The sequence below is a fragment of the Mus musculus genome, chromosome 2 (genome assembly GCF_000001635.26).
Source record: "Mus musculus strain C57BL/6J chromosome 2, GRCm38.p6 C57BL/6J".
NCBI classification, from domain to species: domain Eukaryota; kingdom Metazoa; phylum Chordata; class Mammalia; order Rodentia; family Muridae; genus Mus; species Mus musculus.
Window position 1 is genome coordinate 171,683,960 of NC_000068.7, and position 72,089 is coordinate 171,756,048.

Below are 72,089 nucleotides of genomic sequence, written 5' to 3' on the forward strand. Positions count from 1 at the left end.
TCTTCCTGAATACTCTCTGTTCTTTTAGTCTGTGGAGAACAAAGAAAGACATCCATGGGATCTATTTCATGCCAATAACAAAGTGGGAAAAATATGCATTTTATACTTCCTCAGTCTTTCTTTGATGTATGTGTGTGTGTGTTTGTGTGTGTGTGTGTGTGTGTGTGTGTGTGTGTGTGTGTGTGTGTGTGTGTATCACACATACTGAATCAGCTACATACTAACTAGGCCTTTAGACATTTGGCTAATTGCAATAATATATATTAACATTGATTGTTATGACCACACATACAGAAGTTTTAGGATTTTAAGTAAATACTACTACTCATATAAGTATACACCTGAAGAAAAATAGAACACATATTTATATGCATATATGTGTATATATTTGTTATGTAGGGGCAATTTGTACTATATTCGATATGGCTTGAAATGTCCTCCATGGAATCACGTATTTGAACACGTGGTCCTTGGCTGTTTCTGCCTTGCTAACCTCTGTGCTTGCTAACCTTGACTGTCAATGAGCTGGAATTCAGAATCACCTCAGAAAACAGAGCTCTGGGCGTATCTTTAATAAGTTGTCTACATTAGATTAATTGAGGTGGATCAGTTGGCTGGGGTCCCGGACTGAACAACTGGGGGCAGATGAGCCAAGCACTGGACACCAGCACTCCCCTGACTCTGCTTTCTGGATATGGGTGGGATGTGACCGGCTGCCTCATGCTCTCACTACCATGCCTTCCCTGGAATGATGGACTGCATCCTCCAACTCAGAGCCCAAAGAAACCCTTTCTCTTCAAACTGCTATGCTGGGTATTTGCCACAGCAGTGTGATAAAAACCAAGGCACAGATCTTGGAAACTGGCCTCCCTGGCTGAAATGGGCCACTAAGCTCACGCTTTGGAGGTATGACCACCCGTGGCTCATGCTTTGTCCCTCCGTCTGTCCAAATGCTATCAGGCAGCATCACAAGTGCCTGCCCCCATGGACCAAACCCCGAACCGAACCCCAGGCTGTAGTGCCTTCCCTACCAGGTGAACCGCGACTCCTGAACTAAACTGTGAGCTAAAATAACCCGCTTACCCCGAGTCACTGCTGTCAAGAGTGTCATGGCAGTGAGGAAATCACCAGGCCAACCAAACCAAGCAAGTCCAAGCTGGTCTCTCACCCTGGCTCTGAGTTGTAACTGTCACTCAAGTGAATATATCTTTGGGACTCGGGGTACAGCCCAGTGTGCTTGCTTGCAGTGTGCAAGGCCCTGGATTTAATCCTCTGCACTGGTGAAATAAGAAATTAAGTAAGTAAATAAATAATAGAGCAAAAAAGGAAGATGTATTCTTTTTTTTTAAGATCTCAACATTTCAAAAGGCTTAAATCCTCTACACTTGGTTATAGCCAAAATAATACCAATAATTACATAAGATTCTGGGCTAATAAATCCTGGGGTAATTACATTATCACTGCTGATATTTTCCGAAGTTTGCCCTGGGCATCAGCTCCTGTGAAAGGGTTGGGAAACTTGTAAACAGACCCTGTGTCTCCCAGGGAGCCCCCAACTTTAGAGTATTTCAGGAGATAGATTTTTGAGACCAAAAAAAAAAAAAGCAATAATTGTGAAATGATTTTCTGGCTCTTCACACAAAGGGTATTTGAGAAAAAAATATTTGGAGTTTTTAACCTTCTCTCTGGCTTAGAGCCCACTAATTACAAAAAAAAACCCCTAAGAATTAACATTTAATAAGCAATTTTCAATTCTGCAATCATGTACTCGGTGTCTTTGATTTCTCAGGAATTAATAGAAACCTGGTTGCTTCATCAAGGAATTGACTGGTACAAGAATGATGCTCTAAATTTACCTTTGGCGCCTTGCCTGTAGGAAGCGATTTGGCTCTGAGTTTCTCATTCATTCTTTTATGTAAAAAGAAAATGCACATCATTCCTAATTGACGTTGTCAGTTGTCAACCTGTCGGTGATCGACATGTTTCATTTTCCCACATTCAAGAGAACTATTGTGCAATGTCTACAACTCAAGCAGGGTGTCAGCCCCTGCTTGCTCTGGGGTGCTTCTGCATGGTAACATCCAGCCTGGGGTCCCTCGCGGTTCTCAGAGTACCCTGTATCACCATCTCTGTCTGCTGAGATAATCACTATTGCTAGTGGTTATCTCAGGGGGTCGGGGTGGGAGAAAGCAATTTATCACTTTTTATTACTGCGTTGCCTGAAGAACACGTGACTCTCCTGAGTATCTACGGATCTTACTTAGTACAGACCCAAGGACGAGTGTGAGTATTCTTTACTCAGAGATGTTTCTTTATATGGGAGGGGGCATCTAGTGTAATGGCAAGGTATTTTTGAAGTCTAATTTGAGTATATGCGTGATGCGTGTGTGTCCATGTGTGCATGTGTGGTGAGTATGTGTGACATGTGTATGTGTGTGGTATTTGGGGTGGAGGGTAATGTAGGTGTTTATGTGTGTGTAGTTTGTGTATGTTGTGTTTTTGTGTGTGGTATGTGTGTGTGTTGTGTATGTGTATGGTTTGTTTGTGAGGGGCTACATTTGTGTGTTTGTATGTGTGTGATATGATTATATGTGGTGTGTATTTGTGTGTGGGTTTATGCATGTGGCACATGTGTGTGTCATGTGTGTGTATGCATGTCTATGTGGGCCCTATGTGTGTACGTATGGGATATGTGTGTTGGTATGTGTCTCTGTATGTGTGTTGTGTGTTTGACTGTGTGTTTGCATGTATGTGCTGTGAGTGTGCATAATGTAGGTGTGTCTATAAGTTTATATGTTTATGTTTGTGTACATGTATAAATACATATCTGCATATGACTATGCTTTTGTGTATGTGTATATCTATAGTTGCATGTGAACCTTTGTCTATGTATATATGTGTTTGTATGTATATGTGTGTATATATATATGTGTGTGTCTCTTTATGACTGTATGTATATATCTGTGTAGAGGTATCTGGCTTCTCTATAGACACATTTGTTGCCACTGGCCTTGACAGCCTTGTTCAAGGAATCTACCCAGCTGTAGGATCTTCATCTACACACTCTGACTAGCTTTAAACTAAATTATTTGTGCTCCTCCTGTGCATAATGGCAATAGTCCCCCCTCTTCTGCATGACTGTCAGGAAACTGTGTAAGAGCAAACTCTTCAGACACACTAGGAGGATTTACAATAAACAGATTGTTCCACACAGTAAAAGGTGTTGAAGAGGATTTCACAAGTGGGCTAGGGTGGGCTGACAGGGCTGAGCAAGCTGCTTCGGAGGTGACAGCCAAGGCTGGTTTCATGGAAACCGTGCTATGAGGGTTAAGGTGTGCATTGCTGTCTGTATCAGGAGTTGGGGAGTGATAGGAAGATTATGGTTGGAGGATATTGTTAAAGTCACTGATGAACCTTTTGCGCTAGCTTGAAATCAGAGCAGGTTGGAGCATCGGGCACTCTAGGCAGCAGATGCTAATGGCTTGTGACAGCTTGACAAGACTCCTGGTAGGAATTTTCCCAATATCTGTTTTCTCCATTCTTGACAGAGTTCACTCAAGACTCACTACTGAGAGGGAAAGAATCTAAGAGCCTAAACATAGGCCTTGTGTCTCTGGTTGGCCAAGGAAAAGCACAATATCTGTATTTCAAATTTCACTGATGATTTTCCTAAGAGAAAAATCCACCTTTAAGTTTACCCATGAACAAAGGGGTAGCAAAGACTGGAGCTTGAGGCTGGGGGCTCTCAGGGAAGGCGTATGGACTTCTGCCACTTCGTTCTGTAGATACCCATTACAACTGCCAACTCCCACTGTGTTTACAGTTAAGACTTGCTCATAACTCTGCTTAGTAAACTCCCTGTGGAGGAGGAAACCTGAAGCTGTATGTTGAGGATTTCTCCCTGGTTATACATTGATAAAAAATTGTTGTCACACCCACAACTTGTTAAAGCCCACGGTTTAAGTGTACTGGGAAATGGTGTTAGGACAAATTGAAGATGAGATGGTTTCATTCGTCCTGATGAACCACCTTGGCAGAAGTGCCCAGAACTCTTCATCCCTCATAGCAGCTCCTTCTCAGGACTCAAGACAAGAAATGGAGAGTCAGCAAGATCTAGGCTTGACTTTGGTCTTTATCCATTACTGTTATATGACTTACAGATAACACTATACCCTTCCCCTTTCTTGGGTTATAGGCAGGAGAATAGTACTGCATCACTGGTTTGTGTGAGAACAAATAAAACAAGGCTTGCAGGAATGTGTTTAATTAGCAGCCATCCCCTATTGACAACTGTGAACACCATTCCACTCGATCCAAACCTTCAAACTAGCCATGCATCCACCAAAAGAAACCCAACCACAGGGAGGCTTGGGACTGTGGAGACACTACAGCCTGACTCTCCCTTCATCTTGCGTGTTCTTCCTGGCTTTCGTGTTTTCCTTTCTGCAAGGTCTGTAAGATCTCCTTGCTTCTGTTATCATTAAACTTCATTTTGCATCTTATGCAATTCTTGGGTTTCATTTTATATTTGCTGGGTCAGGACAGGGCAGGGTCTCCTGAAGGTTGGACTGGGTTTACACCATCACAAATATCTCTTTGCACCATGACCTGCGCTCACGTGTATCACCTAAGAGGCCCAGAATCGCTGTTGTGCATGAAACTGACCAACTTGGGCTTCCTAACCACTTGTCTTCTACATTTCTAGCTAGAAAGAAGACTCCTTGTTCTCACCCTTGCTGTTTAGTTTATTTCCCAAACTCAACACACCATTTAGAAATCCCAAAGACCTGCGGGATCACGTCTCACTGGGAATGCTTTAGAGGCAGTAACACACCGGTCCAGACCTGGGTGCCTCAGCTGTTGTTGATGGTGAGCTTTGTATACGAAGGCTGAGCATCCAGGGGAGTAGAGAGGATTTACCCAAAGTACTAGCTTCAGCTCTGTGATTTACATTAATATTAAATATCACTTGCATGCTGCACACCCCAAGGCACTTTCCTCTATTTAGGATGGAAATCAACATTGTTATTCAGTCCTACTCTACACATGGTGAAATTTTTTCCCCCTCAGAACAGTGTAAAGTCAAACCTCATTTAAAAGCTTGGTTTAAATAGGGACTCTTTTCCTTGACGGTATGGAGAAAAAGAAAAAGGCAGGAAGAATCAAGAACGCTGAGGGAAGGGGAAGGGAGAAAAACAAAAAACATGGTTACTTATGTGTTTATAAAAAGATAAGGAGAGAGGGAACATGTTTTGATGGATGTGTGGTGAGGTGTGAGGGAAAGGGGATATCTGCTCTGCCCCATGCTGAGGCAGCCCTTCCCCCTGAGAGACCAGCCAGACAACAGTTAGAACAGTTTATTCAGGGCACGGGGAGGGGAGTCAAGAGGGTAGGAGAGGCAGAGAGAGAGAGAGGGGGTGGGGAGGGAGTGAGGGAGGGAGAGAGAGAGAGAGGGAGGGAGGGAGGGTGGGAAGAGGCAAGGGGACAGAGCGGAGCAAGAAGGCAAGAGCAAAAACAAGAGAGAACCGAGGAGGCAAGCAGCCCCTTTTATAGTGAGTCCAGCATATATGGCTGTTACCAGGTAACTGTGGGGCATAGTCTAGACAAAATGCTAACAGGTACATCACTATGCATTTATCCTTATCATGTTAGGACAACGCCAGTAAAATAAGTTATCGGAATAGATGTTAACAAGTTTTCTAACCATAGGATCCTTTGCATAATAGACACAGGAAGCCGATGTTCATGCAGAACTTGTGTTGGGTCTGACAATGGTGTCCTACGATAGAACGCCAGTTGCCACTTGTGTGGGCCTGGAGCTCCTCCTGGAAGCCACTTCGCTGCCGTGAGGAAATGAAGCTGCTTATGATTTCCCCTCAGGGCTCGGGCTTCAAAAGAATTTAGAAGATGCAGAATCAGGAAGACACTTAGCTCAGGTCAGGCTTTGCTTTCATTTTTGTTGTTAAGAAAGCAAAGAGGTCGGAGAAATTGAATTCTCTCTCTGTAGAAGACAGCCACTCACAGAGGCAGTTGCTAGGAGAGTGAGGGCTACTTCTATATGGAGGGGAAGAAAACAAAACACTATCACATTAAATTACTGGACTGTAGTCACCCCTTCCCCCTACTAGGAAAGCCATCAAACTTCGCTGCTGCTTTAAACAGTATATGTGCCTGCTTATGTTCCTTGGAAAACTTCTTTTACATGATGATAGATAATTACATTTTTACCTCCTCTTCTAACAATAAGGAGGTCACTATATTCAGACACTTCTCCATCCTTGATTAAAAATATTATCCAGGGGAGATAATGAGGAAAATCAACGGATTACTGTGTCGTGGATGGAAAACTCTTAAGGTAGCAGAGTGAGGAATGTCGTCTTCCAAAGTAGACGTGGCATTTGGAGTCTTTAGTACAGGGATTCTCAACCTTCCTTAAGCTGTGACCCTTTAATGCTGTTCCTCCTGTTGTAGTGACCCCAGCCATAAAATTATTTCCATTGCTAATTCCTAACTGTCATTCTGCTACGGTTACAAATTATAATGTAACTATCTGATGATACCTGAGGGGTCGAATCCCACAGGTTGAGAGCCACTGCCACAGTAGATACTTTGCTGTTACAAGCTGTTACCCTGCTGGGGGTCGGGGGAGGACAAGCTAGGAATGATAGAGCCCTACGGTCCCATCAGTGAGCTAACCCCCAGCAGTTGAAAGTTGGTTACATATTCCCAAATGTTTTCACCAAACTCAAGAGAAGAGGGGCATTGATTCTCCCCAGAGTTGGAGACTGAAAATACACCTGGGTTTCAGAAGTAGCCAAGGTATTACAGGGCATGCATTGCCCCATCACCTCATAGACAAAGAACCAGGTGAGGGGAGAAGTGAGCAATCTCTCTGTCAGTTCAAACAACAGTCCAGACTCCTTCCATCCCTGAGGAGTCTACCAGTGCTCGGTGGAAGCCAGCTTGAAATTTGAGACCACTTCTGGCCTAAGGGAGTGGCAGGCCACGGAATCCATTGAGCTTCTCTCAGAGGTTTTCTGAAGTGGCAATAGAGAGTGGAGGACACTTTGAGGCAGTTGGAGACAATGCTAATATTTGTTGTTTCAATGGCAGCAGCAATCCCACTTTGATGGGGCCGTTTGTTTCCATGGCCGCTGTCATTTAGATTGGGATTGGCCACAGAGCCACCTTTATCAGAGACTTGTGTACTGTTTTCAGGCTGATAAAAAATGTTTTGGTTGGTTACAAGTTCCATGCAACTCCAAGATACCCTACAGCAGGATTCTGTGTGCTTTCAGATTCATTCATTTTCTGGGTGTCAGGATGTGAAACACTCTCAGTATAAAATTGAAAACTGTTTGTGCCTTAGGACCCGGGCTATTTTTCTACAGCACACAGATATTTAAAGCATTTAATGATTTTAGTGCTATATCTTATAAGAAGAAGGTATTCATCAGCTCAGGAAGAAATTAAAAGGAACGTATTTTGACGTATTTTGAGAACCTCACAGATGCCCTGGGTCCTGATTAAGCTCTCTTGGGGTTTCCTTAGCTTTTTTCCACGCTGTGGTACATGAGATGAACACAAAGCCATGTCTGGTATTACCTTTTTTTTTAAATGACTTTTGATAAAACTTAACAGCATCCCAGACCCATATTCCCTATACAATGTCAGAGGATGACAAGTTTGATGTCAGCTTGTGCTATGGAGGGAGTTTAAGGCCAGCCTGGTTATGCTAATAAGAATCTATCACAAGAAAAAAATGAAAAGACACAGGGATGTCTCAGTGGAAGAGCATTTGCCTGGCATGCATCAGGACCTAGCTGCAATGCACCATATTGAAAAAAAGAATCGAGCTCTCTGTCTCTGTCTCTGTCTCTCTCTCTCTCTGTCTCTCTCTCTCTCCCTCTGTGTGTGTGTGTGTGTGTGTGTGTGTGTCTTTGCTCTCTTCTCTTTGTCCTCACTTTCTGTGCTCGAGCCCTTTCTCACCCCCACCCCCACCCCATGGCAACTACCCTGGCCTCAATCATGAGGGACAGTGAACTCTCCTGAGAGCAGCTCCCAAATAAACCTGACTTTAATATAATCTTTAAAAAAAACAAAAAGAAGAAGAAAGAATCTAAAACTACGTCTTTAACATCTCTCTCCCTCCACTAAACATCTTTAACCTAGAGAACTTACACAAAATTTAAATAAGTATTTATTTTATTTTATTTTATTTTATTTGGGAATTTTCCCAAAATTCCCCTGCTCTTACCTTGTGTCCGATCTGCTGCTAGGGAAAGAGTAGGAATCCTTAAGGAAGCTGCTGCATGGTGCTGGAAGTTTAAATGGTAACATAGAGGAGGCATTTCAGGCAACAGAGGGAAGAGTCTATCTTGTTTTTGTATTTTCTATTTTCAAATTGCAAAGCAGTTTCCCACATAGCTCTGGGGACAAGAGCTTACATCCCTCCAAAAGCCCCAGATAAAGAAGCAGGCATCCTGATAGCCTAACTATGGTCATGGCAGAGATGCTTTGTGGCTGAAGACATCTCATTAGTAAGAGCCAGAAAGGCAGTTAGCTCTCAGCACATGCCAGCCGCTACGCACAGTGCCTGTTCTGTGTGTTCCTCCATTGCCATGTGAGCAGCCAAAAGCTGGGGCTTTATTCTGTGCACAGCAGTACTCTTAGAACTAGAAGGGACCTGGGCTGAGTGTGCAGCGGGTGCCGAGGACATGCCACAGGCAGACACAAGCACATGTGTGCTTGTCAGGTTCCAAGCATGATAGCAGAATACCATGGGATTAGCTTACAAACAGCAAAGGTTCTGTTCTGATTGGAAGGTTGGAATCCATGGCAGGTTTTGGTGTGTGTGAGACACCATGCCTGGCAGGAGCATGTGGGAAGGAAGGAAATGAAGGAAGGATGTGAAATCCCACTGTTCCCTCCAAAAGGTTCATCAGACCCAAAGACCTCCCTCTAGGTGCCACCTCATAAAGGTTCTGCCATGTCCCAGCAGTGCCACTTGGGACTATTGGGGGACACTCATGCTAGCCACAACACTTTAGTCCAGTGTTCCCCACCTGTGGGTCTTGACCTCTTTGGAGTCCACATATTAGATATTCTGCATATCAGATATTTACATTATGATTCATAACAGTAGTAAAATTATAGTTACAAAGTAGCAACAAGATGATTTAATAGTTGGGGGTCACCACAATATGAGGAGCTATATTGAAGGGTCACAGCGTAGGGAGGAAGGTTGAAAAGCACTGGTCTAGTCCCCCGATCTTATACATCCTCTCAGCCTCACTGTGTTCTTAACTGACAAGGCTATCGGAGTTGCTATTCAGGTTGCAATGTTGAAAAAGAGCCTATGGGTAAGAGGGTGAGCTATTTCCCACCATTTCATAGAAAAGCACACAAGAAAAGCCACCAGGTGGGAAGAATTAGTATTGTCTCAAACTACTCTGACTGCAAACCACGCAGAAGCCGTGGGAGTCAATGACCTCATGCGCCTCTCAGGGACCTTGTGCTGATGGAGTCCGACTCCGTATGCAAGGCATCTGCTGCCTGAACGTGCACACAAGAAGCACAGAAGATGCAATATTCTTTGTGTGCTTTCTCTCCGTTTTTAAAGAGAAAACTCATGAGACTTCTGGGGCTGGGTAATAGAGTGCAAAGTCAAGCACTTGACTGAATCCCTCGGGTGAGTCTCCCCTGAGGAGGCCGCCCCATGGACCCAGAGGATGTGAGGCACAGTTCCAGCTTCATTTAGGAACACAAACTATGCACCACAGCAGTCAGGGTCCCAAGCAGCCCTGTCTGTGTCATTAACTAGCTGTGGCCTGTCCATCAGTATGCAGCAACGGCTAGCTGTCCCTGGGGAATTGTACTAGAAGACAAACAAATAGACTCATGACCAAGGAAAGGATTTGAAATGTACCTGGCTCGTCAAGAAATTTTCTTCTTCATTTTGGATATTATTCTCAAACTTTCACGTTTGTCTAAAGATTGGAGGTACAAAAACAGGTGCTACAATTGATGGTTGGTGCTGTCTGTCGCATCGGGTTACCTGAGATGAAAGACCCACCATAATTATGAGCAGTACCACTCTGTAGGCTGGAGGCCTGGACTGCACAAAAGGAGGAGGTGAGCTGAGAGCCAGCGCTCCTCTCTCTCTGCTTCCTGACTGCAGATGCGTGACCAGCTGCCTCACGCTCCTGCTACTGTGATTCTCCACCATGACAGATCCTGCCTTCCAACTGTGAAATAAAATAAGTCTTTCCTCCCTTAACTAGCTTTTGTCGGGTATTTTAATATAACGATAATAAAAGTGACTAGTGAGGTCTTTTCCCTCACAAACTCAAGTTTTGGTAGAAAACAAAACAATTGCAGAAAGGCACAACAATATTTGAAGTCATGTGTTCTCAGTGAGCCCTAAAATATGGATGCACGATGCTCATCATAGCTTATTTTATATTTTCTGTGTTTGTTGTGTGTGAGTGCTATGTCTATGCAGACTCATGTGTATGCCACAATGTACATGTGGAGGTCATAGGACAACATACAAGAGTCGGTTCCTCCTCTTCCACCATACGTGTTCCAGAGAGCGAACTCATACCGTCATCACGTTGAGTCCCACGCACCTTTACCCACTGACCCATCCCACTGGCTCCATAGTTTATAACAATAACAAATATGGTAAATGGAATGAAGTGTGGCTGTTATGTATTTCAAAGACGACTCGGGAGCAGATATATTGGATGGCTGGGGAAAGACACACCAAACTCTCAGCTATAAATTAGATGTTAAGGTGAGGAATGGAGTGTGATGCTCATGAGTTAATGTTTAAATGAGTAAGAAAAATCAATAGATAAAACTAAAATATATTTGAGGGAAGGGTGTCTTATCGTTTTGTTGCGTTTTTTATGTCTAAGCTGATGGAGAAATTAAAGGATAACAAATTACAGATCTATAAAGAAAGATCAGAACATAAAAGGGGGGAATGAGAACTATCCAGTGCGGACTTAAGGGATTCAAACAGACGCCATGAGATTCATTCAGACACTGAAGCTCCCAGTGGTGAGGAAGACCAGATGATTCCAGTCACAGAAGCATGCTTGATGGGGTGGGGATCCATGAGCCCATGTCTCAGACTCAGCATCCAGTTCTACGTACAGGGTGCGTGTATGGTTGACAATCAGTCCTGATTCTGCTCTGTCCTGTCTGACAATCCTCCAAAAAGCCACAGGCTGGGAATTTCTGCAGGTATGCCCACAATCCTGCTGGGATGCTGGGTAGCCAAGGTCAGAGCTTCCATAGGGTGGTGACCGAGAAAGGGACACATAAAAAGAATATGACAGTGGAGATCAGAGGGGAATTCAAGGCGAGTCCGGGAATTTCTGGCTCTGTCTTTCTAGTTCCCCTTGTTCCACTTAGAAGCCTCCGAATAAGCAAAGGTATTTGCTCGTGGTGCCTGCACAAGGAAGTGTCATCCATCCTACCTCAGTGTGGTTGTTAATTGGTCTGAGGTCACTCGTATAGTAGACCTGAACACACTGAGTTCCAATCAAGATAAGGGCTCCAATGCAAAGCACAGCTCCATCTGTATTTTCAAAAGTGACTCACACTGAGAGGAGAAGCTGGCTTAGTTTGGTCTCTTGGTCTAAATATTGAAGAAATTCAAGGTGATCGCCACTCATGAAGAGCTGGCCAGGAACGACAGAATAAATAATCACACATTTGGAACGACTTTCCACCCCAGGAAAGACTTTCTTTGGTTCCATTTCTTTTTACTGTTTTACTCAAGAGAAGACAATGTGTGTCCATATAAAAGGATAATATCATTTTTATTAAGGCTGTTTAACAGAATAGAGTGCTGTAGATACAAATGACCGCGTTGAAAATAAGACACTTTTCCCATCTTGAAGTAAATCTGCCGGGAGAGCCAATTTTATAAAATGATCTATGAAGCCATTCTGTAAGGATATAAAAAAAAAATGTAAAATATTTAGAGTGCAGTAAAATGAGATGTTTTCGTTGCCTGCCTCACCCGTTCACTTTTTGATATATAAAAAAATATGTTTTATAGCATGAAACCCTCAACAAGAGACAGAGAAGCCACAAAGCAAGACCTGAACACAGAGATGGCTTTGCCTACATTTGTTTGTTTATTTGTTTGTTTTGTTTTTCCTCTTCTGCTCCAACATTTAAAAGGTTGACACAGGCCTAGTGTCAGAAAGAGAGCTGGGAAACAGACAGGTTCTCAATGATGTAGCCCGATGCCCCCTCTTTGGCAAACAGAGAAAAAAATATGATGATCTTTGAAGGAATTAGGAACTGTTGAGGTGGCTGGTCACTACGATTAAAAATGAATCAATGCAAATCACAACGTTGCTTAATTTCAGCGTTGACATCACCTCCTGAGACTGCCGACCCTCAAGTGTCACAGGACTCCACCTCCCTCTCACACCACTTGACCCTCATGCCCGCTGCTCACCATGGGAGGCCTAAGCAGATTTGCCAGTTCTTCATGTCACAACGTCCTCAGCAATTTTGGAAAATATCAAAACAGGTAAAAATTATTGAGACCCGACAGCTGTGAAAGGTCACAGAATGAAATTCATGAGGGTCATCCCCAGCGCATCGTAATGTGGAAAGAATTCACTGACCTACACACGGTGCCGGGAGTGCCCTCCGATCCTGTTCACCATCTGCTTCCATAAAGAGGCAGAGTCCTTTGACTATTTTAGAATCCACACAAATTGGAACATAAATTTTCCAGTGGTAAAACACGAATTCTCCTCAAACCCTTTTATCACAGTGAAGAACAAGTTATGAGAGAGATGAGTGGGACAGGTGCGTGTGTGAGTGTGTGTATGTGTGTAAGTATGTGTCTGTGTGTGAATGTGTGTGCGTGTGCGTGTGTGTGTGTGAGAGAGAGAGAGAGGGAGAGACTGACAGAGAGACACAGATACACAGAGAGTCATAGAGAAAGACACACACACACACACACACACACACACATATATATATATATATATATATATACACACAGAGATAAAGACCAGAGAGAGACAGATGGACACAGAGAGACAGATAGATTCAGAGAGACAGATGGACACCCAGAGGGACAGGTAGACACAAAGAGACAGATGGCAAGAGAGAGAGAGAGATAAAGAGAGAGAGAGAGAGAGAGAGAGAGAGAGAGAGAGAGAAGATACTGAAATTTCTGAAGGATTAGAGGCCGAATACCCTGCCTCTCCAAACATTTTATATTGAATTTCTCAATACAAGGAAGAAATTGGGATGTAAATTCAACTGAATCAAATATAGTAAATATTTTCCTGTACCTGAAGATTTGGAAACAATGTATAGGAGTCATACATTGTTTGAAGAGAGTCAAGCATTTACAAATCTGAAGGTGGGCTGACAGGAAGGCTCAGCAGGTGAGGGAGCTTGCTGCCAAGCCTGACAACCTGAGTTCGATCCCAGAACTCATATGTTGGAAGAGGGGACTGACTCCTGCAAACTGCCCTCTAACTTTTGTCAGAGTACATGTGCCCACACCCATAAATACATCAATAATGCTTAAAAACTGAAACTGAAAAAAAATGTTTTTGAAAGATTTGGGAGATTGCAGTTGGCATATTTTGAAACTAGGAGTACTGAGGAATGACAAAGAATGACCCAGAGGGGGAGAGAGAGAGAGAGAGAGCGCGAGCAGGATACATGGGCAACAGAGATCCTCAGATGTACATGCTCAAATCAAAGTCGGGGCTGGGGGGGGGGGGGTGGGGTACACGAATGACAGCCTCCCGAGCGCATGCTCAAATCAGAGACCTTGGAGCCCTAAGACTGCTAGACAAAAGCAGATAGAGGAGAGGTGAGGACCTACACAGAGGATGGGGTATGTGATCCTAGGATGAGCAAGGCCTGGACAGAAGTCCTCAGAACCTCCAGGAGGAGAATGACTTTGCCAACACCCAGCCTTCCTTAGCCCCATGCTTTCCGAGAGGCACAGACAGAGTACCCAGACAGGCTAATGCAATGTCTGCCTCCTAGCATTCAGTGCTGTGGGGAGGACAAGGCAGTGTTTGCTCAGTCCTGCTTAGCTGTGAGCACAGCAGTTGGAAGAGTCCTCTAATGACTACAAATCCTCCAGCTGAACTCACTTGTTTAATTAGGCCTTTTCCAGTCAGAGAAAGGACTTTGCAGGGTCTCAGTGTGCCGACTGCACGTACGAGTTCACTGCAGAGCATAGAAATAGTGTGAGTTCACTGCAGAGCATAGAAATAGTGTGCTGTTTTCATGGAATGGGCTCACACTGCTGAGCCCTCTGCTTCAAGCAGGTTCACGTAAAGAGTGAACAGTGATCACAGTAAGTGAGATGCGGCCAACAGGCCAAGTAGGTTTCTAGAAGGTGAGTACTTCTCGACCTGGGGGTATTTTGGTATCCCAGGAAATTCTTGGCAATGATAGACATAGAGATTGAGTTGTATTTGTGCCCCATAGACCACCAAAGCAAACATAAGAATGAAATTTCAGGGCTTGTCTGTAGAACTGGGCTTGTTAGCTATGCCCTAATCATTTGCACTGTTGGCAGTCAGGACTGATATTGGCATGCAATCTGCAGACTTTGGGGATACCACAAAACCCTTTCTATTTTCCTTGCCTTCCCTCTCCCATAGACACTGACTGTGCATTCTGCCCCAAATGGCATTCATTGGTGCTGAGACTGACTCCTTATCCCAGACAACGGAGTTGCTAAATCTATTCAATTATTAAAACCTCAAGGAAGGTGTGATCTGACACACTGGTCCTCTGCTATTTCTGCAGACGAACCTGAGACTCACCAGACAAACACATCGGGAGCAGGAGAACGGAGATCACAGGTGGAGAACTCACTGCAAACGAACTAACTTGGTGGTAGGATTGAGGCTCAAGACACTGCATTCAAAGTAGGGGCAGAGGGAAGTACAGAATTAAGGCTGTCCCCATCCTCTGTCATCAAAGCCACGCGGGACTAAGATGAGAGACAGAAAGAAAGGAGAAAACCCCACCTCCATTTAAAACCTACCCTGGAGCCATGTGCATAAAGGAATCAGGAGTGGTCTTCCGACAGGAAGGAGCTCTGAGGGAGCGCAGCAGCAATCCAGACACGGAGGCAGAGAGGACAGAGGTCCAACACTGTGCAGGAATTAGCAGATGACCAGCAAGACAGACCAAGAAAAGAGCCCCAACTACAGAGGAAAACATCGCTCTCTCCAGATCCATAATGGGATAGTCTACAAACAATGTACTTATGGTAAAGGTTATTGAACACAGCGATCATTTCTTCTCCCTGAACACAAAAAATAAGCTAAAATTTCTAGTATCCTGTGCAGTTGATTTAGGTTATGTGACTAATATCCCAGCCAATAGCATGTAAGATGAAGTGACAGCCAAACAAACAGGCCTGGTTTTCAGGTCTCCTGCATGAGTGGATATGTTTCCCTGCAGACACTGAGATTTCCGAGGACTCAGCTGGCAGGCTCGTGTTTATTTACTTATTTATGCATTTGAGGTATGTGTGTATGTGCGTGCATGTGTCTACATGTACATATGGAAGCCAGGTGTCAACCTCTCTCTTGTTCTGCTTTGTGGCTCCAACCTACTCTGTGAAGAGGCAGATTCATTGGCCTGGAGCTCAAGATGCAGTCTGAGCATGGTCAGTTATTCACTTACTGATGCATTGGCTGGATGTGTGCACTTGTGTGTGTGTGGGGGGGGGACATGCAAGGTGTGTGTGTGTGTGTGTGTGTGTGTGTATTGTAGAGCTCAGAGGACAACATTCTGGAGTCATTTATGCCTTCTGCCTTGTTGAGACAGTATCTCTCTTCTTGCCTCTGCTACAAGACTGTATATGCCAGGCTAGCTGGCCTGTGATTTTATATATATATATATATATATATATATATATATATATATATATATATATATATATATATATATTGGGTGATCCTTCTGTCTCTAATCCTCATCTCTCCATAGGAGTACTGAGATTACAGATATTTACCACCGAACATGAGTTTTTATGCGGGTTCTAGAACCTGATTCCAGTCTTTGGTCACGCTTTTGTACCTTCTGAGCCATCTCCTGGACCCTGCCTCACCTTCAAGTGTCACCTTCAGAGGATAGTGACTAAGGAAAGTCCACCAGCCTGAAGTGACTAGGACACCATCGGTGGATGAAATAGTGTCAGCCTGGGATTTGAGGTTTGTCAGACAAGATTGGGCCAATGATAAGACCTTTGGCTTTCAAGGCCATGTGATACTGGTTTCTACTGTTTACAAGTCCATTGATAAACTCATTAACTTACCCCTCTTTACAGATCCACAGATTAGAAATCTAAGCACAAGATGGTGATCTAGAGGGGCCCTCAGCTGAGGATTCACAAAGCTAAAGTCTATATGATAGCCAGGCTTGGCCAGGCTTTGAGGACGAGTCTACTCTCAGACTCCATGGGCTGCCAGTTAAACTCAGCTGCTGGTCCCTATAGGCCTGCATTCCTCTTCCTGGAAACTATGGGCTAGAAGAGTCATTTGCTCTCGGGGCTTCCCTATCTCTTTGTAGGCCTTGCTCAAAGCTCTCTCCAGGTGCTTCTTCTCACTCTTCTGACTGTTCCTTCTCCTTAGCTCTGCCTCTAAGTGGAGAAGGTTAACTTAAGGGCCTATCTGATCAGCGGGCCTCTTGGGATAACCTAAGACAATCCCTATGATACACAGTCTTAAAGTTCAAAGGCTTCAAGATTCAATGTGTACATAGCTTGGGGACATTCTGACTACCACGGTGGACAAACTTGGACTTGCAACCTGGACAAGGTTGGAAGCTTGCAGAGGCTCAGGTTTGTGTCTTTGTCATCAGGACATAAAAGCAGCCCTTGGATTGTACAGTCCCACTCAGCTTCCCAGTGTGCTCATGTCTAAGCCATCCAGCATTGTCACATACTGTTACTATGACACTGCCTTGCGTAGACTGCACTAAAGCAATGTTCATGTTTGGAGATTGACAAGAATCTGAGACATATTCATTCCTAGTATTGGCCCTGAAATTTTTCACTTGCCCTGTCTTTATCATAATTGTTGCCATTTATTTAACAAGTTACATTTAGTTCTGTTCCATCAAGAATTCTTATAGCTACCCAGTTTTAAGAGGATCCCTTTGAGTGTGAATCCAATGCACCCATGCATTGCATGAGGCACAGATTGCCTCTGTCCCTCTCCTGTGACTCAGATAGATGCTGGTAATCTATCACAGCCCTGTCCCTTCAACGATGCTCCTATAACCAGTCTTGAAATCTCTCTTAATTCAGGATTTTTGTGCTAGGTATAGTAGGTCACATCTATAAGTCCAGGCTCAAGGACTGAGGTGGGAGGAGTACTGTGCCTTTGGAACCAGCCTGGGCTACAAAGCAAGATTGTATCAAACAAACTAATGAACAGACAAGAGTTCCAAGAGACCCCGGTGCACCAAGTGGGGTTGGCACAACTTAATACTGTCAGCCTAGAGTCAGCTGCTCACTTAAACAAAGCTACATGCTTCATTAACTTTCTAATACTTGCATACTTTAAAGCTGTGCATGGTGGCACACACCTTTGATACCAGAACTTGGGAAGAAAGGCAGAGGCAGAGGCAGAAGGATCTCTATGAGTTCAAGACTAGCCTGGTCTACATAGAGAGTTCCAGGACAGTCAGGGCTCTCAGGGCTATACAATGAGACCCTGTCTCAAAAAAAAATTCTGTTAATACTTACGTGTTTTTGAAAATGCAATGTTTGTAGGCTGAACACTAGGTCCTTCTAATTTCTCTTTTTCTTTCTTTGTAGTTGCTTAAAGAAGAAAATCCTTACAATCAGTCACATACAATTTTTAAAGTCAAAATACCCGTCATGGCCGACGGCTACAAGAAGTTCACAAAGGTTTCAGCTCAGCACAGAGCCTAGAACTCTCTGATGTGACCAGAACGGTTGTTTGAGGTTTTCAGAAACACCTTACATAGTCTTAACAAAACTTATTATGGCATACCCAGCTGTATTACAGTGCTGGCCCTCCTGCTTGTTAAAACATCTCCCTTTGCTCCACTGCAGACACTCACCACACTGCAGATCTCCGACCGACTTTCATGTGGAAAGTTGCCCACGCAGTTACTTTACTGTCTGCACCTTTGGCAGCTGGTCAGTACGTACCCCCAGGATTCTGCACTCACATCAGCTGGGGGCACTTTGGACACCTCAGAAATAAGACCCTGTGACCCCACCAAGAAGGCCAGGTTCTTTCCGGATGTGTATGCTTTAACATTAGCCATGTGTGGGTCACTGGCATCAATCAGATATGTAAGTGGAGTCATGCGTTGATCTAAGCTCATAGATCATGATCATGGAGAGATGGTGAGGACTTGCTAATTACCATGATCAGTTTTGTCCCACACTCTCAAAAACACTGATGAAAGCACAATAATCCTGAGCTCTACTTTTGAACAAATTCTTAGAACGCATAATATATTAAAAAGCCAACGGCTCTCTGCTGCTCTCCCAACGGCATTTGTTTTATACGATAACACCCTAGTCCACTGTCAATGGATCATTAAACCTCACTCTCGCAAGCCAGGGTGAGTGTGAGGACCATTGAGCATGTTAAATTTGCCCTTATGCACTGGAATTAGATAAATATCGACACTAAATAACGTGGCAGTGATCTTCTGGGATCTCTGGTGGAGTAGTTAATAGCCCTTGGAATGTCTCATTTCCTTCTTGACATGGTGCGCTCTGAATAGCTACCCATTTGAAGTTGTGAGCAAAACAAAATACAGGCAGATTCTGACCAGCAGTTTCTTCATTTTTTTTCCTCCTTCAGTTTTTCACTCCTAGTAATTTCATAATTACTATTTTAAACATGGGAAGTAATGGATGTGTTCAGGGTATAAATGCTTCATAAACTACCCACTCATCAAGGTTAAACAAATATACATATACACCGTGTGTGTATGTATGTATATGTGAGTGTGTGTGTGTTTGTGTATGAGTGTTTGTGTGTGTGTGTGTGTGTGTGTGTGTGTGTATGAATATGTGTGTGTTTGTGTATGTGTGTGCATGTGGTGTGTGTATGTTTGTGTTTGCATATTTGTGTGTATGCATGTATGTGTATGTGTATATTTATGTGGGGGTATGTGTGTATATATGTGTGTGTATCTGTGTGTCTCTGTGTGTATGTCTGTGTGTGTATATACACATATTCAGTTGACCCACCCAGTTGTTTCACAATTTTAGAATTTGATTGGTGTGCTAATAAGTATAAAGATTATATTTAAAAATACAGATTCTTTTGAAAAGTCAGATGACTGGCAAACTTGACTTGAATTTTTAAGTGAAGCTGGAGGAAGAAAACACAAACTCTGCAGTTCTTTACGGGCAGATGGTCATGAGTCTTGGCAATGCACACACAAGCCAGCCAAGGATCTCTAAAATTCTCATTATTCACATGAAACAAAGTCCTTGCTCCTCACAGTGTGGCTCACAGACAGGCAGCAGGGTCATCACCTGAGTTAGTGAGACAGGCATACTATAGCTTGGCTCCAGCCAGACTCAATAAGTCATCCCCAACATGGAAAAGCCTCTATGTGATCCACAAAGTCAGAGAAATATTAATCATGACCCAGGGAGACAGCAGCATGGAAGCCACGCCCACGGAATGGCAGCCACGCCCACGGAATGGCAGTCACACCCATAGAATGGCAGCCATGCCAGTGGTTTCTTTAGGGCTATCTTGCCTTCGACTCTCTGTGGATTTTAGTTTCAATCTATTCCTTTACTCTGTCTCTTGAATCTAACACTTGCTTTAATATTATTTAATTTCCCACAGTCAGTGATGCAGAAAGACCCAGGGCATCATCTTGCAGAGACGTCTATAGGACATTAATATCTAAGGAGGACTAGGATATCCTCATTTTGCAATAATAGTTCTATTAAAGACAACTACTTTTTTTCCATTTAGAACTGAAGGATCTCTACATTGAACAAGGAAGTTAAAGATTATATACCATGTGAGCATCTGGATATCCCCTTAGAAATCGTACCTACTCCTAATTTTCAGAGCATGTCCATGTGATTGTAATTCCAAGTGTCACATCTGACATAATTAAGTTGAGCTATACCGTCTAGAAGCCAGATGATCCTAGACCATTTAGACCCAGATCCATTGATCAATGTCCTCATAAGAGACACACAGAGAATGGTGTAGTGAAGAGGAGGAGGTGGTAAAAAGCCTGTGGGGACTGAACAACCTTAGCTGGGCACCTGAGGCTGGAGGGGCAGGGAATGAGTCCCCCTCACATCTTCAGAACAGAGCAGAGCCGCTTTGCTTCCAAACTTGCGGTCTTTAGAACTCTTAGACTGTAACCGTCTGTTTATGGTGATGAGTTTATGGTCATCCTATATAGCAGCTTCAGAAACCAACAGTTCCCAACATGAGTTGCCTGTTGCATCTTGGGAGTGGTGTAATGAGTGGTGGGAAGTGCAGTAGGTAGAGGAATGATAGAGACAAGAGGTCTTAACAGAAGAGCCAAGGCTCCACATCTGACATCATGGCATACATACTACTCTTGTCAGAGGGAGTTCCTTGGAAGCAAGCTGAAGAACTCTCCATCCAGAACCTGGCCAGCTCTCCAAGTGACCTGTGCACCCAGTAAAGTCTGGGAAGTCTTTTCATTCCCCTTAGCATATCTGTGTTATCCTGGCGCCATGCTTGAATTTACCAGGACATAGCTAGAGTTCCATTTCCTGCATCTAGTCTAAGTCAATGAGCTAATGCTAGTAGAAATACACATTCCAGGAGAACCCAAGGGGATGAAAAGGATGCCCAACAAAGGCACAAGAAATCTTCACTGGGAATTTGAATACAAGAAATTCTCAGCTAAGACTCAAATTATAGCCTAATAAAGCTGGTCTGGAAAATAGACTGATGGAAAGGGATTAAAGGAAGCCCAGAGCCAGGTAGGGAGGAGAGATGAGGAGGGACAAAGAGCTACATCTGTCCACCCTAAATTCGGAAATGCAAATCCTACAAAGCAATGCCTGCAATAAAAGGCTTTATTGTTTCCGGCTCTTCACCAAGCTGGCACTGCCCAGCTTCCATGGAAAACAAACAGCACATCTGACAAGCATGGGGGAGGGGCCCCATGCCATCTGCAAATTTTCATTCAGTGTAGAAAAAGAGGAAGCCAAAGAGTGAATTGGGGAAATCAGAAAAATCCGAATGGTTCTTCTTAAGAACATTTGTTGGGGGGGGGGGGGAAGGCATGATTGGTATAGAAATATCTCCAATGTCAAGGGTAGAAGTCTTATTATGGTTCTGCTGGATGCAGAAAGGGGGAAATGCTGAGCAGATGTCAGGAAAGAGTCAAGGATGTAAGAAAACTAAAGAGAAAGTCCAGCCAGTTTGATAATCCAAGGCTAGCCAATACTGATGACTGTGATAAGGGTGGAGAGATGGCTCAGAGGGTCGAGTTCTTGCTGCACAATCATGAGACGTGAAGACAAGACCCTCAGTGCCCATGCAGAAGTGGTGTGTGGGGGTGGGGCACAGAGTGTGCCTGCCATCCCAGCATCAGAAGGGGACATAAGATGATCCTGGAGACTCACATGTCACCAAGCCAGTCTAGCCAATCAGCAAGCTCCAGGCCAGCCAATCACAGACACTGCCTCAAAAACTTAGGCAGAAAGTAATGAGACTAGACGTGTCCACAAATACACACATGGGCATGAGCACTCATACACTCAAACACATCATACCACATGCCATACACAAATGTATATGACAAAGGCGTGTTAGATGGAGATACAAAAATAATAGAGGGGATATTAATGTTTTTTGTATTTAAAATATGACAGGCATACATGGCAGTATCTCATTAAGAGATCTGATCAGAGTCTAAGTAGATATTGCTGCTTTATAAATGAAGAAACTATAACTTGAAGAAGTGTTGACCGGGAAGCATGAGGAAAATGTGTTGATGAAGAAGTCTTGTGTTGTCACAATACCACAAGGTAAGACTGCGTGAAAAACCATTCTAATCTATCTTTGAGGTATTGAAGTAATATTGATAGCATGGTTCCAAGGCATTTGTATTATTCAAAAGATTCCTAATGGACTCTATATTCTATGTATGGGGTATTACTGGTTTAAATGAACAAAAGGATTATTGCAAAGACTTTTTAATTCCTCAGGCACTTGAGAATTAGCATAAGCCTAGAAACATGTAAATGAAGAAAGCTCTAAAAAACTGGCAGCAGAAAATGGTCTGTTCCACCTAATTGAATCCCATTCATTTATCAACAGCTTGCCTCGAAGGGCTATATGTGGTCAGTACTTTTAGGCATCAAGGGTGTAAGGTCTCGGTCTCAAGGGCTCCATTCCTTTTATCTGGAAACCTAGGACCAAAAAGGGCAAAGTACCAAGAAGCTCAAAGCTCCCTTTAGGAAGACCAATAAGAGAGCCAACCGCATCACTACCTTGGGGATTCAGACACCTCTGACAACAGAACTTGTTATTCCTTTGTTGAAAAGGACAACTGCTAAGGGATACACATGAAAGAGTAAGGTAAGGAATAAGACTCTATCAACAGAGCAGGAAGCAGAGAGGGGACTGGATGGGCACCTTCTACTTTCTCTTATCTCTACGTTATTTTTGAGACGGTGTCTGTGATTGGCTGACCAGGAGCTTAGTGATTGGCTAAACAGCCTCTTCTCATCCTCATTGACTGACTCGCTCCTGAAGGTCCCACATGCCAGAGGATCCACAGTCTCTGAGAACAGCGCCACCAACTGGAGACACAATGTTCAAAAGCTTGAGGCTGTGGTGGACAATTTACCCCCAAAGCATGACAGGAACCAGCTCATTGTGTCCTAAGTCCCTGTACTTCCAGTCTGAATACCAGGAGTTCGAGGCATTATTTGGTTAGTAGTTCCCTTTGGGTAAGCGATCACCTTGGCTGTTATGTATCAGCGACTCAATGATTGGTCTCCCTTCCTGCGTTCTTGTAACTTTCATTTTTTTTCAAACCTTATTTTAATGATGGTTCTTAAATGCTTTAACCTCCCTTGTGGCGGGCCACCCACAAGATGTAGTAGAAAAAAAAAAAAGGATATGGGGAAGTGGACCTATTTAGAAATGGTTCTTTGGAGCAACCCCCTTCTGTGATGCCTAGAAATCTGCATTTCAGTTCACAGGTTAGCAGCGGCAGCTCGATCTACTCGAAAACACAGATACACCAGCCGTCCAGTTCAGGAGAGTCAGGTGAGCAAACAGGAATCAGCAGCAGTGGCACTAGCAGAGACAGTCAGACCTCAGCCTCAGCACAAGTCAGCAGGAAGGATGAGGAGAGAGGCCAGAAGTTCCTGGCTATACCTCTCTCCATGAATCAAAGACCAGCGAAGATATGAGACCCACAAGTGTTACACAACTAGCTCTATAACCAAGCCAAGCTCAGCCTCCATCACTGTCCATTGAGTCCTATTTATACTCCCTCCAAACATCACATGTCCTCCATGGTTCTTGCCTCAGCACATGAATTCGTCTTAGCCGACATCATCCTGCCAATCAGCCCAAGTCCGCAGAAGCAGCAAGAAACTGCAGTACACCACCAGAAGTTTTTTTTTTTTTTTTTTGGTGAATTTCTCTCTGTGGCATCCTGACAAATGCAGCTCAACTACGCAATGTAAGGTAGGCCAATACATTTGTGCTATTGCAAAGAATCCTTCCTCATGTGTCCTTTCATGTGCTTGCTTTAGCAGAACATCCCCTCTCCTGTGTCTGCACCAGCTAAACATTCCTTTATGTGTTTGCCCCATCAAAAGAACCATCCAACCAACTTCCCAAAGAACCCTTAAGTTTCCACTTCACATTCTACCCTAACTTGGGTCCATTTTTCACACTGAACCTCAAAGGCTTTTCCCAAAATGTAAACCAGACCATTGCTCCAACTTTCTTTGAGTTTCATGGAGCTGTTTGATCCTGATGCTGAGCCCTCTCTCCAGCATCCTTCTCTCCTTCCATTTTCCCACCTCTGTGACATTTTTCCAGTCCTAGGATCTGTGTAGGCTTCTGGCTGTTGAACTCCTGGGGAGTACTGTGCTCTCACTGCCTAGGTCTCTGTGTGACCTCACATGCTACCTTCTTACCTCGAGTATTGGGAGGCAGGATCCTGTGTTACTCTCCCTTAAAAATATGTTTCTGAAAATAAATTTCTGATACTTTTTTATATCCAGGAAGTACATAGAATCTCTGATTCTAGCCTTGGGCTTGGACACCATATATATGTGTGTGTGTGTGTGTGTGTGTGCCTGTGTGTGTGTCTGTGTGTGCGTGTGTCTGTGTATATGTTTGTGCCTGTGTCTGTATGTGTATGTGTGTGTGTATGTGTGTGTGTGTGTGTGTCTGTGTCTGTGTGTGTATGTGTGTGTGTGTGTGTGTATGTGTGTGTGTGTGTGTGTGTGTCTGTGTCTGTGTCTGTGTATATGTTTGTGCCTGTGTCTGTGTGTGTATGTGTGTCTGTATGTGTGTGTGTGTGTGTGTGTGTGTGTCTGTGTATATGTTTGTGCCTGTGTCTGTGTGTGTATGTGTGTCTGTATGTGTGTGTGTGTGTGTGTGCCTGTGTCTGTGTGTGTATGTGTGTGTGTGTGTCTGTGTGTGTGTCTGTGTGTGTCTGTGTGTGTGTCTGTGTATATGTTTGTGCCTGTGTCTGTGTGTGTATGTGTGTGTGTGTGTGTGTGTGTGTGTGTGTGTGTGTGTGTGTGTGAGACATTCTGGTCATGTTCACCAGCATCTTATCATCTTATCTTCTTTCACTTCTATCCTGACCAAATGCTGTCCTCTACTCTACAATTCTGCTTCCCACTACCATCTCTGTTTTGTGTTGTGACCCACTAAATTTAACCAGAGCCTCTACAGAGGTGTGGCTATGGAGCTGGCCACACTGGAGGTTCCCCAGTAGCTGAGGTTAGAGCTTTAATTAGCTGTAGGAATATGATTTCAAATGCTTCACCCATAAAGGATGGTAGGAAAATGATACCTAATCAGAGCATAATCATCGTCAGAGTGTATAATGCACATAAAACATTTCTCCACTTTTATCATTAAGTCCACTCTCCATAATTAAATACTTTCCCCCTCACTTTCTCTTTTTTCTCCTCTTCTCTCAATTTTTCTGTAGTATTTCTGTGGTAAACCTGGTCACCTGATTGCCAGTTCTGAGAAGAAATTATCAGCCTAGGGATTCATGTCTTGCTTTAATCAAGATAAAAATGTCAATTTTCTATTTAAATGTTACCTCTTGGTCCTTTTTTTCTGGATTGTTATTCATGTAGATAAGACATTAACTCTTAGTAGAAACCAATTTAGAGCTAGCGTTACTACTTTCTTCTGTAGGTCAGTTAGTGAGTGTTTTATTCTTTGTGGATCACGTCATGAGAGCAGCTCTGGGTCTGCTGTTGTTATATTAGTCAATGTTCTATCGCTGCGAAGAAGCACCATGACCGTGGATGGCAACTGTTCAAAAGGAAAGCATTGATGAGGGGCTGGCTTACAGATTCCAAGGTTTCATTTTCATCATGGTGGGAACATAGTCTCATGTAGGCAGACTGCTGGGGAGGAAGATGAGGACTCTACGTCTAGATCTGCAGTCAGCAGGAAGATAGACACACACACACACACACACTGGGCCTGGCTTGAGCTTTCTGCTACCTCGAAGCTCACCCCCAATGACACACTTCCACCTACAAGGCCACATCTATTTCAACAGGGCCACATCCCCTAGAAATGCCACTCCCTGATGACCAAGCATTACAAGCCTATGTGCCTATGGGGGCCATTCCTAATCAAACCACCACAGGAGTCATGTAAAAGCGGGTGTGGCTGCACGATAGTGACACTGCACATCAAGTGGCAGATTGCATTTGGATACAGCATGGTTTGCGTGAGTATGAGATGACTTTGACCAAGGTGAGTGCTGTCTGAGGCTAGCCCTTCATTGATATTAAGATGATTACATCTGAGGCTCTTAAATATTGACAGCAATGCAAAGGAACCTATGCCCACAGAGATGAATATTCTGATCCATAGGTGCTTGGCTCACTTGTTTTCTGACCCTCCATAGAAAAGCTTATGTTGAATGATCTTCTTGTCAGTTAACTAAAGTATTCATTTCCTCTACATGAATTAGTCTTTCTTTTCATTCCTTCAAAGCAGTTGAATGATTTTACACATTTCCTCTTGGATGGTGAGGCAGGGCAAATTATTTGCCTGTGCTCATCTCATCTCTCTATGCATTGTCCAAATGTTAATTGGTATGATTACCTTTTTAAATTGCCGTTGACCTCAAACTTCCTGTGTTGGGCTTCTTCAGTCTTCATCGGCCCTCACTGGTCATCCATAGTCTTTCTCAGCCCCCTGTGAACAGTCACTGCCCTTTTTTTGCAATGCCCAACCCATGCTTCAACCATCCACTAAGCATTTGAATGATTAAGCTCTTAGGTTGCTGTTCCTGAGGCCAGGCCTCCCCTTCACAATGAACTCTTATCCTCCTGGATTTGTTAAGTTTCTACTCTGAGTTGCTTTGGTCATGGCGTTTTGAAAGAGCAGTAGAAGAGTAACAAAGTGTCCTTCTTTTGAATCTCTGCGTTTCTCCTGTGTAGTTTCTACTGGGCATCCACAGCTCCTGGTTCACTTACTTGAGTTTCTTGCACATAGCATGAGAAAATGAGCTCCACAAGAGAAAGGTATTGTGCAAAGAACAAGACTCAAGGACAAGGCTGCCTTGGTGCTCTTGTGATTACAGAATTTGTGGAGTCAGTTTATGCCATTGATTTGGCATACATTATAATGTTGTATTATTGTATGATTATGCTAGCAAAGTGAACTATTTTATTTGATATCCCCCAGCACACACACACAGAGAGAGAGAGAGAGAGAGAGAGAGAGAGAGAGAGAGAGAGACAGACAGACAGACAGACAGACAGACAGACACAGACACAGAGACACAAAGAGAGAGCGAGAGACGGGAGGAGGGAGGTAGGGAAGGAGGGTGGGAGGGAGGGAGGGAGGGAGGAAGAGGGGGAGGGAGGGAGGGAGAGGGGGAGGGAGGGAGGGAGAGGGGGATAGATTTGTGTTTACATCTCCACCAAGCCTGTCTCTATGTTAGCATTAAACTTTTAGAAGAAATATGTGACTCCAGATCCATATAGGTAAAAGAATATACTGTCCCCTGTCCAGCCTCTGAGTTGGGAAGGTTTTCTTCAGTTCTCATTCCAAGGCCTGTACTTTGTTATCGTACCTGGCTTGTTCCTCAGGCCCTGCAGTGATCAGCAGTGTTTCTGACATCCTTTACTGATCCATGATCCCCTAGCTTACATTCAAGCATCTGCCTGCCAGCTGTACCTGGCAGCATCCAGACCAGGAGCTGGCTTAAAAGGATGTCTCTCTACCTTCTCTGTTTCTTCCCACTTGCTATTCTCTCTGTCCTTGATTCTCATGCTGAAGGATTAAATCAAACCGTGAAGATTCAACTCTATCTCCGTCACAGCTGAGTCTATTGTTCATATTACATAATCGCAATTCACTTTAATGTTAGCAACCAATGAAAATTAAAGGTTGCATCAATGTCTTCTGAACTCAACAGGAACGTCTTAAGATATTTATAGGAATGATTCAAAATGGTTGAGAAATAGATATGCTATCAATTTTAAAAATAACTTTTTGAAAAACTAATGACCATTTAGCTAATAATAGTTACAAACTAATAAGAAACCTATAGCCACCTCCAAGATGTACTACCTTAAGTACTCTGACATCACTCCAAAAATAGTTTTAACCTTGCACTCTTTCTAGAACCTTCCAGTTCTAAAACCAACACAGTATTTCAAGGTACACACCTAAGCTACTCTGCCCACCACTTATTAAGAAGATAATATCTTAATTTAAAGACGGTTCATACAAAGAGACAGAAAATTGAGTACCTAATGAGTTTGTAATGATTCCTTTCAATTGAGATGAGCTCATCTGCATTATTGCATCTTTACAAAGAACAGTTTATTTGGTCCTCAAAGCCTATGGATTCGTGGGAGAATCAGACATTTCTATACCAAATTGTCCAAGGATACCTGTGTTTGTCTTTGGTTTATTTATTCATCAGGACATAGGATTGCAGATGCCCCAGTTTTTAAAGATAGTCATATTAGTGCAAACCAGTACTCTCAGCACTGGGCTGGCTGTGGAAGGCCCGTAACTATGAGCTCAGAGCTAACCTTGGCTACTCTCTTAAGTTCCAACCTGGGCTTCACAGTGAGACCCTGTCTCAAACATCATCATCATCAACAACAACAACATGCATAAATAATAAGGACAATCAGTTAAGATGGAAGAAAATAAGGAAATTGTTTTTTGAGAAATAGTAGTCAACACATGGGACGTGTTTGGTTATCACAACATGGGAAGGATATGTCTCCTGCCTTTAGAAGGTAGAGGCTTGAGTTCCTGCAAAATTGACCCCGTGGTACATTAAAATAAAGGTCTGGGCTCATTCTAAATAGCTAGCTGAATTCCTGTACCCAGGCAGTTCATTTCTTTACCCCATAGATGAGGAGCCTAAAACTTGGTAACCTCCTGACACCACAGAGATCATAGGAAGCGGAGGATCCGGGTTCTCACTGGGGCCGCTTACTGTGAACCACTCTGCAGTTGTTATCTGGTGGCTGACCCTGGGAGGCGATGGTTAAGGTTGCTTCCTCAGGAACAACTACTTGCCTCCATGTTTATAGGTTCAGATGCTCCCCAGAAGCTGTGAAGTCTGAGTGGTTAGGAGCCTCCAGCAGGTAAAGCAGGCTGAGGTGAGTGCCAGAGAGAAGAGGAAATAGATAAAACCACATTTTCCCCTCAAAAAAACAAGTTCCAAGTCTCTACCAGGTGCAGCTGCAGATAATTCAGGGTCTCAGGAATGCCACCCCGCCTAGGATGACAACCGGGGCACAGAGCCACAATCTGAGCCTAGGGGCGTCTCACAGCTAAGCTGAGCTTTACCTGTGATTCCTGTTGGCTGGGTTTCACCACAGCATCCTGGGATGTCCAGAAAACACAAAACACACACAGACTCATCCGGGGCTAGGTGAACATTACTATCCAGGTTGCAACACACAAATGCCTTCTTCTCATTTGGCTTTCTGCAAACACAGAGTAAAAATACAATAATAATAAGTAGGGAGAAATGGGAAAGGAGCGAGCGGGGCATTTTATGCTTCACAGAGCCCTGTCGGCTATTACCATGTTTTAAATTGTGAGTTGCAAACACAAGCTGCTCTTAAACAAGAACAAAAAAGCAAAGCAGATGGTTTCCCTTTGCATCCTGTGAAACTTTTCCTGAATGCAGCGTATGTTCCCTTCTGCCCAGCTGGCGTTCTCCGTGAAAATGACCCGTTTTGGTGACTCTGAGCTTTGAGCTTTCTTTTTCTTTTCTGTCCTGTCATTTTTGAAGGGGGAAAAAATGTGCCTGCCCCCTGACACCTCATTTTAAATGTCATCATATATAAAAATGAGAGAGAGGAAAAAGAACTGTCAAAATATTTAACCAAATTTCACCTGCTTGGCAAACTGCACAATGCACCCTAGGCAGGTGCCAGCATAATCTTATTATTTCTGTTAGGATTACAGTGTATATTTTTCAACAAAAATATTTCTTAAAAATCAATTGTTCATGCTATCTTTGACTTAGTAAAAAATACATGAGATTTGCATTTGTAAAGAGTTGGAATCAAATTCAAGTTTAGGCTCTTACTAAATAATTATACACCCTGGGGAAAGTTATTTAAATTTTACTTCAAAATATTTATATCCTGTGATCCTCAGGGATCTTTGCTGGGTTTTGTTATTTTTACTTTGCTTTCCTAATATTTATAGCAAAGTAAAGACAGTAATATTTGTCTTGGGTGGGAAATTATGAAGAAAAACAAATATACTTACTGAGCCCACTATAGATGATCACTATCCTGAAATTGCATCCCAGTGTTGAAGACCCGATTGTTCATTTCTGTACGGTTCAGTTCTTGAGTCAGCCAAGCAAACACCAGTCTTCTGGCTTATTATAAATTCAGAAATTTTGACCTACTAAATTTAGTTAAAATAAGACCACCAGATAGTTTTTCAACAGTGGCTCAATGTGACCTGCTGTGTTTTGTCTCACTTATAAACCGAAACATCGATAACTCTCATTTCATGGTGTTCTTCAGAGATACAGAAAACAGTGTAAAATGTGGACAGCTCTTTGTGAAGTATCTAGAACATTCTTAGTTCAAATACATGGACTAATTACCTATGTGGAGTGGTTTTATTGGTATTGTTAATTTAAAGCTGACATAAGAATGTTTGAAAGGCCTCCACACTTTCTCAGTTGTGTGCCCTGTGTTAACACAGTATGCAAGAGACAGTGACTGCCACCCTGGCGTGGGTGGACAGAAGCTGCCAAGGGGGAAATCAACTAAAATCCCTACCCAGATATAAAACCTAAGAACCATAGATGTGGGAAGCCACATACGCCATTACAAGGTGGCACTGGCTACCGCTGGCCACCACCCATAAGTTTGGATAAACAACCAGTGTGCGCATGTGCAGTAGAATTTTTTGCCAAGTCACTGCCTGGCCCGAGGCATGCAAACAAGGTACTGAAAGCATAACCAATCGGGTGTAGACATGCCTCTCCTAGGCCTATATAAGCAGCGCCAGTTCTGGGGCTCAGGGTCTTTTCGCCTCTGCAATCAAGCTCTCCCAATAAACGTGTGAAGAAGGATCCTGTTGTGGCGTCTTTCTTGCTGGCGAGTCAGGCGCTCACACATAGCAATGACCAAAGCACTGGAACATCCCTTATGGTACAACACTGGTGCTTAAAACTTAGGAATAACAAACAGCTGTCTAAACCGTCCTCCAGCCCTGAGCAATAGGAGGGAATCCCTGCCTGGTACTGTGACCTACCCAACTACTTGGAGGTGAGATCATGGACCCTAGAAGAAGACCTGCTGTCATCATTCCCTAAGCCCTCGTGATTCCTGCCTGCATTCTAAATGTTTATCTTTATGCCTATAGGTAAGTAGAGCTCTCACCCCTCATCAAGGAAGCGTCTTTTCCTATCAGACGGAGACCATTACAGAAAGCCACAGAGAGCCAATAGTGACCATAGGATGGCTAGCCTCAGCTGACACATCTATAACCCAAACCCTACACCCTAGGCACATCTCACCACAGGGGATAGAAAGACGGGAAGAGCCAAAGGCACGAGGTCTTAAGAGGCAGGCATAACTGTTGTGAGATAGTGTGTCTCTGGGATCCACAGGGAAGCTGCACCTGTTGTGTTTTATAAAAAGATAAAGGAGAGAAGGAAAATCTCTGGTGGAGGTGCAGTAAGGTGTGGAGGAAGGGGTTGCCTCAGCAGGCTTATGCCGGGGCATCCTTCCCCCTGAGGGAACAGTCACAGGGTGAAAGAGTTTATTTAGGACTTGGGGAGGGGAGTTAAGAGGGTAGTAGAGACAGAGGAAGGCAGAGGACGGGAGAGGGAGAGGGAGAGGGAGAGGGAGGGGGAGGGGGAGGAGGAGGGGGAGAGGGGGAGGGGAGGGGGAGAGGAGGGGGAGAGGAGGGGGAGGGGGAGAGAAGGGGAAGGGGAGAGAAGGGGAAGGGGCGAGAGAACAAAGCAGGAGCAGAAAGGCAAGAGCAAGAGAGAGAGGTCTGGGAAGCAGCCTCTTTTATAGTGAGTCAGGCACACCTGGCTGTTGCCAGGTAACTGTGGGGCAGAGCTTAAACAAAATGCTAACAGCACCCACAAGACCCTAACAATATGGCTACCTACAAGAGACCTGAATAGTGACAAGCACCGTGGCCACCACAGTGTGGATGGGGAAAACCCGCACAAGGCTGTGCTGTAGATAAAGAGCTGTAGGCAATTAGTGGTTAGAGGGAAAGTCATCTTCTCCACGGATAAAGGAAGACGTAACAGGGAGAGGGTGAGAGGAAATGGCCTAATTACAGTACTCATACAGAAATCCCAGAAAAATAATACTAGAATGTAAAGAATGTTAGCAGCCCGAAGGCTTTCTCTGCCTCAACAGACTGTGGAGAAGAAGGCTTGAAGTTTCTAATAATTTTATTTTATGGCCAGGTACATCTGTTAACGAAGCCTGCAGAGTACTCAGTGCGGGGCTAGTTTTCTATAACTATAATGTGGTATTACTATTACTATGTTTTTATTACTATGTTAAGATTATTAGTATTACTATGATAAATTCTTATATTTTAGGGGGTATCTTGGACTCCCCTGACCAAATAAAATGGAGGTATCCAATGCCAGGTACTGGGATATACATTAAATAGTCTATGGCTCTTATGTGGATCGTTGTCAGGAAAAGAAGCGTAACTTCCATATATATATATATATATATATATATATATATATATATATATATATATATATGATATAGCGATATAGAGATATTTATTGATCTGTACTCATCACCCTTCATCCCTTTCTTTCTGTATTGACCTCCCCCCCCCATTACCAACCTCTCCCTGCTTTCCCTGTTTCTCTTCATATCACCTGCTATTCCCTTCTTTATCTGCCTCTTCATGGTCCTGTTTCACATTTCTAGTTTCTGCAATGAATCCGTATTTTATACTCATGCCTGAGGAATCCGAGGTAGGAATCACAGATGGGAGAGAACACACAAACACAGCACAGTGTTTGTTTTTCTGGGTCTGAATTTTGTTACTCAATATTATCTCTTCTCCTTTTATCCACATACCTGCCAAGTTCACGATTTAATTTTTCTTCACAACTGAGTAGTATTCTGTTACGCAAATATACCTCAGTTTCATTATACATCCGTCAGATGAAGGACATCAGGTTATTCCGTGGTGAGTGCCGGTGCGCCTCTCACCTTCTCCTTTCTATTCAGGTCATGATCCCAGCCCAAGGAATCCTGCCGCCCACAATAAGCGGCTCTTCCTGCCTCCATTAGCCTAATCAAAATAATTTGTCAGAAGCATCCTCAGAGGCCTGTCTCCCAGGTGTGTCTAAATCTCATCAAGCCGGCAACTGAGATTAACATCAGACCTGTACAAGCTGATGTGGGCTTCACACTAGAGGAGGTGTGGATACCGGGGATAACCTTGGAGGTTAGACACCAGAGTCTAAAATAAAGGATGAATGAATGGATCCTAGGATGGGGAACAACGCAATTGTCCTTCCATGGTTTCTGTCACACCACTAGCCTGAAATCCACATCAATTGCTCTCACTTCCAGGAAGCTTCTTTAGCCAGATACATTTTTATTTGTTTTTATTTAATGTTTCTCTGTACTGATCTATGTGCACCATGTGTGCGCCTGGTTCCTACCCACACAGTCCAGCAGAGGCTGTCGGATCCCTTGGAACTGGGGTTTTTAAATGGCTGTGAGTTGCAGTGAGTACTAGGAATGCAACCCAGGTCGTCCTGAGAGCAGCCTGTGCTCTCTCGGCTGATGTCATTCTCACCTCACTGACTTAGCAGGCATCCTGTCACTCAGCTTTCACCTCACAGATGCCAGGTCTTGTCACCTTGATGGCAAGCACTGCATTAAATTGTTTCTTAAATACAAATTTTATTAATTGAGAATTTTTATGCTATTCATCCAAACCCCACACAGATCCACCCCCTAACTTCATGTCTTCTTTTAAATATATAACATATATATATATATATATATATATATATATATATATATATATATCACATTTTAAATATATAACACAAATTTCACACACACACACACACACACACACACACATATATATATATATATATATAAAACACTTTATACATATAACACACATACATATACTTCACTCCCTACAGTGGACTAGGGAGGGGTTGGCTGTATTCCAGTGGATGGCCCCACACCTAGGAGTGCACAGAGGACACAAAGTTAAGTTAGTAGGATATTAAAACAAATTCATTCTCAATTATTTGAAATTTCACACATGTGCTGAAAATACAGCAGGCATTCATAATGATTGTATTTTAAATTATTAAAATATAAGTGTCATGTGAAAATGGGACTCATACTCATGAGCTTACTGATTGGCTAAGTCAGATTCTATAGAATGATGACAAAATTTTGATGTTCTCTAACCAATTTTTATATTCTCAATCTCACCAGTAATCTATAGAATCAGTCTCAGGAAATTAAATCACTATATTTTAAGACATATTTATAAATGTCCATATACAAATATATGTGTGTGTGTGTGTGTGTGTGTGTGTGTGTGTCTATCTATCTGTGCAAGAGTACACTGACATGAGAGCAGTATCCAAGGAGACCAGGCCCCTGGAGTGCAGTTACAGGTATTTCTGAGCTGTCCAGAGCGATGTGTGGAACAGAACTCAATTTCTCAGAAAAAGCAGGAAGTGGCTTTAGCTGTCGCACCTTCTCCAGATCCTAGAACACCCTGCAATGTCTGTTCTCAACATTGTAACACTCAAACCATAAGTCATGAGGTCCTACCTTACTATAGTCATCAGATTTCTTAAAACAGTGTTAGAACATCCTAATTTAGAATAATCAATTCACCATAAGAAGATGCATTTAGAGAACAACAGTATATAACAATAAAAATTTAGACTATGTATTCAAAAACTAGGCAATTAAGATACACACTGAAGTTTGTATTGTTATTCCCTGAAGCACTGAACTCTCAAAGGAATTGCCTGAACGTTATATTGTAAGTTCCCCAAAGCTCTCTATAAGAACCACAATCCACCAAGTTACAGTTTCATCGTGTCTAGTATATGCAAGATTATACAAAGGACCATCTGTACTGAACATTTGGTCATTCCCCCTTGAAGCTCGTGGCCTTGCCAATCTCTTTGCTGCAATGTTCTTCCCGTCCGCAGAGTTTGAGGCTTTCCCTCCATAAGAACTTTGCCCAGGTAACCCCATTCCCACCCTGATGCTTAACTGAGCGATCAGCCCTTGAGTTCCCACCCAAGGATGGTGTCTCTCAGCTGTGCCTGATTCTTCTTCCTTATTGCCCTAGCCCATATCATCTTCTTCTTTATTGCCCTAGCCCATATCATCTTCTTCCTTATTGCCCTAGCCCATATCATCTTCTTCCTTATTGCCCTAGCCCATATCATCTTCTTGAGCATCGTGAGACTGACTAATTTTTATGTCTATCATGTGTTTTCTTACCCCAAGTATAAGGATAAAAGCTATGGCCTCTTGCTTTGTGGTGTCTTCTGAATGCTATCTGGAGCTAGGCCTGGAACATATTAGAGGCTAAGTTTGGGTGCGTTTTTGATGAATGAATTGGAGTACTGTTTTCCATGATAGGAACTGAGCAATAATGAAAGCATCACCACCCCTGCTGAGTCAAAACGTTTCTGTTAGCAAGGCCAACTTCCCCAAGAATTCTGACTCACGTTAGCTGCTCGGTACAGGCAGAGTTGATAAGCCACTGGGCAAAGCCAGGATTCCATAAGTGGATAAAATCTAATATGAAGCATTCATATTCAACTTGATTTTCAAAATCCACAAAAGCTACAGTAGAGAGGCAGATACATGTTATTAGCGACCTCAGTTCAAGTCATTTACAACTCACAAAAACAATGGTTTGAGTGACTCAGAGTCAACTGCACTCAATACCCAATGAATCAAGGTACAGGCATTCTCTATAAAGGTACATTACTCTTTCCAAAGCTGCAAGTGATGGCAGAGATTTTGGTCATCATCTTTTAAATAATAATAATAATTATTATTATTATTATTATTATTATTTGCTTTTTAGCTTGAATTCAGCACTCCAAAATGTATCTGAGACTTTCTTTCTAAGTGAGGATGTTCCCTCAAAATTTACTTCTGCCTTTGTTCCCAGTATGGTAATTCTGCGAGCCACAAAGGCCTATATTTTCTGAAAAGAAATAATATAATAATAATAATATAACTTAGTAATAAAATATTAATGTTTTTATAAGTGTTTATTATGCTGTTAAATCAAATGAAAACCTTACATGGACAAAGTAAACGACATATCCTCTGCCAAGAAAAAAACAGAAAAAAACAGTAAACCAAATACCTGGTGATTGAACAGCAATTTCTCTACTTTCAGCCCATACAGTGTCCCCCATTTCCAAATTAACCTCTAGAAGGAAGTCTGAAGTAAAGGTAAAAAAGGGAAATGATATATTTCCTGACAGGAAGGCTTACATTATAATTCTGTAATTGCCAAAGCCCAGAAGTCACAAATTACAGCTCATAGTGGTGTTTAGCATGCGTCTCTAAACTTTTCGTTCACGTAAAAACTTAATTAATTACCCCTGAGTGACAGTGTTCTCCTTGGGAAACCATGATTAACCACTTGCATTAAAATTCTAAGCCTCTTCCACCCAACAGAAGCAACATACACGCAATTAAGTGACTACATTCCAAGCCCTCTGATCCCAGGAGTTGACATATCGTCCCAATAATTTACAGCAAATTGGTCTGGAACTTCTTTGGCTGTCACTCCCTGGCTGGCCCTTTACCTTGCCTGTCAGTGGGGAAGAGAAAGGCAGCATTCTGCAGTGTACACTTATTTTTTTAAAAAAAAATAATTTGGAACATAAAAGCCCCTAAGGTCCTATATTATATAGACAGTCCCTGCTAAACGTTTGGTGGTTGGAAGAATGTAGTCATGGAAAGCATGCCGAATAATCTAAGCTCTTCCACCACGGATTTAGTTCTGTGAATAGTTTTGAAATTTAACTAATTCCATTTCACAGTCTTAAAGCCTTCGTCTGCTCAGTGGATGGGTTTGTTAGGATATGCTGTTAGCAAAAGTGGTAGTGCTGTTACAGATGAGGTTGACCTTGGTGTTACTATTGGCTACGCATCATCCTGTGATGTAGGGAGAAGTGGGTACCATAAGAACATTGAGGTTGAAGCTTGAGGATGTAGCACCTAGATGCCAAAAATAGACCCCTAAGCCCTCCCAGTCATGCCTTGTGTAGCAGACTTCCCTTGAGTGTATGGGACTCATGGCTTGTTTCTTACTAGCAAAATGTGGAATCTACGACGCAAACTCATGTCTGTGACCATACTAAAATGGCAGTAAGTACCCTCCGGCTTGCAGACTGTATTATGAGATCTAATGGAACAAGCTGCCATATTGGGAAAGCTTGTTGAGGCTAAGAATTGAGGGTGGCATCCAGACAAAAGCCAGAAAGAATATGGAGTCTTCTACCCAGCTGTACCTGAGGAGGTGAACCCTACACACAACCTGTGAGAAACCTTGGAAATGGACACTGAGTCTTTGATTAAGATTGCAGTCCCAGCCAAGACCTTGATTGAAGCTCTGTAAGAAACTCTGACTCCTGGAATTGAACTTGTATCACCCAAACAACTGAAACTGAAATATAAATGCATGCTTCATAAAAACTACAATGCAGCAAGGCTCTTGTTAAGTAGCAATAGAAGCCTAGTGCAGACAGTGGCCTTTCACTGAGCCAGTTAAGATTGCACATGGAAAAGATCCTCCATGGTATGCTACTGTCTTAGCTTTCATTATTCTGAAGAGACACCATGACCACAGCAACTCTTATAAAGGAAAACATTTAATTGGGGCTGGCTTTCAGGTTCAGAGGTTTAGGCTACTATTGTCATGGTGGGAAGTGTGGCAGTGTCCAGGCAGACATGGTGCTGAAGAATAAGTTGAGAGTTCTACATGTTGATCTGTAAGCAGCAGGACACGGAAACCCATGCTGGACATAGGTGGAGCATATAAGACCTCAAAACCCCGGACCCTTGAGGCTCTCAGAGACTGAACCACTAACCAAAGAACATACCTGGGCTGGACCTAGGCCTCCCTGCTCATATGTGGCAGATGCGAAGCTTGGTCTTCATGTGGCTCCCAAACAACTGGAGCAGAGGCTATCCTAAAAGCTGTTGCCTATATGTACGATATGTTCTTTCAGCTGGGCTGCCTTGTCTGGCCTCAGTGTGGGGAGGATATACCTTGCCTCACAGAGACTTGAAGTGCTAGGATGAGGGATATGCAGGGGTTCCCTCTCACTCAGAAAAGAAGGGGAGGGGAGAGGGGGAGGAATATGTGTGTGTGTGTGGGGGGGGGGTGACCGAGAGGAAGGCAGTGATCAGGAGGTAAAGTGAATAAGTAAATAAGTAAATACATAAATAAATAAAAAATAAATAAATAGTTTTTTAAAAAATATCTAGACCTCAAACCCTACCTCCACAATGACACACTTTGTCCAACAAGACCACACTTACTCCAGCAAGATCACACCTCCTAATAGTGCCACTCCCTATGGCCAAGAGTTCAAACACATGAGTCTTTGGGGTCCATACCTATTCAAACCACCATAGCTACCTTTTGGCCTGTGGTATGACAAGAAGAGAGGGCTTGATTGAAGAGAAAGATACACGAAGTCAGGGAGTGGCGTTGTGGGTGAGGGAAATGGGTAGATTATCAAGAAGCAGGAAGGCACCTCTCCTTGTGCTCTGTCATGTGACTTCTATCTCGCAACAGATATGACAATATAAAACCCAAGTCATTTCAGTGCAACTTTCTCTAAGTAGCTCACTCATACTTAATAAGCAATAGTCTTGACTCAAACCTACTTAATAAAACAACCTCAGCATGTTTAATGAGATTTTATTGATGTAGTACAATGATCCCAGATTTTAGGGTTTTTAGACGGATTTAAAATATGGATTTGAGACTGTCATGATGCTGCCAATGTTCTTTTCATTCAACAGGAAACTAAAATCTCCAGTGTGACAATGGAACCATGATGTGGAGGGCAATAGTTTTGTGATGGGAGATTTAAAAAAGAAAAGAAAAAAATCTCTCCAAGCAAATAACCATTATTTAAAAATCAGCGATTTAGCCCTGTAAAACATCTACCAGTCATTTTGCTATTCTGTTCTGAAGCAGCCCAAATTTTGCCAGACATGTGGGGAGGTTTTAGGAATTGATGTAGTAAGCGTGACACTATTTGCAATGAGAAGAAAGAGTGTGAGCTCTTTGTCATCCCCAGCTCCAAACTGGATGATGACCAGCTTATCTGCTAGTGATAACTGATCCTTCAGGTGCTGCAGAAGATGCTACGGCCAACTTGAACATCGTACAAGCGGAGGGTCATCTGGTTAGTATAGTTCCATCCTACTCATGAAGAAGAGATTTCATGGATGAAGTGCATACTTATAATTTAAGTATTAACCACTGGCTTAGGTAAATAATGATGACTTCAAACTAGATCAGAGTTTAAAAAGAAGTTTATGGAAATGAACATTTTCTTATCATGACTAGTTTACCCATGTGTTGTAGACACTGCCTCTCTAATGTTCACACCCAGAGCTCACTAATCAGAAAGTCACATCTCCAATAAAGCCATAGGAATCTCCCCTTGGGAGTTTAATCTTTTTATCTGGACAGCTGGGCCTAGGAAATAGAGTGAACTTCTTGATGTTAAACCAATGTCTGAGTCACGGAAGGGACACTTAGGGTTTCTTCACTTTCATCTTCCCAGGGGTTTTGCTTTGTTTATGGCAAAGTATGCTCTATGGGACGTTTTTGTGCCCAACTTTCTACTCCAAACAAACTTTCTCTCGAAGAGTCAAGTAGTTTTTCCACCTATAATATTTCCACCCAAAAACAGCAAGAAGAGGTGGTTGCTAGTCACTGAAAGAGCTCAGCTATCTGAGAATCCAGATGCTTGTGAAGGTTGGGCTTCACTGTCAACCTAACTAGGCTTAGAGTCACCTTTCAGATACATCTCAGGACTTAACTAATGAAAGTGGCACCATGGTTCCCAGGCTGAATAGAAAGAAAGAAAGAAAGAAAGAAAGAAAGAAAGAAAGAAAGAAAGAAAGAAAGAACGAAAGGAAGGAAGGAAGGAAGGAAGGAAGGAAAGAAAGAAAGAAAGAAAGAAAGAAAGAAAGAAAGAAAGAAAGAAAGAAAGAAAGAAAGAAAGAGGGAGGGAGGGAGGGGGATGAGAGGGAGAGGGAGGGGGAGGGGAGGGGGAGAGGAGGGGGATGAGAGGGAGAGGGAGGGAAGGAGCAAAGGCTAGGGGGAAGGAGGAAGGAAGGAAGGAGGGAGGGAGGGAGGGAGGAAGGAAGGAAGGAAGGAAGGAAGGAAGGAAGGAAGGAAGGAAGGAAGGAAGGAAGGGAAAAGGAACGAAGTAAGAAGGAAGGAGGCAGGCAGGTAGGCAAGCAGGGTCAGGCAGAAGCAGGCAGGCAGACAGGCAGAAGCAGGTAGGCAGAGGCAGACAGAGGCAAGCAGGCAGGCAGGATGAGCACCATCCAAAACAGACGTATTTCTTATCTTCCTGACAGTGAACACCATGCCCAGCTGATACAGCTGATACTGCTCCCTTCACCATGCCTTCCCCAACATGATCGACTGTGTCCCCTCAAACTGTGAGCCTGAGTAATAAATCTTCTACCCCAAGACGCTTTCATCAGAGATTCTGTTACAGAAGCCAGAAAACAATTGAGTATATGAAACCCCAAACAAAAGGTTTAAACCTCCTTTTCTTTAAAGAGAAATTATAACCATCATAACCACAGAGAAACTTTTATCTCAGCTTACTTAAAGGAGACTGAAATTTTTAAAAATCGCAAACATTCTTGTATACAATTCAAGTGTATTATTGTGTCCCCTTACCTTCTAAATTACCTCTAACCCATGGTCCACCCCCAAACCCAGTGTGTCCCTTCCGCAGAGAAAGAAGGACATTCTTGGAGGGGAGAAAACCATTAAGACCCTGGCCAAGTTGCAGGATGAAAAGGGCCAGCGTTCTCATGCATTTGAGAATGGAATCTGAAAAGGATTCTTCAGAGGCTCTTTTCTGAGTCGACAACTTAGGATATTGTAGACGTCATTTCTGCCCAAGCATGAAGGTTCTTACCAGTAACAGGAAGGGCAAGTCTCATTTTCTATCTCTGCTTTGCTAGTCAGTTCTGCTAATCCCACTTACTAAAGCTGGGTGCTCCCCCGGGCTGCTCACTAAAGGTGCAGAATCTCGGGAGACAAGGTCCTTCTACCTGCATTTTTAACAAGGCAATCTCTGATACATACCCAGACTTGATAACCTCTGCCCTAAGCATAATTGAGTCTGTCATTCATTCCTCTATGGACTATTTTCTGAGTCCACGGTGTGAGTTGAACTGTGCTCAGCACTAAGGTTGACACAAATATATAAAAATCTCCTCCTGGGCACCACAGAAATGTCTGCTGGGTTCAGTTATCAAATATATCACCTCTCAGTGGTATTCTCTGTCTCTCTCCCTCTGTCTGTCTCTTGTCTCTGTCTCTCTCTGTCTCTTTTCTCTCTGTTTCTTGTCTCTCTGTCTCTTGTCTCTCTCTCTGTGTCTCTCTCCCTGTTTCCTGTCTCTCTTTGCCTCCCTGTCTCGCTGTATCTTTCCCTCTGTCTCTCTGTCTCCCTCTATATGTGTGTGTGCACCAAAACACACGTTATATTATAACTTGATAACAAGTCATGACTCCTAGAGAGGGCAGAAATTTACTATGGCAACGCCATACTTATAGACCTGATGCTGGAAACGTAGTGGGTATCAGAGACTCCCGGAAGGATGGACCCAAATGCTCTGAACTCTCCTGCATCCCAGTCTTTCTCTAAGCGTCAGCCTGTTCCTCTCCTCTGCCCTAACAAAGCAAGGCAGCTGGGAGTCTTCCCAAACTTGCTTCACCTCCTCACCTACTGACCTCTCAAGCGTCAAAGCCCAATAGACTGAGTTTCTTTCTCTTTCTTTCTTTCTTTCTTTCTTTCTTTCTTTCTTTCTTTCTTTCTTTCTTTCTTTCTTTCTTTCTTTCCTTCTTTCCTTCTTTCTTTCTCTCTCTTTCTTTCTTTCCTTCTGTCTCTCTCTCTCTTTCTTTCTTTCTTTCCTTCTGTCTCTCTTTCTTTCTTTCTTTTCTTTTTTTGATATTATACAAAAAATATTTTTCGTTTAAGCAATGCTTTTTTATATGCATAATATATTTTATAATGTACACAGACATTAAGAATTAAAGGAGAAGAGAACAGAACATTTGGCTAATTTTTTTTCTTTTCCAGCTTTTTAATATATATTTTATTAGCTATTTTCTTTATTTACATTTCAAACGTCATCCCCTTTCCTAGTTTCCCCTCCAAAAATCCCCTATCCCTTCCCCCCTACCCCTTCTCCCCAACCCGCCCACTCCCATTCCTGGCCCTGGCATTCCCCTATACTGGGGCATAGAACCTTCACAGGACCTAGGGCTTCTCCTCTCATTGAGGACTAAGCCATCCTCTGCTACATATGCAGCTAGAGCCACAAGTGCCACCATGTGTTGATTTGTGGTTTAGTCCCAGGGAGCTCTGGGGGTACTGGTTAGTTCATATTGATGTTCCTCCTATGGGGCTGCAACCCCCTTCAGCTCCTTGGGTCCTTTCTCTAGCTCCTTCATTGGGGACCCTGTGCTCTGTCCAATGGATGACTGTGAGCATCCACTGGCAGAGCCTCTCGGGAGACAGCTATATCAGGATCCTGTCATCAAGCTCTTATTGGCATCTGCCATATTTTCTGGGTTTGGTGGTTGTTTATTCATGCCACAAGGCTGCTGCATGTTCTATGCCCTCAGCCTGACATAGACTTTGTATAATAGCAACTTTCTCCGTCAATTATCACGAAGACCCCATAGTAGCTCCTAAGAGATGACTTCTGAGGTAACAATTCCATGGTGTGCACTTCATAGCATGAGGCTCACAGGACACTTGCATACTTAATAACAGTCTCTCCTTAGTCAACCATGCTCTACCCCATTACCCCTGCACTGCACAGCACTTCCTGCAATCTGGAGGAATACTGTGTGTCTGTAAGTTTACCTTTACAACATCTGTCTTCTCCCACTAGAAGGTGAGCTCCTTGCAGAGGTGGGTCGGGGTTTGCTTCTGCAGTCTCAGGAAAATGGGTTTTACATAAGCAAGAACTTTATAAGCTATCTGATAGAGTTCAAGTTTGAAATTTGTCATAACAAGAATATTACAGCACAAAGTGCCAGTGATACAAGGAAGAACATTTAAAAACATATTTTTCACTCACGTGCCCTGCTATGATCTCACTGGCTCCTCGGAAATGGAGCCCCTCTTCCCATCTGCAGTTAGAGCCTAGGCAGTCAGCAGCAATCTGGAATGAACACACACACAACCTTTAGTCCTTTAGACAAGTTACTCTTTTTTTTCCCCAAACTCTCAAATCATGGAAAATATTTTATGCAATCACCTAGACAAAGATGCTTATGCCTGAACATGGTAGCAGGCTACACAGCTAGGTGAAAGACATAGAAATATTGTATAGATAGGGCAGAGCAGCATTTCCAGAAATTTACTGTGGTAACAGAACAAGAGAGAGGACATATTTACCATGTTAGTCTTCTCCCTGTGTTGGACAAGGCTCTTCTGGAGGGTGAGATGATTCCCTAACTGTGTGATCCCCCTGCTCAGGAGCACTTTCATGAAAGCAGTGTTGAGTACTTAGATCAAAAAGCAATTGTAGGAGATGAGAAGATGGTGGAGTTAGTCAAAGTATAAGGCTCTGACTTCAGGTTACCAGTACTACGTCTGTCCTGATAGCAAAAGTCCGTGGTCCCAGATCTGGCTGGTATGTATGTGTTCTGGAGTGAAGGGCAGGAAGCAGGTAGATCCCTGAAAGCTCACTGAATAGCCAGCCTACAGTTTCCATGGGATCTAGGTACAATGAGAGAATTTGTCTCGAAAACAAGGTGGAGAGCATTTGAGGATAGTGTCTGAAGTGGACCTCTGCCTTTCACATGCAAATGTATGAGTTCATATGCACAGGCATGGGAACACACAGACACACACACATACGTACACACACACACACACGGAAAATAAAACAGTGTATTATTGCTTATGACTAAGATTTCAGGCTACTGTAGCACACACAAACAACTGCAGCCAAGGGTTAGAAGGCTCTCCCCACTGACCCAAGAGCTCTTTAGTGGTAATATCTTGATAGTGGGGAAAAAAAAAATCAATCCCTTGGGGATAGAGAGGCCCTTTGGAAAATTTTCTTCTAAAACTCACTGGTTCTACTTGAGATTAGGAGCAGAAAGGGCAACATCTAGATATACTCATTCATTGCCCAAACCATTAGGAAAAGCCCTCCGGCCAAATCCAGTAAACATAACGCCATGCCCCAACTTGTGCTACCAAACCACATATTACACAGCCCAATGCAAGTAACAAGCCACTCTTGACGAATAGCCCTGTTTTTTTAATTTTGCCCTCGTCTGAATATGTAGTAATAACAAGGGTGATGCAGAGAGCTTTTATAATTTTGCCCCGTAGGTGAGGGACTTGGCATGGTAGTTAAAATCCAATTCTCTCTTTCCCAGAGTATAATCAAAGTGCTGTGTCTCTAAGTGGTTGCTTTGCTGCCTGATGGAACATATTCTCTACCTTCCTTTTTTCCTCTAAAAGGGGGTTTTCTAGCAAGTTCCCTTTGTGAAATGGTCTTGATAAAGTTTTGAAAAGAAGAGTGATGTTCCAGCATCGAGGGTCTGCAGCTAAGTGGCGATGTCTCCTTGCCCCAGCTCTACCCATCTGTCATCAAGCCCAAGCTAATTAAGCTAGGGTAACTTCTCTCTGCCTGCTTTATTGATTGCTCTCCAGGCCTGTGCTGGAAGTGGGTTTTCCTGTGAATTGTGGTCCCCTGCAAAAATCTGTTAACACAACGATATTTGAAAGTATCTCCAGCCATGCCCTTAGAGCAGGCTGAAGCATCACAGAGCAAAGACAAGTATCTCTGAATGGGTCATTTTCTGAAATCTGCCCACAATAAACTTTCTGCTCGAGACAGGAGGCTAGGTGAGCATGACTTCCGCACACCCACACCGCCGTCCAGGTCCCTAAAGATTAGTGACCTCTCTCCTAGTCCTGGGGCAGTCAGAACTTGTCATTAACTACACTTTTCAAAATGTATCTGTCAGGCAGCGATCACTTCAGGATAGGGCTATAAATTCTAAGTCGGAGACAAAAGAGAATCAGAGTTCAATTACTGAGGAAGCTCAGCAGTTGGCAACAAAGTAAACTTCATCTCCAGCTTGACTCCCCACCTGGAGAGAAAATGAGCCTCCACTAAAGACTTTTGTGTGTGCTCTGTGTGGTCTTGGTAGTGTGTGTGTGTGTGTGTGTGTGTGTGTGTGTGTGTGTGTACATGTTAGCAGGTGTATTCAGAAGTATATATCAATCTTTTATTTATTTACTTTTGGTAGGTACATTGAACCTGGAGTTCACCAATCCAGCAAGTATGCTCTTGAGGAACCATCTGGCCCTCCCCAGTGCCAAGATTCCAAACATTTACCATAGCAACTAGCTTTTTGTGGGGTGCTACAGACCCAACCTAGAAACTTATGCTTTCACAGCAAGCATTTTACTGAGTGAGGCGTCTTCTTGGGCTCCTGAATTGAGGTTTTAAAAGCTGGAACCAAGTCCCCCATATTTTATTCTCTGAGGTTCCATCAGAGAGTAAGGACAGTGTTTGGGTCAGAAACAAGTTCTACTACTTGGTTCTTTCTCTACTCTTCTGTTTTTCATCTGTGTATTTTTCCAGTTAGGGCAAAAAGATCCTAGGGGGAACCCCAGTACCTCCAGTTGTAGGTGGTTAGGACCCCAGGGTCACAGTAGCTGGGAGACAGAGGTGGGGATATGTCCTCTCTAGTAATAGGAGTCATATTTGGCTTTTCCCTTGGGCCAAGTCATCTCTAAGGCCATGCTAACAAAAAGACATTCCCTGAGGAAGGGACCAGCAAAGAACCCTTTTGTAGCGACCTTCAAATCCACTGTCCATTTTTGAACTACAGGAGAAGCTAAAAGAATTATCAGTGCCGGGCCCAAACAATAGAGCCCTCTGTTTAGTTAGTCTGGGTTGGATAATGCATCTGATTCCCTTTTAAGTACCATGTAGCAGTCTCCTGATTATCAAATGAGAAAAATCTTTATCTTCACCGGCTCATGCTGTGATAAACCCACTACGCATGCTGAAGGGAAGGGATCTGTCTAGCTGGCCCTGGGTGTGCAGGATAGTTCCTAGACCCCCACAAACCACCCATGAGCAGATTCATATTCAGTCAAGCATCGATGTATGGACGATGTCCTGCTTGGAACCATGGGAGAACCCTGTTGGATCTAAGGGCAGATAAATAACAGCTTAAGGCACCAATGCCAGCAGGATGTTTGCCAAACCACCCAACGTTTAGGGCAAGCTTCAAAACAGATCTCTCTCCATGAAATATCCTGATTTCCTAAGAATCTACAGGGCACACACAACATTAAAAGGCAACCCAAATTTCAAGTGAGATTTGCATCAAGGTAAAATAAAAATCCTTGAACGTGAACCACCCTATATACCCTGGACTTAATGTTTTCAATGTTATAAGCACTGAGAGCAATAATGCCATTGTTTACTTGGAAATGAGGATGGGCTGTTTTGCCTCCGGAAGCATCACAAGAGAGAGGAAGTTCCTGTGGACACTGGGGAGCCAGAGGCAGCATTGGGGGATTGTGAAGGAGGAGGTGAGGGCAGCAGAATGTAAGAGAGAGAGAGACAGGACAGCACTGTACTGATAGACGGCTGACCTTGGTTGTCAACTCAACTGCATCTGGAATCAGCTGAAATCCAAGCTGCTGGACACTCCTACACCTAACTTACTTTTCTTGGTCAGATTCTATGAAGTATGGAGGAAGGCCCACTCTAAATGTGGGTGGTACTGCCTGGTGGCAGACCAGATCGTAGTACACAGAAAAAGGAAACGACTCTCAGCTTACTTCCTGTCACCCTCTCTGGCAAGACCATCTATCCTGTGGCTGCAGTGTCCCTTCACCAGCGTTAGAACCTCTACTTCTTCAAGATTCCAGCACAAACTGAATTCAATAGCTCTCCAGAAAATAGACCAGGCTTTCAGTGCCAAACTGAAACCAACCTCCTGGAATGAACTGCTACCAGGTTCTCAGTCCAGGGGGAGGCAAACAGTGCTGGACCACATCCTGTAAGCCAGGCTCACAAGTCCCCCTTACCATGTATCAGGCCTGTTCCCGAGAAGCCTGGCCAATACAACAACAAATATAAGCTTAAGGAACCCCCGCTTTCCTAACGTGTACATCTTCAAGGAAACAGACGTGTGGGACTGTGATAGGCAGCCTATTTTGGTTGAGTGGGACTTGCTCCTGTGACCCAATAGAGAAATCTACAAGGGATGGAAAGGCGAGCCACGTTCCCAGAATCAAGTTCCTGTCCATAATTCTGTGACTCTATCATGCAGACAATGTCCCAAGCTTCTGGTATTCCTGCTAGACTCCACCCCCACAGTTATTACCTGGCAACAGCAAGATAGCTCAGCTTGGCCCCTCCTCCCTGACTTTAAGCTCTCACCTTTCTTACTCCCTTCTCTCTCTCCCTTCCCCCCTCTCTCCATGTGGCCATGGCTGATCTCTCTTTCTTCCTTTTCTCTTTCTCCCTGCCTTTCTACAATAAAGCTCTAAAACCATAGACTGTCTCTGCTCATCAAGGCCCGCCATACTTGAACGATGGGATAGGCTTTCTCCTAATGAGTCGCCTCTAACCTCCTGCCAGAAGGCCATCCTGTGCTCCAGCCCCTGGACTCTCACCAGCATGGGAACCACCCAGCACACCCTCTCCCCAACCCCCACCCCCACCTTCTCCTCCCTTCGGCCCCGGGGCCCAATGCCACCCCAGGGCCCCCATTCTGTTCTCAGCTCCTCCGTGGTATCCTGCGTGGGACACTGGAGGCTGGGAACCTGATGCCAGGACTGCCCCACCTGCCTAGTGGGGTCAGTGGCTTCACAGAGCCAGACACCCACCCAGGGCTGCATGGAAAGCGTGCGCAGTCCTCCCACGTCCACAGCACCAGAACTCTGGCAGAATGTGGGTTCTTTCCCACTCTCCTCTTTCCCCCACACCCACAGCCCCCCAAGACAGTAACCAAATAAATGACTGACCAGTAATGATAGGTGAGATGGGAAATAGAGCAAGCAACAGGATATTGAGGGATTGCTTCTGTGTGAGTGTGTGTTTGTGTGTGTGTATGTGTCTGTCTGTGTGTCTGTCTGTATGTCTATGTATGTCTCTGGGTGTATCTGTGTGTGTATCTGTGTATGTTTGTGTGTGTCTGGGTGTGTCTCTGTGTGCATGTCTGTGTGTGTGCCTCTCTGTATATCTCTGTGCTGTCTCTGTGTCTGTGTATATCTCTGTGTCTGTGTGTCTATGTCTCTTTGTGTGCCTGTGTCTGTGTATGTATCTCTCTCTCTCTCTGTGTGTGTGTGTGTGTGTGTGTGTGTGTGTGTGTGTGTGTGTCTGTCTGAATGCTGGTGTCTGCATGTGTGTGTCTGAGTGCCTGTGTCTGCATGTATGTTTCTGTGTGTCTGTCTGGGTTTCTGCCTGTCTCTGTGTGTGTATGCTTGTGCCTCGGTCTGTATGTATGTCTTTCTGTGTCTTTCTGTGTCTGTGCCTGTGTATGTGCCTGTATTTGTGACTGCACATGTGTGTAAGGGCACATGCACATGTGATGTGCCTGTGTGGAGATAAGAGGCCAATGCCAGGTGCTTCCCTCTGTCACTCTGCACCTTGTTTTTTGAGACAGGGGTTCTCACTGTGCTCTCAGCTCATTGGTTCAGTAAGGGTGGTTGCAAGTCAGCTCAGAGCACTGGCTGTCTCCTCCTCCCCAGTACTAAGATCAATGGAGCAGCCCACTGTGCCTGACCTTTTTATATGTGTACTATGAATCTGAGCACAGGTCTTCATACCTACTTACTAAACACTGTATTGAGGGCTCCCTTCCTAATCCTGTGCAGTTATTCTCACAAAAGCAGTAAGTTTAGGACACAGAAAGAGAAACTCATAACAAAACTAGCTTGTTTTGTAGCCCCGATATCGATCCAGAGAGAAAACTGGTTCCTAATTCCACAATACCCAGGCAAACAGAGAAAAAAGAAGTGATCTACAGAATATTAGCAACCCAGCCCAGCTGATGGTTTCCAGCTCTTGCCTGTCTTACTAGAACTCAGCCAGCTGACCACTTGCAGTTAAGACTCAACAGCTTGGATGTAGCCCATGGATCCAAGCCAGTAATAGTTCACTGTGTGGGAAAACCTTTCAGCCCAACTTAATATACTATAGGTGAAGCTTTAGACCCAGCCTAATCTGGCTGAGTAGGAGGCTCTCTCAGAAGGACGCTGTGCCTGAACACGTCATGGCAATTCCTGGAATAAGGCTGGTCAGGATGGCTGATGTCTGACATAGATCAGGCTTGGTAAGAGCCAACAGTAGGAGGATGCCTATTAGTGACTTTTCTTGTTACTGTAAGAAAAGAACCTGATAGGTGTGGCTTGAGGGAGGGAGGGAGGAAGGGTTTATTTTGGCTCACAGAGGAAATAGTCTATCATGGAGGTGAAGGCATGGCGGCAGGAGTGTGAGGCAGCTGGCCACATTGCATCTACGGGCAAGATGCTCCAAGCACCAAGCACCAAGCGAGCTCCTGTTGCTTTTCACGAAGCCAGTGACCCAACACATGGTAGAGCTTTAGGATGTATCTTCCCACTCCATCCAATGTATAAATGGTCCCAATGGTTCAACTCCTAGGTCCTAGTAGGTTTCAGTCCTAGCAAATGGCCAATCAAAATTAGCCCTCACAGATGTCAAGTCAGAATGGCGTGCAGGGACCGACGTGCAGGATTCTTTGTGAATTGCTGGGCGAGTCAGACAGGCACTGGTGTCCTTGGAAATGGAGATCACACATCATGGTCTGTTTGTTTGTTTTTTGTTTTGTTGAGACAGGGTTTCTCTGTATAACCCTGGCTGTCCTGGAACTCACTTTGTAGACCAGGCTGGCCTCGAACTCAGAAATCTGCCTGCCTCTGCCTCCCGAGTGCCGAGATTAAAGGCATGCGCCACCACACCCGGCCATGGTCTGTTTTTAAAGGATCACTCTACACTAGAACTACTAGGATCACAACATCCTGTCAGTGGGCAGTTGTAAAACCTGGGAGGATCTGCAGGAATCCAAGCGAGCCTGTATACATCCAAAGTCGAACTTCAGCTGGCCAAAGCCTGGGGGATGCGGGCTAGCAAAACCAGCAGATGCCCAACACAAATTTCAAACTAGGCAGCTAAGGCTAGCCGAGCCACATCCCTAAACCAAGAGATGTACGCCTTGTTGCCTCCTTAAACAGATTAATCATAGGACAATGGAAGTCCTCTATTCAGAGCGTGAGGGTCTAAGGTGGTGGAAGTCGTATATGGGGTAAAGAGAGAATAATGGTTTTTCCTCTGCAAACAGCCTGCAAATTTTTGAGTTATGGATAACAATTAAGTCCTAATTGGCAATAATGTAAACCTCTCCTGAATGGATGTGGTAAATATTGAAACAAACGAGCTGCCATTTTTCAGACCTGGATGGCAGTCAGTCAAAATGAAAAGCTATTTTCCACCCTGGAGGTAAACTCTGTATTCTAATCGTGTGACAGAGTGGAAACAATAAATTGGCGATTGAGGTGAGGGGCTATTTACTTCCTCAATGCAGTCCTTGCCATGGTAAGTGGTGCTGGCCCCTTGCAAAATGAAAACAAGCCACAGCTTTGATCCAGAGCATAAAGAAACATCTGGGGACCAGCAAGTGGCAGGGTTCAAAAGCAGCTGGGAGCTGAGAGGAAATGGCCCACCTTCCCAGATGTCTCCTGTTGGAAGAATGCCCTGTTGCTGTCTAGTTGCCCTCATAATCCCTGGCCAATGTAATTAATCAAGTTTATGCTGACAGTCTGAAAATAATGGCGCACATGCCTCTGGACGCACACACATGCACATAAGTTCCAGTCGCCAAACTCCAAGCGAGCATCAGAACCTAATTAAGGGTCTGAAATATTAATTTGGTAACTAATTTATTCAAGAATTATGAACTACAAACCACTTAATGTCCAAAGCCTTGTTCTGTGTGCCTGGAAACCATCATCAAGCAGACCTTGCAATGTCCATTTTACGAAGCCTCCATGGTGGCAAAAGCGCCAGCTAAGACGGGGGATGTTACAAGCATGCTCTTGAGTGTTCCACATGTGTTAAACTCATGAGCACATCTCCTCAGTTATAGCCCGAGTGTTAAATACTTTACCACTCTCTGGTTTACGACTGAGAACTTGAGACACAGAGAGATTAAGTGAAGAGTCTAAGTTAACACAGTGGAGCCTGCTGGGTAACTATGATGAGCCAGCAACATCCCCGCGCCCCTCCATGTTCCAGTCTGTGTCTGACACCGGCTGTATCCCGTATCCGAAGACCGTACAGCAACGGAGTGAAAGAAAACATCCGGATGTGGGCAGGGTGGCAGTAATGGCCAGGCTAGCTTGAAATTTTTTATGATGGCAATAACACGCTACTATGGCCTGTCGTAAAAGCACATCTGTTTCCCTGAGTGACTCGTCTGGCTGATGTGAGGGCAATTGTTGAGTTTGCTTTTTGATAAGAGTGACAGTTTGAAATCCTGATTTTCTTCCATTCCCTTCATTTTAACCACCCGCCCCCAGATCCTATTAAGGGTCTGCTGAACATGGAAGGGCAAAATGGATATTTTCTAACACATTAAGCTTCGGGTTCAAATAGTGTATATAATTTATATGTAATGTTCTGAGGATTTCATATCTCTTGTGAGTCTGTCTCCATCTAAATTATTTATACATTTCAATATTTCAATAAAGTCGGTAGGATTTGTGATCCACTCATCCACATGCTCAAAGAAATAAAACCAGCTTGTAAAATATTTAATTTATTAACCTTAACATGTGGTGGGTATTTTTTTTAATTGATCGGGGTTTAAGATTACAGTTTTTTAAAAAGTAAAATTAAAAACTCTCTAAATCTCTAATAGTTTTGATGCAAATCCCATGACAAAAGTGTGTGTGCCTGCATAAGCACTGAGGAGATTCTCCAGAGGATAAAAGGGAAAGGAGGTAGGGAGGGAGGAAAAAGAAAGAAGGGGAGAAGGAAAGGAGAGAAAAAATAGGAGAGGGGTGTTGACACAGGGAGGGAGGACGAAGAGAAGACAGGAAAGAATGGATGGAGGAAGAGGAAGAAGAAATAGAGGGAGGGTGAGACAGAGACAGAGAGACAGAGATGGAGAGACAGAGGCAGGGAAAGAGAGGGGGGAAGAGAGGAAGGGAGGAAGAGAGAGGGGGGAAAGAGAGGGAGGGGAAAGAGGAAGGGAGGAAGAGAGAGGGGTAAAGAGAGGGAAGGAGGGAGGACCATGTAGCAGGTGGGAGGGAGGAAGGGAAGGAGGGAGAGAGGCAGGACTGGATAGGAGGTGGGAGAGTGGGAGGAAGAAGGAAGGACCAAAGGGTAGGAGGTGGAAGTGAGGGAGTAGGAGGGAGGAAGGGGGTGGGAGAGAGGAAGGGAGGAAGCTAACTTCCCAGCAGGCTTGGTTAACTACCTGACAAGGTGTGTAATTTCTCCAGATATAGTCACCACTGGGTACCAACTCCAAGCACCCAACTCTAGCTCTTCAAAGGAGTTCATCATAGGTGTTTGCTTAAGCTCCGCCTAGAAGGCACAAAGCTATGGAGGCGCACGTCCTATCACAGAATGGAAACACCTGGCACTCAGTGTCCTGCAATCCCCTGATCCACTAATGGGAGGGACCATTATCTCTATCCATTTTGCAAGGCTGTTACAAGGCCCAGCCCACTGGGGATGCTGTCACCTCTGAGCTGGTAGCTCTGGTGTGTCTAATAAGGTAAGTTGAACAACCCAAGGTGAGAAAACCAATAGCCAGCATTTCTCTATGGTCTGTCCCTTCAGTTCCTACCTCTAGCCTTCTTCCTTGAGTTCCTGCCTTGATTTGCTGGTGGGGAAGTAGAAGATGAAATAACCCTTTCCTTCCCAGGGGGCTTTTGGCCATAGTGTTTATTATTACAGTAATAGAGACCTTGACTAAGATACACATGAAAGGAGGAGGAGGAGGAGGAGAAGGAGGAGGAGGAGGAGGAGGAGAAGAAGAAGAAGAGAGAAGAGAGGGAGGGTGAGACAGAGACAGAGAGACAGAGAGAGAAGCGAGCAGTTGAGAGGACACAAGGTAGGATATGGTGGTGATATCTTCACCACCTTACTCTGTTAAGAAAACCCAACAAATTTTTAAAAAAAAATGATTTAGGCCTTGCTTAGTAACAGTAAGGACACTTTCTTTTAAGGTTGGCGGGATCATTGGTCTCTTTGGCCATCAGGAGACTGGAGGAAGCTCCCTCCACGAAATAGAAGTGTGGAGAAATACCTGGTCAGGAAAATTTATACACAGATCACAGCAAAGCAAGAGTTACCTCACCCTGTAATAACTGAGCCCGTTAGACAGTGCAGAAGGTCACCACCCTGAAGGAGGTGAAGTCCCAGAGAGGACTGAAGAGCAGGCCAAGTCATGAGCAGTAAAGAACAGCATATGCCACATAAGCCCGGAAACCTCTAGAGCGACACGGACTTGGAAGCCGCTCTGTTTACTCACATCTGAAGCTGCTCTGATTCCACTGCGCACCTGACTACCCTGCTCAGCTCGAAGGAGACTAAGTGTCTTCCCGGATACAGAGGGGACACTTGAGGACTTTGTGAAGACTGTCATTCTCACGGGTGTTGGGCATGGAGGATGTCTCCAGAAGAAGAAGCCAAATACCTCATTTGTAAAGGAAGAAAGGACACCTCAGAGTACATCAAGCTCAGACTGGAGAAGAACAGTGATTGCTACGCAAATACAGGTGCCAAATAAACATGGCCAAGAGTTGCATCAGCTGCACCTGTGTGCCAGGGACCCAACTCTCGCGAGGCTTCCTGTCTTCTTAGTACCTAGAGCAGCAGACGGGCTTCCATCCCACAGGAGCTGAATAACGTTCCCCAAACCCCACCATCCCCTCAAGTGAGCTCCACATAACCAAGCTCTGCAGGGCCTCACTGGAGGACAGGGGAGGACAGGGGGATATGTCTGAGGGACTGTGCCCTCCAAATGAGGTTTGTGCACCCGGTGCCCAGCCTTCAGGACTGAGAACTCCTTCGGGCTGCCGTAGGGCAGTGGCTCCTAATCATTTGTCTTGCTTTCATTGGGAAGGACCGTGGATTTTTGAAAGAGGGAAAGGCAGTAAGAGTGTGCGCTGGTTCCCTCCCGCGCTGGGCCCTGGAAACCTTGCACTCGGCAGATGGGAATTTAAAAGAAATGTACTGATTGCCTGAGGCACTTCTTAATTCGTTGCATGGCTCCGTTTGTTCCCCTCCGTTTAATGGTTCACTTAGTCATACTTGAGACTGGAAAAAGAAATCAATCTTCGAAGGTGCCCAAACTCTTTTGAAAATAGTTTTGAATTAAGGTGATTAGACACCAAGGAATCGGGGATGGGTGCTACTGGTGAATCCACACCATCTGGAAGATTCCATCAGCACACCGCCAGGGAGGCCATGCTAGGAAGATGAACCCAATGCTGGAGGCAATGACAGGAGCACAGCCGTTCGCTTTTGTAAGATATAAGTAATTTAATATTTTTAATATAAATAATAATTCCGGGGAAAACAAAATTCTTGGTCATTCATTTATGTTTATTTACTTAATAATTCTTGTGAACCCCACAGGCAGCGAGATTTTTGTGTCTTCAGCTCTGTGATATTCAGGGCTTCTTAAGAGTGGATTTCTCAAGACTGTGGCAGGGAGATATGAGGCAAGCCTTGATTTTTCCCAATGGTCACAACTGATAGATATTAGTGTTTCCACCTTTGTGTCACCCCAACCCCTCTTTCCAAGCTCAGCCCAAGGTGGGGCTATCCTAACCCAACCCCCACCCATGCTGTGTAGTTCCCACATTATAGTTTTAAGGGGAGTTGAGGGACAGCACTTGCTTTAATGCCCTCAGCAAGCCAGAAGGTACCGCAGGCTGAGATACACCAGCAGGGATTTGATCACTAGAAATGCGGTGCCGTCCCTGTTTAAAGTGATCTGCTCCCTCTCGCTATAGGCTTCAAAGAAAATTGACGATGGGGAGGAGACACACGTGAGCATGTTTACCATAAATACAAGCAACAAGATAAAGGCTCTGAATGCTTTTCCTGGCAGAAGGTTTTATGGCATGTATTTTCAAAGTCGTGTTTTGTAATTCTGAAGTGAACACGAGTCTTGGGGATACAGATTGGAGTCCTAAATTAAGACTAAGCAAGTCTATGCAGACTAAGAGTGGTAGCTGTGAACATGTTTATCTTCTGTCTATTGAATATGGGAAGGTGTGAGGAGATGATCAAACGCGTAAAAAAAAGAACTGAGCGCAATCAAATTTCATCTCACCTGGAACCCTTGCCTCATATTTCATTCACAAGCTGTAGAGGTTCCGTATCCTTCTCTATCTCGCTGATGGAAAGAGATGCTGCATACCAGAGCACCTGAATATAAAAGAGAATTTAGGTGCTTAGGATTGCTTCTTCTCTTTGCAAAATCCCTCGCCTAACTTAGGATTCCTTTCATCAAGGCTGAGCCGAGAAAGATATGGGCATGGAGCTCACTGATGATAGAAATTGAGATCTGTCTCACCTTGATCTTCTCAAAAAATAGCCATAGCTTTCTGGTTCCACAATGGGAATCCAAAACATTTGGAACCTCATTACATAGACAGCTTAAGTGATCTGCCCAAAATCCCATTGCTAAAAAATTACCAGGAGTAGATACTCGGTAAGATACCCACTACAAGCCCAAGACTAGAAAATTCTCAACTCTGCTGTGCTAGGAAACACAGAGTTTCTTTCATCTTAAATCTTACCAATAGCATAATGAGGCTACCATGGTGTTGATCATGAACTTGACCCCACTGAAGTGTGATGGTCTCCCTCCACCCACAGGTATCCCCACATTTTAGCATGGAAGAAAGCAAACACAGACATGTCTGCCTCAGTTTGGTCCCCTTTGTCACATCTTCCCTGAGAGGAGAGACAGAGACAGAGAGAGAGAGAGTTAGCTAGTTAGTTTGTGTGCTTGTGGTGTGTGTGTGTGTCGAGCATGGATGGGAGGGGAGCTCACTGGGCCCCACCCTTCTCTGTGGAGCTGTTTGCAGTTGACTGGAGCTCTGGGAAGGAGAGTGATTGTTCTCTGAGAGGGAGAGGGAAGGAAGAGATGAAGGATGAACAATGAGGGGAAGGGAAGGAAGAGTTGAAGTTGGAGAGTGAGATGCTGGGGAGGTCCAGGGAGAGTTGGGGAAGGTGATAGGCAATGGATATGATCACAATACCTAGTTCACATACAATCTTAAAGAATAAATTTTAAAATATTTTTTAAAATAAAAGACCATGGAATGAGTGACCACAGTCAGACTGTGTGTGCTTCCTTTGAGCAACACTGTAATAGTAAACCTGATAGAAACAGCTCAAGAGCAGAGGGATTTACACAGTTTCCTGGTTTTAAAGATTCTGTGCACAGAGTACACTTGCCAGAACCACATGGCAATGGGGATCTGTGAGAGAGGAGAGCTGTTCCCCTTTGGCTGACCTGGGAGGGCATTCCAGCACTCCTGTGCCCTCTGTGTTCGGGATCTCCGCGCTTAGGAAGGTGCCACCTAGCCTGGATCCCCTCCTTCTGTTAGTCCTCTTTACAAACACCTTCATGCCTGAAAGTGTGTGTTTTATCAGCCTTGGAACAATGGAAATGAACTGTTGCCCAGTGTGGATTCTCATTTTAACTGCTGCCTTCATACTACCTGGCTTTGGTAAAATTGTTTCTCCCATCAAGCTTGCTTTTCTTGCAGGACTGTAAGACTAATTAAAGGGTATAATACATTTAAATGTAACACATGGTGCTCATTATGAATGAAGCGTGTAACAGTGGTGTCAGCGGCCATAATAGCAGAAGACCTTTCAATCAACCTCTATGTAACAAGGTAACAATCTCTGTCTCTTCTGTGACACTTGCTAGATTTCTTGCCCTGACTTCCCTCCATGATTTCGGGTGTGTGTGTGTGTGTGTGTGTGTGTGTGTGTGTGTTGTATGCATATGTATTTGGTCCTATATGTACATGCTCATGGATGCACACATGAAGATGCGTGTGCATGTACAGGCCAAAGATCAACAACAGGGTTCTTCCTCAGCTTCTTTCCCCCTCATTTTTGAGACAGACTTTCTAACTAAACTTGGAGCTCATGGTGTAGACAAGACTACCTGGCCCGCGAGCTCCAGGAACGCACCTGTCCTGGCTGCTTTCCAGCACTGGGATTCCAGAATTGTGCAGCTGTGTGCCCGTTTTTATGTGGGTACTGGAGATCCAGATGCGGGCCTTCCTGTTTGCACAACAAACTCTGTACTCACAGCCATCTCTAGACCAGAGCTGCAGTTTGCAAACAGAGCCCCCAACACTCCCCATGTGAATAAAGCCATCAGGTAACTGAGAGCGCTTTGCATTCCCCCATCAAAATCACCAGTAGCATCACAAACTCCCTGAAGGCAGTCTCTCTATGCTTCAGTTTACAGCTTACAGTATGAACAGCCCCAAGCAGAAACCACGTTTTCCCCAGAGGGGCTGGAATATAGGCACAGGTGGGGAAGACAGCTTGGAAGAAAAGAGGGGGACAGAGGCCTTCCCTCTGAAGAGGCCTAGCTGAGCGCTAAGAGCTTCACTCTGGAACATGGTGCCTCTTGCTCAGTAGATCCTCTAGTGGAGTGGGAGATACTGAAGGAGCCCGAACAGGAGCCCACACACAGTGAGTGGAAGCTGTTTGCCTCATGTTGTTACGGCCGGGAACTGTACCTTTTAATCATGGGAGTCTCTAAAGCGCCTCCTTGACTTTAAATTCCTTTTCATTCGTGCTTCGGCTTATTCCTTTGGATCTCCCAAGCCTCCTTATAAGACTGAATATATTAGTCGTTTATAATAGGGCATTTAAACACCCTCTGAACATTCCTACCAATCTTATCTTAACCTCCTCCCCTGAAGCAGCCCCTTCTCCTGTCTTAAATTCACTGTATAGCTAATGGAAGAATTTAAATCTCCGCTATTTCCCTTCCAAGAGGTACTTCTCCAAACACCAATTTTGAATTAAGAGGTTCAAAACAAAACAAAACTTGCTTAAAGCTAGGGAATTCATTTAATCAGTAACCTTGGGGTTTGATTTTTCTAAAACTCACATTGAAAGATGGGCATAGACAACAGGCTTGGAATCTCAGAACTGGAGAGGCTGAGATAGGTTCATCCGTGAAACTCACTGGCCACACAGACTAGCCTGCCAGGCTACCTCCCAGCAAGCCACCCTGTTTCAGAAACAAGATGGGGAGTGACAAAGTGTCTTAGTCAGGGTTTTACTGCTGTGAGCAGACATCATGACCAAGGCAACTCTTATAAGGTTAACATTTCATTGGGGCTGGCTTACAGGTTCAGAGGCTCAGTCCATTATCATCAAGGCAGGAACATGGCAGCATCCAGGCAGGCATGGTGCAGGCAGAGCTGAGAGTTCTACGTCTTCATCTGAAGGCTGCTAGCAGAATACTGACTGGCTTCCAGGCAGCTAGGATGAGGGTCTTAAAGCCCATACCCACTGTGACACACCTACTCCAACAAGACCACACCTTCTAATAGTGCCACTCCCTGGATAGAGCATATAAAAACCATCACACAGAGAAACGATATTCCAGGTTGTCCTTGGCTTCTCACACACATATACATCTGCACAGACATGCACTGCACTTATACACATACACATACGAGTTTCCCTGAACACAGTCTTCCCCTAAAGTTAGATGGAGTGAAATTCATTTTATTGAACTTTAATATTCACCGCACACCAAGCGAAGACTCAATGCTGCGGCTCCATGCCCACGGTACAGCGTTTACACATGGAGTGACGCTTGGCTCATGTTTCTATCTGTCAGTTTATTTATCACACATGATACAGAGCCGAACGTTTGCTCTGACATCTGAGAGGAAAAGATCTCCTCTTGGCCAAAAGATTTTTAATTTTTCTTTCTATAAAGACAACATAGAAGATGAAAGAGAGACCGTGAAATCAATAATATAGGGAAAATAGTTTATTTTCAAAGTTATTTTTAAGCCAGCTTCTAGCTTAATTTAAACTTTAGCCAGTGGGGCTTTGCTCTCCTTACCAGTGTCTCTGTGATCACATTCTCTCTCTCCAGCCTCTCGGAATTCCTGAGGGGGGAGGCTATGCTTCCACTCTGTGTTTATAGCAATGGCTGTAAATATTTGCTTTCAGGCTCCCTCCCCAGACCACGGCTGCTCTCCCCAACAATGGCCCTTGTGCCTCTGCAAAGCCACCATTCCTGGTGTTTCATCAACTCTAATATCTTGGCTTTTCCACTAAACTGTAACCACTTTCACAGAGGAATCTGTACAGTTGAACAATTAAGCTAGAGATTTGAAGATAGAGCTAGAGAGAGGGGGTTTGAGTCTAAGCAAAATCCTGTAATATCCTCAGACTGTGACATCATGAGAAGGAGCGTCTTAGTTCCACGAGGATTTTGAGCAATCATCCTCTTTCCCGTGCATATATGTTGCGGGATATTTGATCACACTGTGAACCTCTATACTGAATTTTACTGTTTCTAGTTGTGTGGCTCTGCCTAAGTGCACACCAGCAATCCCTCTGGCTGGATTGCAGACACAACCTTAGGACACACCTTTAATCCCAAACAATGAAGGTAAACTTAGTTGACAGAAGGACGCCCCCATGTTTGAAAGTGATGTCTAACTGAGGGGCAGACAAAGTGACAAATCAGAGAAAGATTTGACAGAATAGGATATGCTCAACTCTCATAAGAACAGAGAGTAAAAGGAGAGGCTACTTAAGAGAGAGCACTGGAGAAACAGGAGGTAAGAGGGCAGTTTTATCAGGACGATTATACAGAGGCAGGTTGCAGACAGAGAACAAGCTAAACTTGGGTGAAGACAGAATGAATCAGAGAATGAGAAAGAGCCAGAAGACTAGAACAGGTTGCCAAAGTTAATGTGAGGCCAGGCAGAGCAATCAAGACTCGGAGAGAAGCCAGGCTGAATTGGTCAGCTTGGAGAGGAGTTTGAGCCAGAGCAGCTGAGTTGAATCAGTCAGCAAGAGTTCAGAAAGAACAAGAAAGTGTGAGCTTACTCAGCAGCACATCTCAGCGGCTGCAAACATTCCAGGCCTAGACTAGATTGTAGGGAGGCTAGATGATTCCAGGACTACACACAGGTTAGCAGATGGATCTGTAAGTCTCAGAGATAACAATTACACCAGACAAATAAGATACCTTTACTCATGTCTCCTGCATAGGTTGTGCCCTAGTTCACTCTCTGTTGCTATGGTAAACACTCTGACCCACTTTAGCAGATGTGATGGTTTGTATATGCTTGGCCCAGGAAGTGGAACTATTAGGAGGTGTGACCTTGAAAGAGGTGTGTGTAGTCTTGTTGGAGTAGGTGTGTCAGTGTGGTTGTGGGCTTTAATACCCTTGTCCTAGTTGCCTGGAAGTCAATATTTTCCTACCAGCCTTCAGATGAAGATGTAGAACTCTCAGCTCCTCCTGCACCATGTCTGTCTGGATGCCACCTTGTTCCCACATTGATGATACTGGATTAAACCTCTGAACCTATAAGCCAGCTCCAATTAAATGTTGTCCTTATAAGAGTTGCCTTGGTCATGGTGTTTGTTCACCGCCGTAAAACCCTAATTAAGAGAGCAGAGGAAATTTGGTTGGATTTATAGGTTATAATCTATCATAAAAGGAAGTCAGGGCAGGATTGAGCAAAGGCTGTGGGGAATGCTGTTTACTGGCCTGCTTCCTTTTGTTTGTTCAGTTACATGTCTTATCCGGCTTAGGCCCCTTGCCTAGGGACAGCACTGCCCACAGTGGACTGTGTCCTCCTGCATTAGTAGACAGTTTAAAAAATGTACATCCTGAAGCCCTAGCCACAGGCCAATCTGATGGAAGCAATTCCTCAATTGAGGTTTCCTGTTGCCAGGTGACTCTAGTCTGGGTCAAGTTGAGGAAGAGTAACCAGCATGGATTTGCTTTGCACACAGGTATTTTGCTAAAGGGGCTCCACACTGAGGGCTGGTGCTATGATTCCATCGGTAAAGGTACTTGACGTGGAGTCTGACAATCTGAGTTCAGTCCCAGAACCCACCTGGCAGGAGAGAACTAAGTCTGCAGGTCGCCTTCTGAGCCACACAGGTGCAACAGCACCTGTCTCCCTGCCAATCTCCCAATCAGTCAATTATCAATCAATAATACATGTAGGAAGGTTGAACTGTTTAACAAAGGAATCCCACAGGAGAGCCAGCAATTGTCTCAGTAGGCAAAGATCCTTGCTTCCAAGGCTGACAACCAGTGTTCAGTCCTGTAACTTATGGTAGAGAGAGAAAACAGACTCTAAAAGCTGTCCTCTGATCTTCGCGCCAATGTCCTCTGATCTGCAGCATGTACATGTGCATGCATAGACACAACAAATAAATATATAAATGTAAAATAACCATGAGATACTCACAACAGCAAGCTAACCGCTCGGCACACAGAAACACTTTCCTCAATACAAATTCATGTTCAAATGCTTCTGCTTCTTGTTATTCTAAGTCATTGCTTCCAAGTGAAAACTCCTTGGGTCCCTCACTTTGTGTTTAGCCCATATTTTTTTCCAGTGACGTGGTTTCATTAACCATCTGTCTTCTGTTTCCACTGTGATTCCAGTCCAGTGTGGAATGAAGAATTGTTTCCATTGAAGAAAAGAATGGAGTGGTGTTTACCAGAGCTCTGTCCAGTGTGAGGGGAAGACATGAAGATGGTAGTCACAGGATATGAAATTTCACAACCTTAATGACAGAAATAAGTTTGGGAGATGTAATATATAACACTGTGCCATTTTTACATATGTTTCTCTTTGTCGGTGTGTCTGTATGTGTGCACTGATATGTGCATGTTTCTGTGGGCATGTGTGCCTGTGCACATGTGTGTGCATATATGAGGAAGCCAGAGACCAGCTTAAAGTATCGGTCCTCAGGATACCATCCACCTTGACTGTTGAGACAGGATATAGAACTGGCTGGTCCTGTAGGCTGGCTGATTATAGATCCCCAGGAATCTTGTCTTGCCTCCTCTGAACTTGGATGAGAAGCACTACCTTGCTTAGTTTTTATATGAAAATTCCAGCAATCAACCTCAGGTCTCATGTATGCATAGCAAGAGTCTTACCAACTAAGTGCTATTCCCTGACTCACACAGTATTTTCGTAATACTAAGTATTATATCCATTAATTTTTAGGTGTATATGTATGCACGTGTGTGTGTGTGTGTGTGTGTGTGTGTGTGTGCTCTCATAAGTGTAGTACCCTTGGAGGCCAGAAGAGGGCATCAGATGCCCTGGGTCTGGAGTTACAGATGGTATGCTGGGAACAAAACTGGGTTCCTCTGTAGGATCATTTTTAACTGATAAGCCATCTCTCCAGCTTCTGACTACTACTTTCTTACACAGCCTAGGAATGGATGTTAAATGTTCTCTTCAGCAAACATAGCTAAGAAATGGACCTACCTAGAAGAGTAGTTCTGATGCTGAGGTCCTGTTTCTCTATTGGTCCTTGATCTGTCAGTAAAGAAGTTATGGGCCAATTTCTGAGTGGAAGAAATAGGTGGGACTTCCAGGTCCCAGAAGGCAAGAAGGGAGACATAAAGGAGGTGGAGGAGACTTAGTCATGCTTCTGGTGGAGAAAAGTTGGCCAGCCATGTGAGGTCTTGAGGAGGACCAGCGTCCTGTGACAGCTCCTATAGGTGGGTGATCAGGGGAATTTAACAACTAAAGTTTAGGACAGGTAGGAGGTGAGGAGCTAAGAGTATTGATAAGGACATGCTAACCATGAAAGTTTAATTATGCCCAGCAATTGCGCCAAGAAGGCAAGTTGAAAATTAACAACTGGGTATATATCTTTTATCCACAGATGAAAGCAAAGCTGGGCAGGGTCTGGTAGTGCAGCCCCTTCCCAGAGCTTAGGCAGGGTAGTAAAGCTACCCTACCAATTAGCTAGACTTAGGTACTCCAGTGAACATACATTTCAGAACATCACACTGTGCATGGTAAACTCATCTTGTCTCTCCTTCTCTAATCTCTAATACAACTTAAATATACAAATAAACATCCACTCTCTCCTGTGTTTAAATAACAATTATAGTCTTCCCACCAGTACCTCAACTGGGAGCTTGGGTTGCAGGAACTGCAGGGGGTGATTCAGAGTTCCTTAGTTCCTTTTGTTCACTAACATCCTGGGGTTGAAACACAAAAGGAACCCTGCCAACCACAGCTCTCCAGGGAGGACAGCTGGATCCCAGGAAGAAGTCAAAGGCCAGGCAAAGGAAAGAGGAAAGCAAAGGGAAGTGCCAAGAACTGGGGATTTCACGTAGTTTTCTCTTTGCATGTGTGAGCCAAAGGCTGTAATGTTATCCAAGTGAAGACATTTCCTCAGATTTACATTGTTTGAATCCATCCTTGGGGCAGAATGAAATAATAAATATGGTACTCTTCATTCTGTAGTTCTGCTTGGCAAAATGAATGACAATCCTGGCCTTTTATCTGACGATAAAGGACACACAGTGCTCACTCAAATTGAGCATTCATCCCAATTTGGGCATCTTTTGTTGTTGTTGTTTTGTTTTTCCCTTATGCACATCCTTGCAACCTGCCTATGCGTACTGGATTTCTGAATACTCACAAATGAATGTTGACTAGACTGTGGGAACGTGCACAGAAGAGCCTGAAATACCGAACACCTTACACAAGGTTTAATCTCAGCCATTTCCATCACAATCAACCAATTATCCCAGCACACCTTAGGTGCTTTGCTCAAATCTTCTCAAATATTCATTAAATAGTCTTCATTATGCTGCTTTCAACTCACAGAAAGAGGCAGCATGCCACAATGTTTCCATCGACTCCCATCTTCCTGCTCTAAATTCTAAGGAATAAACTCACAAGACATCTCCAAATTATCCGATTACACTCATCATCCTACGCTGGGTGTAGATCAGGAAGGGCTGGGACTGTTCCTGCACACTGGAGACACGTACGTGGATGCGTTGGTCCCAAGCAACTGCTTGCACTAACATTATTTGTCAGAGTTGCGTTAGGCAGAAATGTCTCATTACATGGTTTGGCTAGATATGGCCAGAGGAGGAGACAAACTAAACCTGGCACTTGGAGTGGATACTAAAGAGGGACAGGGGCCTCAGCTTTGACACTAATAGAAGAAACTGAATACCAGATAGAGATGCAGGCCCGAGAATAGCAAGAGGTTTAAAGAAAATTGTAAGATAAGATAAGTAGAATTAGAATGGCCACTTCAGTGTCCCTCTGTGATGATGTGACAGGTTCTCAGGAAGAAAGCGTCATGTGGTTGAGGTCAACAAGCAATGTGACTGAGGTCAGTAGAATGTCACCATGAAGCTCAATGAAACAGTAGCCACCTCCTTTCTCAGGTGCAGAGTCTCACACTCCTGTTCCTTGGTTTCCATCTTGACCCTTTCTCTGATAGCTTCTGCCAGTTCCAGATGGAAACAGTCAGTGCGTGTGCTATGTGTGCACTGCACATAAGCAACACTTCCATGCTGACTCTTTCTTCTCCCTCTGTATTACTTATAAATGACGCTGCCATTGGCGCTCATGGTGTAGATGTAGTTTTCTTTTGTTAATCTTCCTAGCCAAGTGTGGTTGCTCACACCTGTAATCGCACCATGCGGGAGGCTGAGGCAGGAGGATTGCCACAAGTTTGAGGCCCGCAAAGGTTATGTGGGGGAGTTCCAGCCCAGTCTCCAGAGTGAGGTCCTGACTTGAAAAGCATAAAAGGAGTAAAACCTTTCTTAGGACATCACTGAACATGGCTCTAAAAGCCGTATGTGTACCTCACGTAAGGCTCACAGCAGTTGCCTAGAGAAGGTATGTTATACATGCAGAAACAGATGCAGAGAGAGCTAAGAACTTAGCCAAGATTACACAGGTACATGGCACATGTCAAGAAGACTGGCTCCAAAATCAGTCTAGCCCTTCTATCATACGTCCTGCCTATATTTTATATGACTAAAATAGAAGTTTCTAGAAAAAAATTAGCAAAGTTGTGATGTGAAGCTGCATCTCTCAAACTTCTTCTAACATAACAATCAGGAGTTAGTGATGCCAAAATCCTACTGGGCACCTACTGTGTGCAGGGAGGAAGCCATTGGTTTAGAAGTAAGGCTGAATCTGGACTGTGGGGATATTATCATCAAAAAAGGTAGATATATATGAGACTTCTAATAATGACGGCTTGGAGCAAAAGTGCGAGGGTCAGTAGAAAGCCATACAATAAAAGATAGAAGGAACTCCACGAAAGAATTTAAAAGGCTTAGTCTGGCAAAGAGTGTGAGGAATGTGCCTTTGTTTCGGTCAACTTCAAACCAAAGACTTTAGCTGAGCCCTCAATAGTCCAGGAATAATGGTAAGCTTCGAGGGTAAACTGTATTAGTTCATGTTAATTTCCTGAACTATCTGAGCTGATGTTCCTTACGGTCTGAATGTAAATGTCTTTCACAGACTCATGTGTTAAACACACGTTTCTCAGCCGGTGGCCCTACCGTTAGAGCTAGGAACCCTTTAGGAGGTGGGGGCTAACAGGCTCAAACAAGCTAGCGGTGTTGAGACTTCGGAGTTGATTCCTGGTCTCTCACGTGTGTCTTACCCTCTGCTTACTGGGCCTTATAGCACATTCCTCTACTATGAACTGGGCTGTCTTGTCATGCCTTTCCCACCAGGCAAGCTGTTGTTGCCCTGAAGAGTCAGCGAACCCAGGGAAAACAGTACCGCAAAAAGGAAGCTCAAATGACAGAGGGTGCTGCTGATTCTTAGTGGTCATGATGGGAAGACTGCACCCTTTGAAATCACACCAGCCCAAGTTAAAACTGGCTTAAACCATCTATGGCTGACCTCACACAAGTTAATTAACTTTTAGTTTAAAAATGGGTTTAAAGTTAGGAAAGTACCTCCCACTTAGCTCTTTTCATCTTCACTGATTGGCTGCCGGAGCACTGAAGCAAGACAATAAGGAAGTACAGTTAACAGAATTGGCCTTTGATCAGTCAAAGATAGACTCTAAGCAAGGACATTTTAAATGCTCACAAGTAAAGCATCCTTGCTTCCCCACTCCTTGAAAAAGACAGAAAAGTTGATGATCTTGCCTGAGCCTTGATGGTCTTGAACAGCATTTTGCTCCACTTAACTAGCCCAACAATCATGAAGATCATGAGTCTAGAAATCTTGGTTTCCCTTTGCTCTAAGCATCACAGACAAGGATGACTACAGTGTGTTCTATATTGTCATGCTGTCCTATGCATTTTGGCTGTGAATATTGATGATAACACTGTATTTGTTTGGAATCCATCAAACAGAAAACTCCACCAGGCCCGAAGTCTTTTCTGCTAACTCAATGTTTCAGACTGTTGATCTTTTTATCCGTTTATCAAAGAGTGTAGGCAAGAGATGTATGCCATGATTGTGTATTTCCCATCATCCAGAAGCCTTTAATCCACAGAAGGATGTTGGGCTGATCTTTTGTGCACTGTGTAAAGACATCTTTATGTTACTCAAATGCAGATTTCTGTGCCATCAGAGACTTGAGTGCAGACCAGACTTTGGTATTGCTATTCATATGCCAACATCATATTTTGTAAACACTCCCTCCAACACTTTCTAATTGGCTTACTAAAGAGCAGAACAGCCAATAGCTGAGGCAAGAGAGGAAAGGCAGGACATCAGGCAGGGATAGGAACTCTAGGAAAGAGTCCGAGGCAAGAGATTCACCAGTCAGACACAGTGGGGAGATTCACAAGACACAGAGGCAAGGATTTCCCCAGCCAGATGAGGATGAAGGAACAGGGGTCAGGCCTGGAGAAGACATAGCTAACAAGCCTCGTGGTGGAACTGGGCTAGATGATGGGGTTTGCTTAAGTGAGCTAGTTGAGAGTCTGCTAAGCTAAGGACAAGCTTTCATATTAATAAAAGCCCTCCATGTCATTATTTGGAAGCTGCTGGTTTATAAAAGTCCAACTAGTTACAGAAAGAAATCTGCTTTGTCTCTATAGTCCTGTTTCCTTTGTCAAAAGATGATATATCAAAACAGTTTGGGTTCAGCTCTCAGGCTCTTCTGTTTCCCCTATCAGCTAGTTGGTGGCTTTTGTTTGTGATGGTAGCAGCCCTGCCTCCTTGGTCTTTTTGTCTGTCTGATCCCATTATGTGACAGCAACAACTTAGGTCGGGAAAATGAATGCCCCTTGGGTTCACAGTTGCAAGTGTAAGTCATAGTGGGGAAGGCACAGTAGGGCAACACAGATGATGGCAGCAGCACATGATAGGGACTGTTCACATCACAGTAGATAGAACATGAAGCAGAGAAGGAGGTAAGAGCTATGGGTTGGGTGCATCCTTCAAAAGACCAGTTACATCCTACTTCCTGAGGGATCCAAAGCCTCCAAAAGTAAAGCCACAAACCAAAACCAAGCACACAAGCTGTCAGCCAGTGTGGCCTGAGGAACCACGAGCAGTAGACAGAGCTTACAAGTGAGAGGGAGCTACATCAGCCCATGGAGCCATGATGGAATTTTCCTATCAGCCACGGGTTAAAACTCACTCACACCATTGATTATTGATCCAACCTCAATCAAATTCACTAATTTTGAAATTAAAAATAGATTTAAAATTAGAAAACAACCCAGCACATATGTGTTTTAACAATTTAAGGGAAAAAAACCCAGAAGACAAAATTAAGAAAACCCAACAGTGTTCCCATTGGCCAGCATGTGACCAAGTCTACAGGTAGCATCTTGTCCTCCTAACAGCTCTGAACTCAGTGAACCTTCACTTCTGGATTCTAGGACAGGTTAGATCTGGGAGACTCTCCCATCTTTAAAGTGGGAGTGAAATTTCTCCTTAGACAGTGTCAGAAAAACCTGTGTGAGAAGATCCTCAGAGCTCCTCCTCAGAGCTCAACCAGCCCTTCCTGAGCACAGTCCTCCCAGGGTGGCCACATACTGGATCTTTACTAAGTACTCATTAAAATTAACTGACTTGCTCTGTTAATTATAAGGCCACCCTCAGGTGGCCTCTGTTGGTCAACTGGAATTTGACAGATGGTTGCTTCAGGGCCGCTTAGCATCTCAACACAAACACCCAAGGAGAGAGTAAGTTCCCATGCCAGTCTTGTTTCCTGGGATGGTTTAAAGCCTGGAGGGTTACCCTCTCCTGGCTCCTGTCAAATTGACAGTTTCTTTTTCTCTGATTATTGTTGGTGTGTGTGTGTGTGTGTGTGTGTGTGTGTGTGTGTGTGTGTGTCTGCATGCACAATTACATAAATACACCATGTTGAGCCTATTTCTGTGGAAGCCTCTTTCATTTTTATCTACATAATTCCATTACTGTCGCTCTATGTTCCTATTTGAAGATGAAAAATCCTTGTCCTCATTCGTCTTTTTCTTTTGTGTAATGAATTATTTCCTCCATGTAATGGAGGGTTTTTTTTTTTATCTAATTCTGCAGCTATGTAAACCAGAAGTAATATAAACATGTAGATATGTTTAGTTCATTCCATGTCTATTTTCACTGACTGAAAAACAAAAACAAAAAATAACAAATAAAAAATTTAAAAAGCAAAACAACAACAAAAACCAGGACATTCACTATCTTGTTTTTTTATGGTTGCCATGATTTAAAAACAATCCAGATAAAAGCAGCTTATGGGAGAAAGGACTCATCTGGCTCACAGGTCCAGGTTCCAGCCCATCACTGCAAGGTGGTCAAGGCAGCAGGAACCTGGAGTCGCTGCTCACACTGCATCCACGGCCAAGATGGACAGTAAAGAATCAATGTGTGCATGCTAACACTTAGCTCGCTTCCTTAGATAATTAATTCAGGCTTCCCTGCCCAGGGAATGTGCTGCCCACTCGGGAGTGCCCCTTCTCGCCTCAGTTAAAACAATCAAGATACCCACCCCCAAGATGTGACCATAGACCAATCTGGACAACTGACTTTGAAAGTTCTTTCCCAGATGACCCTTGATTGTGTGAAATTGACAATTAAAGTGAAACACCACTCCCAGTCACTTGTCAGAGTGTGATAGCGACATTACCAGGAGACCTCGTGGTTTAACAAATTCTAGGAACTTAGAAAACAATGATTTTTTAAAAAAATGTCGTAGAGTCAGCCAGACAAGAGACTTACAGTCCCTGTGTGGTTTCATGGCACGATGCATCATCGGCTTTCAACGGATGCAGTCCAACCTCAGAAGGACGAACTTGGAATATGGAAGCACATTTACTCTGGTCGCCATGGAGATTAAGGGATGTGAGAGGGCCTGGCTGTAATTTGAAATTTGACATCTGAACATCTGAGTTTCAAACAACAAAGGAAGTAGTTATATTCTTTTGAGGGGTGTGTGTGTGTGTGTGTGTGTTGGTGGATGTATTTGTATGTGAGAGAGCACGTGTGTATGTGTGTACACATGGATGTGAAAGTCCGTGATAAACCTTCTGAGGGTTGTTCCGGAGGAACTGAGTGTCTGGTTTGATGAAGTAGTCTCTCACTGGGACTGGGATTCACCAATGAGGAGGCTGACTGGCTAGCAAGTCCCGCCTCCCAGAGCTGGGATTACAAAACCAATCCACAATGCCCGAATCTGATTGCAGACTGAACTCGGGTCTTCATGCTTGCAGGACGAGCAGACAGGTGTCCTACTTACTTAGCCCTCCCTCCAGCCCCTCTTGTATTCGTCAGGACTTCGAAATGTCCCCCAGAGACATCCATTCAGATGACAAGCTGTCTGTGATCTTTTGTGCCAGCAACCTAAGTGCCCGTCACACACAAGCATGAAATGTCTTCTGAGCAGTCCCCAGCGCGCAGGATCCCAGGTGCTGCATCTGGTATACTTGAATAGATACTTTGACGCTAGCTTTGAATTTTCATTTGTCATTTTGGGGAAAAAACTCCCAGGAGTTTCCAAGTTATGTGACCGGCACCACACACCTGCGTTAGCCTGCGCTCAGAGCTGTGGAGACACATCTGAATAGCTGTTACACCTGGAACCCACAAAGCTGGCACCAGCAGGTTCCTGGTTGGAGCCCCGGGAACCCAGCTGCTGCTGCTGCTTGGAAAAGCTGTAAAATCTGAAGAGGGGAGTCTTGGATGCAGAGGTAATTGCAAGGAAATAGCACAGGTTCTCTTTCTGACCTTGCTCTCTGTTTCCAAATCTTTTATAATGTAAGTAGGCTCAACTGAATGCTCCTATGACCTCCAACTGAGGTGTCCTCCAAGCCTTTCCCTTTGTGATTCACTAAGGTCCCTCTGAAACCATGAACTATAAGAGATTTTTCTTTCTTCAAGTTGTTTCTTCGCATGTTTCATAACCCCACCATAAAAGTAACTCACGAAATAGAGAATTCTGTACATTAGCACAAACGTTTAACTCTGTGGTATGTCTTCTGGCATGCTTAGCTCTGAACAGGCCTGCATTGGGCTGTGTATTGTTTTGTTATAAACTTCAATGGGTTTCCCCTTATTTCTAGTTCAAGTTCTTATAAAGACATTGTAATTTTAAATTATATTATCAGTAGATTTTAATATCCATGAATTCCACTTTTTGAGAGGAAAAATATACCATTAAATATTTGCTATAAAAATCAATATTCCTTTGGATAGAATTGTCAATGTAGTAAAATTAATAGCAAGTATCAGTGAAAGCCACGTTATCTCACACCCTTCCCTGACTCTTCTCTAATCATCCCGCACACACCTGCCTAAACCCAAGGGCCTGGGGAGATGGCTCAGTTGATAAAGAGCTTCCAGAATAAGCATGAGCAAGCACTTGATCCCTGGCACCTATGTACACAGAGCTGAGAGCGGTGGCCTAGGCCTATAATCTCAGCACTGGGGAGGTGGAGGCAGATGGCTCTCTGAGACTCAATAGCCAGCCAACCTTGCTCCATCAAGGAGCTAAAAGCCAAAGACAGACACTGTTCCAAAATAAGCAAACAGTGACAAGGCTCTTGAGGAAGAACATTCAAGGTTGATTCTGGCCTCCATGTGCATACACATAGATGTGTGTGTACTCCTACACACACACACACACAAGTATACATACATGACAACATACACAGGAACACACACACAACTTGTGAGTCCCTGTTGCATTCACAGATCATTTTCAGAATAACATTTTCAGAATTACACCGCGTTTTGTTACTCCAAGGCACATTGCTATGAATACCAAGCAGGTACTAATGACATGCCACCACTATAAGCATTATACCTCAACATACCATTATCAGCAATATCGCCTCACTGTGGTCAAATTTGCCTCTGTGGATCCCTCACAAATTTGGCTGGCAGGACAATGGGCCCCAGATATTTCAAACTGGACACTAGCCCATTCACACGTCAAAAAAAATCTTTTTAAAATATTCTTTTTTTTTCTTTTTTTCTTAACAAATGTTCTCCCCACCCCAGCCTTTCTCTAGGATTGTTCTCTCTGTGCGGGATTTGGAATAGAGTGATCCGTAGTCTTGATTTGTGGTAGCCTCCAGCATGCAAAGCATCACCAGCACGCAAGACCAAAGTCCTATAAAAGTTTCAAGACCTTGGAGATTATTTACTAAATTATTGACAACTCTATTGTTTGAAAGACTTGCTAGCTAAAAGTGCATACTTAAGGAGAAAGACTGTGGATGTGGAATCTCCACGGCCCTGACCTATCAGTCGGCATGCAACCTTATCTTCATAAAGCTCTCTTTGAAATCAACGGGAATTCGACTGTTCAGAGAAAGAGAGAGAGAGAGAGAGAGAGAGAGAGAGAGAGGTGCATGCTTCCAATAGTAATGTGTGTGGTACCAGTTCTCGAATGTCACAGAGGGACTCCACAGCACACTATCAGACTACAAAGTCAGGAATCCAGACCTAGTCAA

The 72,089-nt window shown here is 44.0% G+C and overlaps 1 long non-coding RNA gene across 3 annotated transcripts; it reads right to left on the reverse strand.

Annotated features, from left to right (window-relative positions):
* Window positions 1–11,818: 11,818 nt before the first annotated feature.
* Window positions 11,819–43,241, reverse strand: Gm35529. Of its 3 annotated transcripts, none has more exons than XR_867054.1 (3): window positions 43,166–43,241; window positions 29,091–29,230; window positions 11,819–11,963 (listed from the first exon to the last, which is right to left on the reverse strand). It is a non-coding gene; the product is annotated as a predicted gene, 35529 (long non-coding RNA). The 3 variants fall into 3 exon arrangements; XR_375337.2 differs by lacking the exon at window positions 43,166–43,241 and adding an exon at window positions 30,027–30,629; XR_867053.1 differs by lacking the exon at window positions 43,166–43,241 and having other exon boundaries at window positions 29,091–29,907.
* Between the last annotated feature and the right edge of the window lie 28,848 nt (window positions 43,242–72,089).